This window comes from Lycorma delicatula, chromosome 7 (genome assembly GCF_047948215.1).
Source record: "Lycorma delicatula isolate Av1 chromosome 7, ASM4794821v1, whole genome shotgun sequence".
Classification (NCBI taxonomy): domain Eukaryota; kingdom Metazoa; phylum Arthropoda; class Insecta; order Hemiptera; family Fulgoridae; genus Lycorma; species Lycorma delicatula.
The window spans coordinates 85,161,993-85,222,701 of record NC_134461.1 but is presented as its reverse complement, the minus strand read 5'-3'; the positions used below and the strand labels follow the sequence as shown (position 1 = coordinate 85,222,701).

At 29.8% G+C, this 60,709-nt stretch overlaps 1 protein-coding gene across 1 annotated transcript; it reads left to right on the top strand.

Moving 5' to 3' along the window:
• Positions 1–21,924: 21,924 nt before the first annotated feature.
• On the top strand, positions 21,925–46,127 carry LOC142328323 (uncharacterized). The gene is made up of 3 exons (XM_075372029.1): positions 21,925–21,976; positions 45,019–45,355; positions 45,914–46,127. The coding sequence occupies exons 1-3, from the start codon at positions 21,925–21,927 to the stop codon at positions 46,125–46,127; spliced, it is 603 nt and encodes a 200-aa protein (XP_075228144.1).
• The last annotated feature ends 14,582 nt before the right edge of the window (positions 46,128–60,709 follow it).

The following is a 60,709-nucleotide window of genomic DNA, read 5'->3' as shown; positions in this document are numbered from 1 at the left end:
GTTTAATTGTTGTCGAATAAACCCGAACATTGGGAAATCTATGACTAAATGGTTTACAGACAATTTTACATTGCACGCCTCACAGTTCTGTTGAGGAGAGCCAAATAGATGGGCGTGAGTTAGCTTTGTGTATCCAATCCTCAACCGAGTTAGGATGACTAGGACTTCTTTGTTGTTCGGGATAAAGGGTTTCTGGGAGACGTTCTCCCGGCTGCGGGAGGAATCTGTAACCAGAACTTATTCCATTTTTTCCCCTGCTTCCCGGAGCTGGATACGCATTAAAGCATCACATATCTCCGGAACAAAAGAACTTATTCCATAGAGTACGTAGTTTGACACGGACTGTTTTCATGAAGTCGCTCTCACATGTTCTAATCGGAGGCCATTTGTTATCGCTCTCTCGATAACCACATCAGCCCGTTCGTTCCCGAGAATGTCGCAATGGTCCACTATCCATACAAGTACCAATTTTACATTGCACGCCTCACAGTTCTGTTGAGGAGAGCCAAATAGATGGGCGTGAGTTAGCTTTGTGTATCCAATCCTCAACCGAGTTAGGATGACTAGGACTTCTTTGTTGTTCGGGATAAAAGGTTTCTGGGAGACGTTCTCCCGGCTGCGGGAGGAATCTGTAGCCAGAACTTATTCCATTTTTTCCCCTGCTTCCCGGAGCTGGATACGCATTAAAGCATCACATATCTCCGGAACAAAAGAACTTATTCCATAGAGTACGTAGTTTGACACGGACTGTTTTCATGAAGTCGCTCTCACATGTTCTAATCGGAGGCCATTTGTTATCGCTCTCTTGATAACCACATCAGCCCGTTCGTTCTCGAGAATGTCGCAATGGTCCACTATCCACACAAATACCATTGTTTTGTTTACTCTTGAGAGGATGTCATAGATTATTTGAACGATGGGTTCAGATCGTCTGCAGCTCAACCTCTCAAGTACACTCATAGAGTCGGTTACTATCAGGATGCTTCGTCACTACGGGTCTCAATAACTCTCAAGACAGAGTAAATTGCGTAGGCCTCGCAAAAGAACACAGAGGAATGGGCACTAAGCTTATATCAGGAAATATATTAATGAACAGCCACATCTGTCAGCTGAGACAGAGCCGGCTATATAGATGTATGTGTAACCGTTTTATTTCTTGTCATCTCGCTAAATTGGTCTTTAGCAGATTGGTAATGTGGTCCCATTTACGTTTTCCATATGGTAAATAATCAGTCTTTAGAGATGCGCGCAACCAAGGAACACCGCATGCTACTTCCTTTCTGAGAATTCTCAAAGCAGAGAGGCCTAGTTGCCGGAGATAGCGAAGCAGTCTGTGGTCGAAAGGCTTGGATAAGGACTTCATCCCCTGAAATTGTTGAGTGCGAGCGGGCCTGGTCGTCTGCCTTCAACAGTTGGAGACAGAATCTGCTGACCGCGTATTTGATAATCTGGTATTCCCTCCTGTAATGTAACAGGAGTTCGTTGGATTCCATCAGTAAACTTTGTATAGGGATAGTGGCAAATGTTCCTATGGATATTCGAATGCAAGTATTGCAAGTAATTCGACTTTTTTTAAACGGTCATTAAAGTAAAAACAAATAATTGACTAATTTGACGTAGTATTTTAATAAAAAATCTAGTTTATTATTATTTTAGCTCTTACTACCAAAATTCGAAAATTAAATTGAAAAAGTATCATTTTTTTACATTTTAAAGTTCTTTTTTGAATGAAGTTACATATATAAATATATATATATATTTTAGATTAATTTTATTTTTATATAAAATGTTTGTAGAACCATAAAAAAATATTGCCCGTATGACAAAAGCCGTTAAGAACAAATGAAATATACAAGAAAAAAGTGGTTTGATGAAAATACCCGAAAGAAAAAGAATTCTGTGGAAACTATCTAGATGACACTGTAGAGTAGACTCTTTACTGTATTATCAAGAGCAATGTAACTTGTTTACAAGCAATTTTCTCTACGTTTCATATGAAAATACTTTTTTAATTTTAAAATAAAATTAAAAGGTATTAGTGATTACTCTGTAACAATTAAATAGTAAATATATTTATTATTCTATTATATGTTACAACATTATGTTATTTAACGTTATAAATATATATTTAAAATGTTAAATGAAAATATCTTTAGATATATTTTCCTCTGAAAAAAAAACACAGTAATATTATTATATGATATACTAGTATTTACCCGTTGCGGCTTCGCCCGTGAAAATTTAAATGAGAAATTGCATAGATTGATTGAATTGAACAAATTGTCTCATCAGCACTAAGCTTTATTTGTCGGGTTTATTTTAAAAAAAGTGATTTCGGTATTCACATATTGTACAAATTTATTGTTATTCATTATAAATATATTTACATTATGAAGAAATAGTTTCAAAACTATGTGTAATGCAATGTCACAGATTTAGTACAATTATATCCCTTCTCTTTCTCTGTTTAGCTTCTGGAACTACCGTAAGGTATTACTTCAGAGGATGATACGTATGAGTATAAATGAAGAGTAGTCTTGTATAGTCTCAGGTCGACCATTTCTGAGATGTGTGGTTAATTGAAACCCAATCACCAAAGAACACCGGTACCTACGATCTAGTATTCAAATCCGTATAAAAGTAACTAACTGCCTTTACTAGGATTTGAACCTTAGAATCCTCGACTTTGAAGTCAGCTGATTTCCGACAACAAGTTAACCACTAGACCAGCCCGGTGGGCTTAGTACAATTATTCCATACAAAATTGTCAGAATCTCTTTTTACACTACGTTAATAATGCTTCCATTCGGTGCTAAAATCACTAAACTTAGTGGAGAATTTATTCTGGAGCAGTCCGTATAGGATTGGCCGTAGCAGAAACGGACTAAAGTTCCTCAATGGACAATTTGAGTGACATGTTTAGTATGTATGAAAAGCTGACTGTAGAACACAGGTCTTAGTGTATGATGTCATAATCACATACGTTAAATATATATAACATGATAATGTTTTTCATTCATTAGTAATAGCTATTTCGGTTTTCTTCTGAGGTATAAACAAATATGTACATATATATCTGATTGCCCGATATTAATAACATCAGGTGATTTTAATATGATCAAAATTTATCGTAATTTAAGTAGATCTTTTATATTTTGATCCAGAACTAAAACTTAACACAGGCTTAATATAACTAAGAAAAAGCGTTAACAGATAAAGTAAAACAAAAAGTCCGTTCAAGACATCTTTGAAGGAAGCAGCTAAAGTGTAAAAGAGACAAGAACCTAAGAAAGAAAGAGATTTAGGAAAAAACTAAACCGAAGAAAGAAGCAGTACATACTGAAAAAACACCAGAAAGAATTATAACATAAAGAGGTATTTATAGCAAAACGAAAGCTAAACTGATTTAAGTAAAAGAAAAAGAAAAACAGAAATGGTAGAACCATAACATTTAAGGTGGGGTGGGATTAAGCGGGGTGGGGTGGTGGGCCCCCATCCTGAACTTCTTTTGTGTTTTTGGATATTAATTACTTAAATGTTTTTGCAAAAATGTAAACTAATGAGAATGAATGTATATTTTTAAATCCTGTGTAAAACTATTTGTAGTAAATCTAAACCATCTGTTTCAATAAATTTTTCAAAATCTATGAATTTTGTTATTTTTATTGTAGTTATTAACACATAATGTTTCAGTGAATCAGATAATTTTGAAAAGTTTTAAAATACGAGAACACTTCAACTACATTGATAAAATCTTTTTCTTAAATATTATAATTCTTTAGGTAACAACAATTTTGTTACAGGCATTTGTAACAAATTTAATTGTAAATATAAATCTGCTGTATTCCCTTGTCTTTGTTACTCTTTTACAGCATTTCCATAGAATTCGGGTAGTTTCTATTTGTATTCAACGTTCCAATTACTGAATTATGAGGATTGTTAATTCATTAAATACATGAGTTTTCAAATACTTAGAGAAGAAAAATAGGTAATTCTGATAATATTGATATCATCAAGACTTTCTTATAAATGCATTTGTCTTTTTAAACAGTCGTTTAAAAACAATTAGATATACATATTGTAGCAGTATTTAGTAAAAAAATACTTAATATAATACTATTTTTGTTGTCTTCAGCTTGATCATAAAACAAAAGTAAATAAGTGTAAAAAAAAGAAATCATTCTTTTATATTCCTTACATTAATGTACAATTGTAAATATAAAAATCCTTTATTGTATTTATTTTTTTTTTTTTACAAAATTGATGATATATACATCCAGTTTACATATTGACATTTCAGAACATTTTTGATGACAAATTGAATATTAACAGATTATTAATTATAAGTTAACTAGCCGGTCAGGAGCTCTGTCCTTTGACGCGCCAGTGTTCATTAAATGTGTTTATATAGTCATTTAGCATATAAGTTTTTGTGTGTAGTATACCATGTAAATTTTAAGTATGTAAACTCACCAGGTTGATCTACTGGTGAATTTGTCATCACAAATCAGCTGATTTCGAAGTCAAGAGTTCTAAGGTTCAATTCCTAGTAAAGGCAGTTACTTTTATACGGATTTGAATACTAGATAATGGATACCAGTATTTTGTGGTTAGGTTTCAATTACCACACATCTCAAGAATGATCAACCTGATACTGTACTACACTTCATTTACATTCATACATATCATCCTCTGAAATAATTCCTTACAGTAGTTCTGGAGGCTAAACAGAAAAATAAAGGTTTGAAGTACATGTGGTTGACTTCTATCATCTGGGGCTGCTGGATATGTACTCTCCATACTATCAAATTTAAGAGCTTATGAGGAGGTAAAAAACTATGAAGCCAACATTTTCCAGCGTTTTTTTTTTTTTTTTAATATTGTGTTCACATTTTTTAGAAATACTTCTACAAAAAAAATTCACCTTTTGTATTTTTCGTTTCATAAAATCTTTTAATATCATTTCCAAACATTTACTAGCTCACAAAAATTTATATGTAATGTATAATATAAACATATAAACATAATTTATATGTTTATATGTAATCTTCATGTAATATTTAAAAACGAATTTCTAGATTTTTTGATATTCCGAGTTTAAAGAGTGAAAATGAATTTTTGAATTTTTTTTAAGCCCGATTAGTTTTTGAATTTCTCAATAACAAATGAATATATATATATATATATATGAATATTAACTTAAATATAATTTATTTAAGTTTTTTTTCCTCTTGATTGGATAGAATTGAATATAATAACAAGACATATTTTACTTAAAAATATTATATTTTTTAACTTCTTGAGTTAGCCAATGAGCTATTCAAACTTATAAATTAAATTCACTACGTTTCATTTAGAATTCTGTAAGCTTCTTTAGGTAACAGTACACATTCTTACAAAATTCTCTTACATACTTTAGAGTTGCTTAGAGAATTCTAAGTGAAACGTAGAGAATTTAATTTATAAGTTTGTATAGTTGATTGGTTAATTTTATTGATGAAAATTTGTATAATTCTTCCTAGTGCACATTAAGAAAGGATTTTTTTGAAATTCCGAGTTTAAATGGTTAAAATGGAATAACTAAGAAATTTACTATTTATTTAATTTCTCAGTAAAAAATGCTGATATAAATTTGATTTTTGGTGTTTGTAATCTTCATGTAAATATTTAAAAGCAAATCTCTAGATTTTTAAAATTCCGAGTTTAAAGGGTGAAAATGAATTTTTGAATTTTTTTTTAAGCCCGATTAGTTTTTGAATTTCTCGATAACAAATGAAGATATCATCTTAATTTTTAATGTATATAGTCTTCATGTGAATATGTAAAAATCAATTTGTATACTTTTTGAAATTCGACTTTGAAAAGGGTGAAGAAAGGTAAAAAATATTTGAACAATGATTGCAAATTTTCCCCATTTCCGACTATACTAAACGAGATATTTATTAGATTAGGACTTGCGAATAAACTACAGATAATTATCTAAAAACTGTTTTTTTATTTTTTTGAATTTCGATCTTTTAAGGAGTATGCGGCAGCTTAACCAACGCAGTCACTGTCATTGTTACTGTACGACGCGACTGGCTGCACCTACCTCCGGTTACATGACTTAAACACATAAAATAAAAACAAATTGACCACGACGAGGATGCTAGTATATATAAAGGAAATTGCTTTTGTATGGATTTGAACGCTAGACTGTGGATAACGGTTAGTTGCGTCTTTGGTGATTGTGTTTTAATTAACTACACTACTCCCGAGTGTTCCAGACTACACGTTTACCGGTACATTTACACTTACATTGCAGCTACGTCGGGCCTGGCAAGCCCGTATCAGTAATTGCATTTGTCTGTATACACACACCCATACCTAGCAGTTGCTGGAAAACTGGTAGGATATATATATATATACATTGTGTATGGAAACAGAACTATAACGTATAAAATATGATTAATTATAATGATATTAAAAAAAGAAAGAATTTCTAGGCCAACAGTTATTTACACGAACTAAAGTAATAAAAATAAAAATGAAATAAAAAGAAAAAAGGAAAAAAAATGAAAATACTTTTTAATAATCTTATGTAGTATAGAAAGGGAGGTTTTTAAAAAAAGTACATTAATTAATATTTGCCTAATTGAAGTTTCAGTAGTATAACGGTTGGTAATTTATTTTATATTCCGTTTCGTTTATTGAAATGTATAAAACTTTTTTAACGTAGATTATTTTTATCGTTAGAGATAGGGGGGGGGGGGAAGAGAGTTAAGAGGAAAAAAGAGAGTTAAAAAGAGAGAGAAATGATTATTGAAGCGGTAAGAAAATTGAGGCGGGATATAAAGAGACGATTTTTATGGTTGGAGAAAGATCGAGAGAAAACGGGGAGGAAAAATTTGAGAGAGGGACAAGTCGGTTGAAGAGTAGGAGAAGAACCGAGCGTAAAAAAGAAGTAAAAAGATGTTTTGGATGGTTCGCTTATACAGTATAATGTATAAAATAATAATAATAGTAACAGTAAACGAGGGTAGAGAAAATGAGAAGTCATTCAAACAAATAATATGTATCTCACTGCTTTTGCTGTGGAATATAATGAGCTGGGAAATCGTATGGAAAAGCCAACGAATATACGGTTGAAAGGGCTCAAATGCGAGAGATAGAAGGCTCAACCAATCACAGGAGATCTCAGTTTTGTAGTACTGCTTTCCTTCTGACTGTTAACCGTATTCAACAGATCTTCCTTATTCAACCACTCTTCCATTACTACCCCCTCCTTCCTTAAACTCATTTTATATATGTTTTGTGTGTGTGTGTACACACACAATGTTATACACTTTTGTACGTTTAATTTGAATAACATCATTCTAAAGCATGATAAGCAGGACATAATTTAAAAAAAATTTCTTTACTTACAGAGTAAAAAATAATTTCTTTAACGAAGGTACAAGTTCTTGTTACCATTTCATTTAGAATCGAGATAAAAACACGGCTACTGCAATATCTTTCTTACATGAGATTTTTTCTTTTTTTTAATCATAAACTAATGACCATTATCCACCGACCATCTCATTAAAAAGTGTTGCTTTTTTCATGTTTAATTTATATTTAAAATTATTTGTTATTCATTCTTTTTTTTTTCTTTTAAAGAAAAGTTCCTTTTATTAAAAATTTTCATTTTTCGCTTTGAAAATGATCAACTTAGATTTAAAAAAAATATTATTTTATGTATACAGAATTAAGTTATCAGTGTAAATATAACAAACTACATGTTTATTTATAAATATTATTTCTATTTATTTAATCTTTTTCTTTTATTAAAATTTCATGATTTTTTTTTTACATTTTAACAGTTTTGAAATTAAGTTACGCGAACAGTAGATCTTTTGTTCAAAATTAAATAAATTGAGGTTTTTACTTTTTCGATCAGGGATACCTGACCGTTACTAATAGCTATCAAGAATATACTTCACTAATTTTGTACTTCCTTGCACGAAGTAAGGAAAGTAAAGAGATCGCGAAAAATTTCGGTTTTCAGATTTCAACGGAAATATCCATTTTGATTAGTTTCGGCGTGACGTATGTACGTAGTATCTCGCATAACTCAAAAAAACGATTAACTGTAGGATGTTGAAATTTTGGATTTAGGACTATCGCAACATCAAGTTGTGCACTTCCCCTTTCGATTGCAATCAACTAGACCAAAAGTGTCTAAAAAAGTCCAAAATCAAAAAAATCTGGATTTTTTACTTTTTCTTAACTGCAGTAATTGAGAGCTTTTCAACCATGTATCATAAATGGTACTTATTTTCATTGGTTCCAGTGTTATAGCCAAATAAAATTTTAATTAATGAAATAATTGGATCTTACATGGGGAATGCAGATCGGTTCAAATCCGAATTCATCTCCTTTTTTTAAATTTTTTTTCTTAATTTAAATATATTGATTTATTAATAATTATTAATTTCTGACCGTAAAAAATCTTTAAAATAATAATAAAAATTAAAAAAAATAGAAAAAAAATCAGAAGTTATTAATGAAATAAAATAAAATTTTATGTACTTTTCATTTTAAAAAAATTGTGTGTGTAATTTAATAGGTGTACAAGGAAGTCATGTGGTGTCCACATCAGATTTTTAATTTTGTTTTTATATTCTTCAATATTTCTTTAAATAAATTGTACAAGAGAAAAGCTACAAATATTAAATAAAATAAAAAAATAACTTGAGATTAAACACGATAAGTGTAACATTCACGAACAATACTTTAGGACATATTTTACTGGTGAAAATAAAAAAGAAAGTTAGAATAAACATAGGTTCAGAAACGTTTCGTTAGCGAGTGTCGGTTGGCGAAAGATTTCGCTTTCATTTCTGAGTCTTCGGTAAAATTAAGCTAGATATTTGTATTATTAGAACTCAAAGTAGTAAATCTAGAGGTTTTATATTAAATCTGACCTGAAAAATTGAAAAAAAAAAATATGTAGGTGCCAGAACTGTATTTTTTGTAGTTTTTAGAAATCTGGTGTAAAGTCAAAAAAACGGTGTCAAAACACACTATTTCATGTTTGGCGTAAAATAAGTTTCTTAAATGGGTATTAAGACAAAAGATTTAAATAAACATTATAGAGAATTTGATTCTGAATAAAATGGTTCGAATAAGATCCACAGAAATAAATGTAAGAATTTCGAAGTTTATTAAAACCAAAATATATTAAAGTAGTAGATTTTAACTAGGTATTAAACGAAACAAAATTTTGATTGTTACAAAACAAGATAATTAAATATTTTAGAAAAGTCTTCTATATAAATAAAATGTAAATGTTCGTTTGTTCGATTTCGTTGAAATCTTAAATCCCCGAAAGTTCTTCACCGGTTGCTTTGAAATTTTGAAACAACTTTACGTTCGAATACGCGCCTGTTTTTATATACTTACTATTTATATATCTAAGATGTCACACCTGTGACAGGTAAAAATATGCTTTTTTTGAAAAACAGCTCTATCTGTTGAACGTAAAAGCAACACACGCTATACTAAATATTTTACGATTCCATTTCAATGTTTCCGATATGTGTGTTCGGTATAGACTAAAAAACTACTGGACCGATTTACGTCCGGTGAAAAAGGCTGAAAGTGAAGGAGGGAAAAAGGTAAAAGTGAAGAAGGTAAAAAGGGAAGAAGGGGAAAATGGACAAAAGGAAAAACGGAAAAAGGAAAGGAGAAAAAAGAAAAGGGGAGAGGCGGAAAGAGGAAAGGGAAAAGGAAATAAGAGAAAGAGAAATGGACGAAGGAAATGGGAGGGAAAAGGGAAAGTGGGGGAAAGAAAGGGGGAATGGGGTAAAGGGAATATGGTAAAAACAAAAATTGGGAAAAGGAAATGTGGGAAAGGAAAGGGAGAAAGGGGAAAAGGAAGAGACAGTAAAAGGGAAAAAGGGAAAGATTAAATTTTGTGAAGTTCCGTAATGTTCATTTTGTTAATGTTTTATCAAACTTTCAATTGTGTTCATTTAATCTATATATATATATATATATATATATATATATAAATATACACTATATAAATCTAGCAATAGCGAAGCATTGCCGGATCTGCTAGTAAATAATAAAAACAAATAAAAAATCACACATCAATGAAACAATTTATTGGTATATGATGAATTTATTCATTAACTAAAGAAGCGTTTCCGAAGCTATGTTTACATTAACTTTCTTCTTTATTCTCAACAGTAAAACATGTCCTGGAAGTTTGTTATATTCTTCATGAATCATGAATCACCTGTATATTTAATAAAGTAATGAGTATGACACATTGCTATTGATTAAAGGTCTTAGAGACAAACGATATAGGTTTAAAGATAGAGCACAACGTAAAGATTAATGTAACTAATGTTTTAATGTTTTTTTGGATCATTTTTTTGGTATAGAAGAAAACTTATTCGAGTTATGCAACAACACTGCTTTTAAGCTTCTTTTTGATGAGTCTATAAACGCCAATCATGAGTAACATATTCAATGTTCAGTTCAGACATTTGTTCCCTAATATCATGGCAGGAACAAATTAAACCCTCTCTTCTAAAGTATTTCAGTAAATTTTCGTTTTGATTCCAATATACTGAAATTTTAGTATCCTTGTTTAATAAATCCATTGTTTAAGACGTGAACCTAGGAGTTTTGCATGTTGTTTCGATAAAACAAGTCACGAATTAGGTCGCTCAGTTGTGCTTGCGTGATGAGGTGAGGTTCAGTATTTGATTCTTCTGGAATGTAATTAATATCTACTGAAGTTGAGGATTCATCGGTTGAACCTTCTGGGGAATCAGAGATTTATTTCCAAGAAGTCGGAGCAATCGGAATCGGCAAATCAACGCCACGAAGTACCGGTCTCATAGCTGAACGAATATTTGAGTATGTGATACTGATTTATTTGAATTGAAACCAGTAACATTTTTTAAGCAAAAATAGCAGTCATTATAATGTTTAGTAGGCTCTCGCCAAATCATAGGTATGCCAAAAGGCAAATACTCTTTTTTTCCTTTTAACCATTGGGTTAGTTTAACTTTGCACTTGATGTATGCTACAAGTGAAGCCCAGGATTTATCTAGGTCTCCCAAGGGACAGTCAAAATGTTTTAAACAGTTTTCAACAGAATCGATACTGGTTTTCGTTGACTTTTCGTGGTGAATTCTCCGCAAACGTAACAAAAACTATTTGGAGAATTTTTACAAGCCTGATTTGTAGAATTCAAAATGTTTTAATGATTGAAAGTAAACTGAAATATTACAAAAATACTCACTTAATTATAAAAATAATTAAATTTTAATTCATAAATACGTAATTACTTAAAATACTTCATAAAATTGTTTCACCATGGAGTGCAATAAAACAGCTCGAAACACACACACACACACACACACACACACACACACACACACACACACACACACACACACACACACACACACACACACACATACACACAAACACAACTTATTAGCAAATCTCGATGTTCAATAAAATAACATCAAAAGTTGTTCTATCATAAAAATTTTTCACTAAATTTATGGCATCATTTATGAAACAATCTTTATAATATGTGTATGATAAAACCACTGCCACAACTAAAGAACACAGCAAGTCATACAAGAGCTGAATTCATACTGAAAAAAATTTCATTACGTTGAATTACTCGTTACTTAACTCACTGACGTATCTATATATGTCTGTCTTGACATGAAATGACATCATTCGACTGTTATGTATCAAATATAGATCTACAGCACGCATCACAATATAAATCAGACGTGAATAAGCGAAAATACAGATGAACTAACTTATTTGAATTGTTTATTCCACGAATGATGGGACAAATAAATTTAAGGGGTTGTAACTTAAGAGCATTACATGACAGGTTGTTTTGGAATTCATATTTAGATTCAGCATATAAAGGTGAGCATATAAAGGGAGAAGGTGTTCTATGTAGTTTACATAGAACACCTTCTCCCTTTTCAGCTCCAAATTTTATGTTGACCAGTGTTATTAGAATAAGGATCTGTTACGGTATAAGTTATCTTAGGACTGAAATAAGGAAATAGTATAACAGAGCAGATTTTTTAATAGCTTGTAAAGAAAATAAGTTCATATTGTAACAAGACCGGTATTATGGACCTGAGTAACGGATTCCTACCAATTAAGAAAGTAGTAGAAAATATAATAAAAGGAGAATCAAGAAAGAGGCTAAAATGAACCTTTCTACTAAAGCTAACAGGTCCGTTTAACAATCGCCTTTTGTAATACTACCCGTGACACCTAAACAGATGTTGTTGCGTGAGAAGAGTTACCGGACCAGGATAGGAATTTCATGGGAATGGGTAAGGGAGGACGATTATTCTCACGCTTCGAGCTGGGTCCGGTCCTGCAGGTACAGAGGATAGGAATATGAATACTTCGGAGAAGACCAGTTGAAATCAGTCTAAGTGACACATTATGATGTGAGTCTGCGAGAAGTCAGTCAGCGAGAGTATTCTGCGAGGGACAGTGAAGGAGAGAATTTCTAGTGAATTAAGTTCGACGCGATTAGGGTGACGTTACAAGTAATTCCAGTACATGAAAACAAGAAGTGGTTCGGTGAGTTACTGTTAGACTATTAGTGAAATAATGTACTAAATTTCATTCATAAATTGTTAGGGTCGTTTTATTTGTGAACAGCAAAGGTATTTGGAGTAAAAGAACACTATACTAGTCTTATCTATTGTATTATTGTTGTTACTATAAGACTAGCAGTTAAACGTGTTAAGGTTAGCGGTCGTGCTATTGTCTTTCGTCAATGGGACTGAAATCTGCTTTTCAGTATTTAACTACCTGTGAATAAATTCTGACGATTACTTTAAATTCTGTTTCGTATGTAATCACTGTTAATTATTATTATTGACATTTATTATTATTATTTTCATGATCATTATTGTAGTTGTGATTACTATGATTATTATTTGTTTTATTATTGTCGTTTACTTTTAATATTACTATTATCATTATTATTATTACTATTATTATTATTGATTTTTCTTTTTTACTTATGTTTTTTAACGAATAAATTGTAATTATACAAACATTTTCAATTGTCAATCTCTCAATATCCTGATCAACCCGCAAACACGCGACAATATCAACGTTGTTAACAGAGATAAAATTGTGTTAAAAGTTTGGTAGATATTGGTAACGTATGGTACTGAGATATGTACGTTAACCTAGATGAGTAAAGAAAACCTAAAGATATTTAAAAGGAAAATATTATATAAAACTTTTGAGCCAGTTAAGAATGAAGAATTTACAGTAATGACAAATTTAAAGCCTTTATAAAAGAAAACAAAATAGAAATTTTATCAGATTTTAAAATATTAAAAAAAATCCGTCGTCATTTTTAAAGGATGAAGGACAAGAGAATACAGAAGATATTTTACGTAAGATGGAATAGAGATGGATAAGAAAGAGATGGGAGATGAATGAAAATGGATCCTTCGTTTTGATAAGACACAGAGGATTGAGAAGAAGTTTAGGAATAGAGAGATATCTAGGGGAACATTATGAAGAAGACTAATGCTTAAAACCGACTGAAAATAAGCAGATTTAACTTTCAATATTTATTCATTTAATTAAACACAGCCAGCCGTTATAAGCTGGCCATGCTGCCTACATAACGCCTTAGTGTTTGATTGAATAACTGGGGTTGGAAAGGTTCTCTTTAAAAACCTTTTTATTTGTATTAAATTGTTATTTCCTCAATAGTACAATACAGAATATCTACTATTCTTTCGCCTTAAGGTATAATTTACGCCTTATAACTGTTTTAAATTATACCTTATAATACATATAAGGTAAATTACACCTTACTATTGTTGTTGGGTAAAGTTAACTAAAAAAACACAGCTCGTATTTGCCAAAAGAAATTGGACTTTAATGAGAAAGAAACAAATGAACTTATGTTAAATCATAACCTTAAAAACTAAAAAGAAATTATGAAAATAACATAATTTAATGATACATAAGAATATCAACTGAAATCAGTATAACAATAATATTAAATGAAAAAAAAAATAAATGAATATACACTTTTAAATACAGATTTTGACAATATACATTTTTGACAAAGCCTGAAAAACAAGAGAACATGAAATTACTTAATTTTAATTGTAAATTTAGAAAAACATAATATCAATAGAAAAATGTAACTGGCAAACAGTTGTACTACTGACATATACTATAATGTGACAAATAGCAATGAACGGATGTCATTAACTTAGATAAACGAATTATGATAAATCTTAATTAGCACTGACCTTTTCTGAATTAAGAACATCAACAAACTTAACGTTAAATAATTAATACATGTAATTCTAGTTTAGTGTAGAAAAAAGGCCACGATGATATTCTAGTACAAAAAGAGTTAATAAGAATAATCAAATTGTGATAAGTAAACATAAAAATAAAGAGTTAATAACAATATAATCGCATTGAAATTAATTGAGCACGTAAAATAGGTTGCAGCTGAACAATGACAACCTTATGGAAGTATCCTGTCGGGACTGTACTTAAGTGAAATTGAAACTCGAAAGGTATAGGTATGATGAACTGTATGTTCCACAAATTCTAATGATAACATAACGGTTTAACGTAATAAGTAATGAAAAACTGAACTTGCCTGTATCACACAAATATTAGTAAGAGACGAACTCGTGAATGAAGGTAAAACGAATACATACAGTAAATTCCTGGGCGTAGTCCGCCATGGTGTATCAGGAATACAGTGGTGAGAATGTGGCTTCGAAGTTTAGCAAGACTGGGCATCTGAAATGTGTGGAAACGAGTTTGAGGAAATTCTGCTACGCTGAAATTGTAATAAGAAGGCGGAGAAAATTCGGCGTCGACAGAATTGACAACTTGTAGTAATTGAAGCACTTTCAACATAGACGTAATGTAGTGAGTTTGAAGAATAACTTAACGAAGAAACGAGGCTGGACGAACATAAAAAACTGTGAAATCACGAAAAACTGACGAGTAGAATTAGAAAATATTTTAACAGAGAAATATCGCAACGTTTATAAGTGCGAAGACGATGAAAGTATTAACATTAAGTGAAAGAAAGAAAACATCGAAGCCTGGCCCTCCAAGAGGACCAGGATCCGCAGAACGTGAAAGTCCGAACTAGAATGAAAAAGCTGGCGTGGTGAGAAGTAGGGGAAGCGAACAAAGCAATGGACGGAAGAGTGTGTGTGTGTGTGTTGACAACAAGAGTAGTGTCTTAGTGTTAGTATGAGTACGATTAGAGAAACGGTGTGGAATTCGGGAACGAAGACATAACAAAAATAATTTAAGCGAGCAGTCCACTAAAGAATTACGTAAGACTGATAAAAACAATTTCTGAATACGCAAGTTGAAGAAATGACATCAGGGCAGACAAAGAGAAATAGACTTCTAGGAACTATGACAACATTGAAATTGGTTGAGAATAAAAAAAACACTAAGCTTAATATATACATTAAGACTAAACAGCAATGAAATAATGCGTGATATAAATAAGCTAACACCAATACGATGATGCAATAGTCAGACAAGCTGGAGCCTGAGAGAAATTGATATCGAAAATAAATCCAAATAACCTATTTAAAAATACACGTAGATAAGCCTTACAAAAAAGCAAAATAAATTACCAAGTCTGTAAACTACAAGACTCGACCATAACCTTGAATTCATTGGAATAAAACGACTTTACGCCAATGGCGTAAACAATTGTTATAAATTATAATTAGAAGACGGCACGGCACAATTATACTTATGATTTTTTTAATCTTGTAATTGAATTATAATTTAATTTTCCATTAAATAAGGATGATTTAATAAAAGAAAAATTATAATTAAATTTTATTAATTTATCTTTAGTGACTTATTATAAGCAGATGATAAAATTAAACGTTTATTTGTTAAATCATTTGTAGGAATTATTTGAGATATACCCGTAATATTTTGAATTAAAAATAAATTTTACGGTTTTTATTAGGATTATTTAATACAAATATTAAATTATAAGGTGATTCAATACAAGTGTAACCGTGAAAATAATTTTATAATAGAGTTTATTAGTTTTATACTTCCCCAGAGAATATGCGAGGGATATCTCTAAAGTAAAGATCGCTGGAAAATTTCTCTCCTTAAGGTTGGTGAACCTGTGTCGTTCATGGCCACGCTATTGATGTACACACTGCATTGTTGTCTGTAAGTTGTCGCGTTGTAGTATCTTTGATTACGTGTAAGTTATTACGTTATAAAATGAGTAGAAAAATCGATGTTGCCGCCGACTGTGAAATACGCGGAGTCATACGTTTTTTAAATATCAAAACGTTAAGCCGGCTGAAATTCATAGGCCGTCGGTTGCTGTGTTCGGTTATAATGTAATGAATGAAAGAAACGTCCGAAAATGGTGTGAAAGGTTTAGAAATAACAGAATTAATGTGCACGATGAAGAACGTTCGGGGAGGTTCTCGATAATCACTGAGGACTTGCTGAAACCCGTCGTTGATATAATCAGAAAAGATCGTCGCTCAACGATTTCTGACCTGGCCCTTCTTTATCATGATATTTCAAGAGCTGTTATCGGTAGCATTGTTCATGACCATGTAGGATTTAGATAGGTTTGTGCACGTCGGGTGCTTCACATCTTAACGGAACGTCATAAAAAAATCCGAATGGGATCTGTTTTGGAATTTTTTATGAACTACACAGAAAAAGGTGATGAGGTCCTTAATTTAATTGTTACCAGCGATAAAATATGGATTTCGTACTACACGTCAGGGAGAAAATGGCAGTCAAGTGAATGGCGTCATCCTCAATCACCGACCAGACTGACAAAGTCAAGCCGCAGCCATTTGGACGAAAACTGATGGCCACAGTCTTTTGGGATCGGTTTGGCATACTGCTAATTGATTTCATGCCACATGAAGCGACTTTAAGTACAGAAGTCTACTTCGAAACTCTACGTAAGTTACGGCGCGCCATTCAAATTCGGCGACGTGGGCGGCTGACCGATGGCGTCGTCGTGCTGTACTATAATGCACGTCCACATGTTGCGGGTCCGACACATGATTTACTGAGAACATTTGGATGGGAAATTTACGATTACCCATCATATAGTCTAGCCTTAGCTCCTTCTGATTACAATTTGTTTGGGAGATTGAAAGAATTTTTAAGCGGTAAGCAATTCACAGGTGACGATGAACTTAAAAATGCTGTTAATCATTGGCTAAATGGACTGGCGGCAGAAGAATACTACGAGAGTATATTGAAGGTGGTGTATCGCTACGATAAATGTCTTAATTCATGTGGCGATTATATAGAGAAGTAGTATAAGGTATTTAGTTTAAGAGAAATATCTATAAAGTTTTCACAATACATTCTTTTAATAATGAAACGGTCTTTAATTTAAAGATTACCTCTCGTAGTTAGAATAGTTATTAAAGTGGAAAGTATGGTAATCATGTCAAAAATGCGATGTAGGAGTTTTTGCAAATCTTTAAGTTTTAGGGTCTAACTAATTTATCTAATTCAAAAAAAATATATGTTTGTGTGATTACTTATGACGCGCAGCCTTATTACTTAGGATTGACTGAACCGATTTTCTTCAAATTTGGCTCAAATATATTTGGCAATGCTCATATCAATTTTTTTCAAAATTCGTCAAGGGGTGGGAAGATTCACGAAAAAACCAATTCTGATTTTCGTCAGAGGAATCCATTTTAACTAGTTTTGGCGTGCTGTCTGTTCGTACGTATGTATCTTGCATAACTCAAAAACGATTAACCATACAATGTTGACATTTTGGATTTAGGACTGTTGTAACACGTAGTTGTGCAACTCCCCTTTTGAGTGCAATTGACGGGACCAAAAGTGTCTAAAAAAGCCCAAAATCCAAAACATTAGGATTTTGAACTTTTCCCTAACTGCAGTAATAAGCCCTCATTGAGAACTTTTTAACGATATTTCATAAGTGGTACGTATTTTCATTGGTTCCAAAGTTATAGCTAAATAAAATTTTAATTAATGAAATATTTGGTTCTTACAAGGGGAAGGCAGGAAGGCACATCAGTTAAAATTAGAATTATCTTCTTTTTTCTTTTTTTTTTTAACTTTTTTTTTAATTTAAATATATTGAGTTATATATATATATATATATATATATAAAATATCAGAAGTTATTAATGAAATAACATTTTATGTACTTTTCATTAAAAAAAAAAGTGTATTTGTAATTTAATAGGCATACAAGGAAGTGATGTAGTGTCCACATCAGATTTTTTATATTTAAAATTTAAATCACTAATCGCTGTTAGTAACCAATAGAACTGACGATCGGTATTATTAATTTAATACTATTGGAAAATAATTTGACACACTCGTCAGATTGGAGTTTACTAGAATCATTGATAAATTAAGACACATTTTCCATCAGGTTATATTCTAAAGCATTATTGTTTTGTTAAAAAATCAAACCAATTATTTCTTTAAAATTGATCCTTACAAGTTCAATATTTATGTATAATTCCTAATGTAAATGAGGAGTAATACATTTTTATGTAATTTGACATGCATAAAACAGTGAAATTATTTTTTGAGGGGGAAACTTAATTTGTGAGTGTTCTTATTTCTCGGCAATTTTTTATTATACCACCTATTTCAGTATGTAAAAGATAGGAAGTATTAAAAACCGTAATAAAATTAGCTTTTCCTCTAGAATTTTTCTATTTATCTATGTTTTGATATCTCCTAAATCCAAAAACAGTAAAACTTCGGTTGCAAAATTCTACACGGAGGAAATTTGTGTATGAACATACTTTTTATAGGGTTTTACTTTGTTTTATCTCAGGAACAACAGTTTAACGGTTTCTTCTTCACAATTTGGTGTGCCGCGCCATACTTCCTTCACCATTTTCTTCTAATGTTGTGCTGCAACTAGTATTGCCTTTACTAAGGTGCTAAGAACTTTTACTAAGTTGATAAACAAAAACTGCATAATAATTTTATTTTTTGTAGTTCTTTGGAGCACCTTTTACCTGTCTCTTTAAAAAGATTTTTTTTAAACATTCTGTATCATAATTCACTTATGAAAAAAGATATCCCTGTCCTTTATTTTTAAGTTAATGTAATCAATGTAATCAAACTTGCAATGTAATCAATGTAATCAAACTTGTAAGAAAATACAAAAACTTATGAAATATTTATGAACTAAATCCATAAAAATCATCTTTACATTGGATACCCTAAATTGTTTTGGTATTACGGGGTTTATACCAAAGAAAGCAGGGGCAGATAAATGTGAAGAATACAGAACAATTAGTTTAACTAGTCATGCATCAAAAATCTTAACTAGAATTCTATACAGAAGAATTGAGAGGAGAGTGGAAGAAGTGTTAGGAGAAGACCAATTTGGTTTCAGGAAAAGTATAGGGACAAGGGAAGCAATTTTAGGCCTCAGATTAATAGTAGAAGGATGATTAAAGAAAAACAAACCAACATACTTGGCGTTTATGGACCTAGAAAAGGCATTCGATAACGTAGACTGGAATAAAATGTTCAGCATTTAAAAAAATTAGGGTTCAAATACAGAGATAGAAGAAAAATTGCTAACATGTACAGGAACCAAACAGCAACAGTAATAATTGAAGAACATAAGAAAGAAGCCGTAATAAGAAAGGGAGTCCGACAAGGATGTTACCTATCTCCGTTACTTTTTAATCTTTACATGGAACTAGCAGTTAATGATGTTAAAGAACAATTTAGATTCGGAGTAACAGTACAAGGTGAAAAGATAAAGATGCTACGATTTGCTGATGATATAGTAATTCTAGCCTAGTAATTCTATGGTAATTTTCTATGGTAATTTCTATAGTAATTCTATGGAGGTAGAAGAATTTTGTTATTTGGGAAGTAGAATTACTAAAGATGGAAAAAGCAGGAGTGATATAAAATGCCGAATAGCACAAGCGAAACGAGCCTTCAGTAAGAAATATAATTTGTTTACATCAAAAATTAATTTAAATGTCAGGAAAAGATTTTTGAAAGTATATGTTTGGAGTGTCGCTTTATATGGAAGTGAAACTTGGACAATCGGAGTATCTGAGAAGAAAAGATTAGAAGCTTTTGAAATGTGGTGCTATAGGAGAATGTTAAAAATCAGATGGGTGGATAAAGTGACAACATACTAAGACATCCTGGAATAGTCGCTTTAATATTGGAAGGACAGGTAGAAGGAAAAAATTGTGTAGGCAGGCCACGTTTAGAATATGTAAAACAAATTGTTAGGGATGTAGGTATACTGAAATGAAACGAATAGCACTAGATAGGGAATTTTGGAGAGCTGCATCAAACCAGTCAAATGATTGAAGACAAAAAAAAAGGGGGGGTTTATACATGATGTATTTTTTATGGCAATAAATATTTTCCTACCTATAAAGAAGGGTGATAAAAAAAATCTGCATTTATTTCTTAAACCAGTAAAAAAGTCCACCCGTAAAAATATTTAAAAATACAGAGTAAAAGATAAATTGTGTTAGTTTTCAATTATTATTTCAATTTAAACAATTAAAATTCGGCTAAAAATTTACGGTTGTGTGTTTTTTTGTGTTATACGGGCATCGAATTCTAAAGTCATTAGCCCTCGTCACATTCTTTAAAAGGGGTTCAAATCACAATCAGGTTCGTCATATGTAAGTGTGTAAAGGGTCCTTACATTTTATTTAAAAACACCAAAAACAACACCAACATTTAGGCACACACATATATTAACACTAAGAACACTTACAGGGTGTAAAGGCTCTGATATTAAAAGCTAAAAAATAATAAATAGAATACAAAATTATAAATGAACAAAAGCGGTCTCACAATACCAACATTTTCTTTTCCCTCCCTTATATTATTTTTTCGGGGCAACCGGCAATGCCATTAAGCATTACATCAGTCGCTGCAGAATGCCGTGGCAGTTGACAACCTCCTATAAATTGCCCTGTAGGACTTAACCCATCGGGGTTCCCCCCGCGTCATAGGAGCAATTCGACCACCTCTTCAGGACGGCCAAAGAACCCTTCGGCGAGGAGGCTGTCCTTCCCGGTCCTAACCTACCTGGTTTCAGGCATGCCTTCCGCATACCCTTTGCCACGCGCCCTTCCACAACTTTCTAGGGTTCCCTATGCCATCATCGGACACGCTCCGACTCCCCAACTCTTGCGTGCAAGAGAGCTCAGGCGCCCTAGCAAGAGGGCTACCTCCCTGCCCTGTACGTGCCACGCTTCAAAACTCCACTTTTTTATATTTTATTGTACATAAAATTAAACTACTTCCCTTAGAGATTCCTTAACACAGCTTTAATTTCCTTATAGACTTATTAACTGTTCACTGGCGTGCAGATACGCAACTGTTTATTCTTAATTTCAATTTTGCAAATCAGCAGCAATACTATTTCTTAAACCGAACCTCTTTCTGAGTTCCTCATATATGGTACACTCTTCCATTAGATGCTTGTCTGTGAGTGCTTTATTACAAACACCGCACATTGGTCTTTTTAACAAATATGAATTTGTTATTCGCGTGTGACCGATTCTAAGTCTGGTCACCGCCGCTTGTTCTCGGCAAGTCAGCTTCACGTCATGCCATTTTCCAATCTATTTTCCGATGAATATTCGTTATTGATGCGTACTTGGAAAGTACGGTCGTTCATATAATTGCTGAGTAAAACTGATAGATTACCGCCAATGCCCCATTCATGTAATTGAAACATTATTTCATGTCGCCAGGTCATATCGAATGCCTTCTGCAGATCAAAGAAGACTCCGACACAATAGCTATTATATAGTAAAAACTGAAGGATAAAGATTGGAATATACGAAACTGATAACTATGAATGTAGAATATAGTAATCGTACTGTTGTTGAAAGATTATCACAAGACAGTAAAGAATGGAAAATAGCATCAAATTATTCAACTGATTGAATTTCCAAAAAGTCTTTATTCTATCTTTTACTTTCCTGGCATGTTGCCAGGAAAGTAAAAGCTATGCTGCAAGAAGGAAAGTTTGGTTATCAGTCAAAAAATGTGATATGGTTGTTTTTGCATTTTTCGATGTTCATGACTTAATAATGTTTGACTGGTTAAACCAAATTTGATGAAATTTTGTACGGAGACTCGTGTATATGAGCCAATTTATTGATAAAGGTTTGTGGTCAATAACTCCAGCTGGTTGGGGTAAATAATATTTTGGGGTCAATTTTCTCAAACTTTTACAAACATAATCTCACTTTATGTTAAGCTCAGTACATGTTTATATACTTATCTTATTTAAAGTAAAAATTTCTCCAAAATTTTCCGCTCTTCCCAAAAATCGACGTTACCCTTTTATTTGTTGCATGCTTTTTAACAGAATTTGTTATGTCTTTCTGAGCATAGTAGTAGTGAAACTGGCCAAAAAAAAAACATTTTGGAAACAATATTAGTGGTGGGGTAGCCGATAAAAGTTTTTGAATTTTTTAAACATTTTTATGTATCATTTTTCATTAAAACCGCGCAGCAGTTTTGTACATAATTGTCCTGTCGATGGAAATTCGACAGTTTTTATGTTTTGCTCCAATCCATTACAAACAAACATTTTTTACAAAGAATTTTTGTTTTTAATTCCCAGTGTTATATTTGGTAAAGCAGATTTCTTACCAATATTAAAGTTCTCCTGATACAAATCAGAACAAATTAATTTGGATATCTTCATTACTTCCTCCATTGTTGCTACTTTACAAACCTAAATAACATTTTCAAGCTTCTGTTTATTACGTTCTTCTGTCATATTTAATTCCTCATTAGTCTGCTTTTTATTACAATATCTTCACTTCACCAGTTGTTGTCTAATTATAACTAACAAACGTATCCTGAATTAATAAACCAAGAATAAACTGTATGTACACTTCGCTTGAGAATCAAACGTACGTAATTTATATGATACCTATTTACAGATATAGTCCAAATATAACTGCAATAAATATTCTAGAAACTTCTGTCTGTCAAGCCGGTTCCATCCTTCAGTCTTGCAAATTTTTCGTAAATTATAATTACCCTCCAATTTTTGTGAATTAAAATCTACTAGACTGAACTCTAAATACTTTACCTCCAGTAGAGATTTAGCTGAAAGATTAATAAAACAAATATAATCACATACCACAAAACGTTTGAGACAGTTTACCTCAGGAAAGCCTAGTTCTCAAATCGCTGGCTATTTAATATTAGAGAAAAAACATTTTTTCCATCATATATGTTAGTCAACATAAAGATTGATTCTCGAAGAATTAAAAAAATTTTGAAGACATGTTCTACTGGTGAAAATAAAGAACAAAGTTCGTTTAAACGTGGCTGAAACGTTTCGTTAGCGAGCGTCGATGTAAATCGGATTTCATAAGATAAATATTTTTAATGAGTTTTTTGCATGTTTCACACGGACGTAAATTTATGTAAGATTAAAAAATTGTCAAAAAAGAGTAAATTTCTTTAGTTTTTGAAATAAAAATATCATTAATAAAAATTAAATTAATAGGTTTAACAGAAAACTAATAATCGGGGAAATAAAATTAAATCATTCTCGATTTTTATTATCAAACTAACGAAGCGTGTTATTAATCTTTAAACTTATCGAAAAGGTTGTAGCACGACTTGTTGAAGGCGGTAAATGAAGATAGTTAGGAATTATATGTTCTGATAGGGTTAAAGATACAAAGTTAGAGATACAAAGTATAGATAATATGCAAAGGAAAGCTTTCGGGTAGAGCTTTGTTGATATTAAATATTGATATAAGAATTAGATCGTATTTATGTGTAACGATTTATGTTAACGAAATATGGATAATGAAAAATAAACAGAAAGTATAAAGGTCTTTGAAATGCAATATTATAGGAGAATGTTGAAAGATAAGGAGATTGATAAAGAATGAAATGAAAAAGTCGAATAGGAGAGGAAAGGATTTTATAAAGAGATGACCTACGTGTGTGGGTCATGTGATCCAAATTTAGCTAATTTAATGATGTGTGGATAATATAATCTATAGGAGTCAAAGATTGGAATTTATAAAACAGATAACTAAGGACGTAGGAAGTAATAATTACGTTGAGATTAAAAAATTAGCACACAATTGAGAACAATGGTGTGTAGTATCACATCAATTTGATTGACGACACTAAAAAAAGGAAAAAGAAAAAAATAGTTTATGCACATAAACTATTAAACTCAAATAGCTTGAGAAATATTAAAAATGATAAAGCAAAACATTAATGTATACCTTTTTATTGCTTATTAAAAAAATAAACAAAAGAACAACTTATTTTATACAGTTTTTTCTAATAAATAAATAAAAATCTATAACTGATTTTTTAATTAAATCAATTAATTAAAATTTTCTTAATATATAATTAAAATAATAATAATAAGGAAAACGAAGAAAAAAGAAAAAAGGTGCTGTTGTGTTGTTAAAAATAATAATGAAGATTTCCTTTCGTATGATTTCTTAAAATATTTACGGCAGTATAACCTACATATATATAAAGATGAGATTCATCATCTTCATCTCCGTCAGTTCATACAAATTTATAATTGCGGCTTTAATATTTCTCTTTTGCTGCTCATAACTACAACGTTCTATAAACATAATAGGAAAAGGGGGTGAATAAAGAAGAGGGCTATATATAAAACGAGAGAAAGGGATAGAGAAGAAATAAAAGAGAGGAGATTTCTTGTTAAAGGAAAGAGGAAGGGAAACGACTTCCCGTCAAAAGATATATCTTTAGATGAATATAAAAGATAAGTAAGAGGGGGTAAAGAGCAAAAGGATGAGGAGAAGTATTGACCAATAGGATAACGGCATGAAAACATTGACGGACCAATAGGAATAGTTTACATAAGCAGTGGTGCGGCGCGGCGCATCCCTTCTACTTTCGGTATCGTCATTTTAATAGCCCCATATTAGTAGAAAACGAGGGAAGGGGCTCTTTGATAACCGCACAATTATACAAACAAGATGGCCGTGCGACTCCCTTCTACTCTTAACATCACCGAACCACCCCCGTACCGTCATTACCATTATATCCTCAATTCATCCCTTTTACCTTCCTTGTGTTTTGTATTTGTGTACGTATGTATATAACATCATAGGAGATCATAAAGGCAGGGAAGCTATTAAATCTTCACCACCCACCAAACGGTCCGCTAACGTTCGGTGAAATTATGTCATAACCTTCTCTCTATCATTTAATCGACTCGTCTCTTTTCGCGCGCGCGGGAACATTACTCTACATTGTACCACGACAAATCAACAAACCAATTTTTTTTTTTTAATTTTCCGTCTAAATATTTACGATTATAAAATGAACTTACTAAAATAAACAATCTCATTGAAGTTCAAATATTATTATTTTTTTAATATATAAATTATGTTTATAAATATAAACTGTAATAATTTAACTACAAAATAAAATTGTGAACGTGTTAATATTTTAAAATTATTATGAAGGTCATATAACTTTTTAAAATAAATAATTATATTATTGTGTTTTTGTGTTTAAAATAAAATTTGAAAAAATAAAAATGCAGCAGAATAAAACATCGTTTCTTATAAAGGATCTTCTTGGTGATGTTATAAACGAAAAAGAAGGTAAAGTAAATATATATTTAAATTTTATTTTTTAATATTATTTTTAAAAAAAGTTAACTATGTTAAAACGTACGATAACCTAAATTTTGGAAATAATTTAAAAAAATCATTTGGTTTTAATAACAGGAACTTATTGATCTATAAATAAAATATAGTTTTTCATTATTACATAAAACGAACTTAGTTTTAAACGGCTGAACCGATCCTAATAAAATCTCTGTATTGGTTTCTTAAAAAAAAAATATTTTACTTAGATTTTAGAACAGTTCTATCCTTTTCTTATTAAAAAATATTTTCTTTTTTAAACATTTTCTCATTTATTGTAAAAATAATACAACTTTTATATACTGTATATCATGTAAACAAAAAATTAAAAATATTCTACAAGTTTTTATCCAGTTTAAAGCAGTTTTTTTCTCCAATTCTGAATAGATAATCTAGAGTTTTCTTTATGAAATGTTATTTGTTATTATTATTTTCTAATTTAATGTACATTTTACCTTTAAAAAAATCCTTTTTTTAGATTTTAAGTATTGATGACTAAAAATATTTAAGCTTAACTAAGTACGGCATTCAAATTTAATGAATTTATTTCTAAAATGAAGTTTACAGGATAAAAATAATAAAATATTAGAAAGAATAATAGATGTAGAATGTAAGAGGTATTATTAAGATTTATAGATATTGGAGCAAAATAGAAAGGAATAGAGAAGAAGTGCATCAAACCAGTCAAACGACTGAAAACGAAAAAATAAAAGGATTAAAAAACACAAAGTATTTATTCTATTTTAATATTTATTTGGGGTCTTTAACAATGTTTTTATTATATAAGGTCCTTAAGGCTCCCCAAAATAAATAATGCACAATAAACAGTTGCAAGCAAACTTAAAGTCAAATATGAAATTTCAAGCTCAGTCATAAATCATAAACCATTAAATTCAGCACCATATAGTCCACAAAACAAACATTAATAACGATTTAAGTAAATATTTTTCCATAGTTATAAACAATTTTTGTTTAACACTGAGTTCCTTCCATTAGTAACTTAATGTCATTACTTACCATTTTGTTTTATTTTATTTTTATTGTAAAGTGACATCGAACAAATTCGAAACTAATATTTAGGTGTAAATATTTTGGGTTTTTTTTTTTAATTTTAGGACTATATTTCTGCTAATTGTAATAATACTATATCTATGTTTTTTACTTTTCAACAAAAATATAGCATATATTTTGCTTATTCTATTCAGAATTTTTTAAATAATATATCTGCTTTAAATTAATTAAGTTAGAGTGTTCGCTCATCAATTAAATTTAATGCTAAGTATTTTTAAACATATTTATATTCTTATTGCTCTGCTGCGTTAATTTTAATTTTTACTAATGAAATCTTTTATAAGTAACGAAATAGCGGAATGCCATCTTCTTCATTTTTGTATAATTATGTACTTTTTTAAACAAGGTCGATATGGAAATACAAAATTTATTTAGTGTTATATATTGTGATGTGTGTATTTGTCCACTATAGCTAATAAAATATTTTGATAGTACCTGTGTTTTTTTAATCGCTAGGATGAAATTAATGTACTGTATCAAGAGCGATGGAATTGAAATTAATTAATACTGTTTTTTTTAATAGGGTTGACATAATTGTAAACTGTTACCTGAGAGTTAGTGTGTAATTAAAATTATGTATGTATTAAGATTAGTTTTTAACAATTTTATGTACTAAATACAAAAATTTAATACAACATTTGGATAAAGGAAAACTAAGCGGAGTAATCTTCGAAAACGAGTTCTTTCTAAAATAAACAATCCATTATTAGAAGAATAAAAGGAAGCTTAATTCTAATGAACTTACCTTATCTTCTAACTTACCTTAAAATTCTAACTTACCTTAAAATTCCACCTTATCTGTTTTAAGGTTAAGGTGGAATTAAAGGTTGTACTAGAATTCGTCATTATTTAATAAATTAAATAACAAGGCAGTCGTTAAAAAACTAATATATATATTACATATATAATCATCTATATATATATATATATATAGATAATATATATAATGTTATATAATATATAATATATATATGTTATATATATATATAGATAATATATATAATGTTATATAATATATAATATATATATGTTATATATATATATATATATAATATATAATATTATATAACATATAATATATATATGTTTCATACAAACATAAACGCTTCATTAGCGAGTGTCGGCTACCAAAAGATTACGTCCTGATTTCTACCTTCTGGCCTTCGGTAAAATGAAGTCACATTGAAATTCTTGGAACCCAAATTAAGGGATAATTTAGTGTTTTTGTATGAAATTTGACCTGAAAAATTGAATAAAATAAATAGATCCCAGAAGTGCATTTTTAGTTGTTTCTGAGAAATCTGGGGTAAAAGACAAAAGATTGAGGTTATTAAATATTTAAAAAAATAACAAATAGAAACAAAAACAATTAAATAAATTACTGAAAATATCCTCCGCCATACTGGATACAGCACTTTGCCCAACAATGTTTTTTCTTTCCATATTTCAACAGAATTGTTTTGTGTTAGTTTATGTTTGTTAAAAAAAAAATGGATTGTTTATTTTTCTAAAATATTTAATTATTTCGTTCTGTAACTTTAAAAATTAATCTTAATTTAATCCCTAATTAAAATCTCCACATTTTAATATGTTTGTTTTTCATTTTAACATCTTTCGTTTGTTTCTGTAAACTTTATTCATACAATTTTATTCAAAATAAAATTCTCTACAAGTTTAATTAAAAAGAATTATGTGTTTATTAGATATTTAACAAAGTTATTTTATGTCAAACATAAAATAGTTTGTTTTTCGATCCCAATTTTTTATCTTTTAAAAAAACTGATTCCATAATAATGTTTTCTCAAAGAAATGAAGGCCATTTTTTCGTAAAAGTCTGCGTATATTCTTCATTCTTATAATTATATCTGATCTAGTGAAAAAGCAGTGTTATTTATACAGTGTTAGAAAAGATACTAGGTGGTTTTAAATTAAAAAATTACTTTATTACATTTACAATTATAATTACAAATTATTTGATTTATTACATGAAAGTACAAAGTCTAAAAATTTTTTTACCTCTTAATGTAACTTAGTACAAGTACCTTTACAGCTTTGAGACGTCAAATAATCCATCTCATTCCACATTCTGGCAAGCTTGTTTGCAGGATCGTTTCTACGGCTTCTGTTATCTTTGGGTAGGTGACCGAATTTTTTCATGGTATATTATGTCTTTTAGGTAGCCTCCAAAAGAAGAAATCTATCAGTGTCAAATCGGGATTTTGCAGTGGCCAAGAGATGGAAGCTTCTTTGCCTATCCTGCCTTCAGAAAACCTGTGGTCGACCACAATCCGGACAAATTCTTCATGATGTGGAGGGGCTTTATCCCGTTGGAAAATTAGGCTCTCTACTTTTTTAATCTACGGAAATACTTAGTTTTCTTACATGACTATACCTTTACTTGTCTGCTAGTGGAGAAAAAATGGACAAAAAACGCATAAATAAATCGAATTTTTGCGTTTACCACACCAGACATTCACTTTCGAACAGTTTTGGACGATGAATTTCATCACACTAACTCGTGTAGATTTTCTGAGTGTCATGATCAACAATTATGGTGATTTACGACTCTATGAAGATGAAATGTTGCTTCATCAGAAAATAAAATGCGCTGCAAGTAGTTTTCATCAGCAGAATGAAATTTAACACTGTTGACTGTTGGGATATAAAAACTATATTCGTTCTTGAAACCCAGGAATTCTACATTTAAATTTAAATTTAAAAAAATTACACACACACATATATATATATATATATATATATATATAATGACTATATATAAAACTAAAACTGGTTGATGCAGTTTCCCATTCCTTTTACTCCGTGCCAAGCTTTAAGTCTTAAAATATTATTAGTTCATCTTAAATTTTTAGCTATTTTTAACTAAATTGAAGCAGTGTACTTAAAGCATTGTTTCATAAAGAAAAGGGAGCCCATAGTATTGTTACGATAGTTATAAAGCAAGTAAAAGAAATATAATCAAGTCGCTATCTCGGAACATTGTTTATTACAGATTTAGATTCAATGATATGCAAAATGAAGGTGTCGTTATTTTTTGAGCTTAGCATGTTGTTGTGTACAACAATAAATTGATTTCAATGAAGGTAACGGGAAATCTATTCTTAACTTCTCTAGTCAGTGTGGCATGAGATGCCTCAAAAATTACTCTACGCCTTATTCGATATATTTAAATTAAAAAAAAAGTTAAAAAAAAAGAGATGAAGTCGGATTCGAACCGATGTGCCTTCTCCTTGTAGGACCCAAATATTTCATTAATTAAAATTTTACTTGGCTATAACTCTGGAACCAATGAAAATAAGTACCACTTATGGTATATCGTTGAAAATCTTTCAATGATGGATTAATAGTGCAGTTAAGAAAAAGTTCAATATCCAAACTTTTTTGATTTTGGGCTTTTTTGGACATGTTTGGTCCAGTCGGTTGCAATAAAAAAGGGAGGTGTACAACTAGATGTTACAACAGTCGTAAATCCAAAATTTTAGCATTCGACGCCTAATCGTTTTTGAGTTATGCGAGATACATACGTACGTACGTACAGACGTCACGCCGAAACTAATCGAAATGGATATTTCCGTTGAAATCTGAAAACCGAAATTTTTCGCGATCACATTACTTTCTTTACTTCGTGCGAGGAAGTAAAAAGAAAAAAATCGACCGACATTAGCAAATATTATAAATCGTACGTAAATTATAATATAATTAATATAGGCATTTAACTTTTAAATATAAAATTTAAATTCTATAAGTTATTAAATTGTAAAACATTTTTTAGTATAATAATTGATTTAATTTCTATATGATATTTCAATGTAGTAAAAATCTTGACGTACTATAATTAATTATATTAAAACATTTTTTTTTTTAAATGGCCTCAAATAATTTCATTAAATATTAGGACTTGTATAACTTTTTCTTTTTTCGGGTTTAACCTCCTGGAATTACCGTTCAGGTATTACTTCAGAGGATGAATGAGGATATGTATAAGTGTAAATGAAGTGTAGTCTTGTACAGTCTCAGTTCGACTATTCCTAAGACGTGTGGTTAATTGAAACCCAACCACCAAAGAACACCGGTTCTTATGGTGTCATAAATCAGATCAGCTGATTTTGGAAGACGCGTTCACCACTAGACCAACCCGATGGGTTAGAATTTGTATATTTGATTTTATAAAACATACCTAATATCAAACAGAAAATAATAATATTTTCTAGTTTTAATAAAAAACAAATTATTTCAGTCAGTTCAAAGGTCAGAATATTGACTTTAAATCATCTAGTTTTGGGTTTAATTTTTGAAAAATCTATCTCCTCCTATCATTTTACTCAATTATTTTTCGCTAAAATAAATGATTAATACATCGGATACACATACATTTATGCTTAAAAAAAAAAAAAAAATAGATATTTTTAAAAACTATTGTTGGTATAATATCAATATGAACGTGTCATAAAAGCACTATTTAAACATTAAATTCTTGATTTTCGAAAAAAAAAATAGATTATATAAATATATAGAACGTTTAAAAATCGACTAATAAATTCTCGTCGATGTAACTGAAATTTTGTTTTATTTTTATAATTATAACTATTATTACTATTAAACTACATTAATATAATCCATTCAATTAATTTATTTCAAAAAATAATCTTTATTTAGTTGTTATTAATCTAACAAGAAAAAAAATATGGAAAGATTATGCGACAATTCAAGCCAGTGTTTTTCAATACTTATAGGTAAAACGTGTAGATGTAATTAAATTAGTTTTACGAATTAAAATATTGGGAGACGGATACCTAAAGAGAAAAACTGAATTTTTAATCCAAAAATTTCCGGTTGAAATTTCAGCTGAGGTAAAAATGTAAAATTTTTGGGTTTTAACAACTGAATCATAAGAATATGAGGATTTTTGAGTTGATTTATAGTGGGAGTAACTAGACTGCTTGAAATAGGATACAGAACACTAATTCTATTCTGGCTGTGGTTTATTTTTCAATGATTACGAAGAAAATTGGTCGATGTGACATCGTCAAAAATTTAATTTGCCTCAACACTGACGATTCTTTCACGGATTTTTATTTTAATAAAACATTTTAAACGATAGGATATTTTTGTTGGCTCGTCGCCGATTATTTGGATTCCTGAAAAATGCTGAAAGGGTAAGGTTAAGCGATTCTACTAGTCTCTTGATGATTATAAAATGACAATCATTATCGTTGAAAATATCGGATAATAATACAAAGAATATTTCGTCTTGATCTTTATTTTTTATTTTCGCTCGAACAAAAATAAAATTATTTGGAAAATTCTTCTAAACGATCTACCGAATCGTTTTGACTTTGATAAAACATCCAACTTTGATTATTCAATTGTTATATGAAAGTCCTCATGTATTACGCAGTTTAATTATGTCAAATGACGCTCATTTAAGGATATTTTAACAAATAAAACTGTAGTTACTGATCTTTTGAATAACAATTTTATTAAGAAATGTTAACCGTTTGGTATAGAGTTACAATACATGGAATTATTGATGTTTTTCTAGAAGTAAATAAAAAAATTGTTGTTAGGCTCAGCATTATAATGACAAAAAATCATTTTATGACTATTAAATTACGATATTCGAAGAAAAAAAAGATGAATTACGGTTCTAGAAAAATGACATTCTATCACAGAACGTGAGAATAGCTTAGACATTTTAATAACAATAATTTTGGTCGGTTGGTTTCTCGTTATAAAAACATTAACTGGGCACCAAGATCTCCAAAATTAATTGTATGTGATTTCCTTTTTTTATGTTTATTTAAAAGCTAAATTTACTAATATCAATTGAAAAAAAGAAAAAAAATGATTAAGGGCACAAATAAAAACATGTCGGAACATGAGTAACTTCAGAACGGCTGTACCGATTTTCATATAATGTAATAAAGTAAAACTATTCATTCAAATTAGTTAATCGTATTAGGTATATGATAATTTAAATTTAATGATTGGAAATTTTCGTCATTACAGTAATTCTTAAAAAAAGTAAACCGATTCAATATATATTTTTTAAATCATTCAGTCTGTATTTCTATAATTAATTTTTTCGAATAAAAAAAAAAAAAAAAAATATTTTCGTGGCGGGTCAAGTAATAGCTTCTAGAGGTTTTCATTAGTCTACAACCTTTTTTAAACTTAACTATCATCATACTTTTTAGGTTTTCTTGACATATTAGCTTTTCTAAATTATTTGTAGGTTTAACATAAAAAGAATTTCATCAATGCTTTTAAAAAATTGTAAATATTTAGAGATGAAAAATTATAATATACTATTTTCAACCGACTTCAGAAAAGGAGTAGGTTTTCAGTTTAACTTAAGGAAGAAAGTTCATATAAACATAAGTTCGGAAAAGTTTCGTTAGCGTGTGTCGGCTGGCGAAAAATTTTGCCCTGATTTCTGCGCCTTCGGTAAAATAAAGTTGTACTGTAATTCTTGGTACTCAAATTAAGGAGTAAATTTAGTGTTTCTATATGAGATTTGACATGAAAAACTGAAAAAAAAACTCTTGCGCAGTTCTACGCAAGAAGACAGACTTTTCGTTTCCTATGCTCTTTCTTTTTCATGTTAAGCCTCCGGTAATTACCTTTCAGATAATACTTCAGAGGATGAATGAGGATGATATGTATGAGTGTAAATGAAGTGTGGTCCTTGTACCGTATCAGTTCGACCATTCCTGAGATGTGTGGTTAATTGAAACCCAACCGCCAAAGAATACCGGTATCCACGATGTAGTATTCAAATCCGTGTAAAAATAACTCACTCTACTGGGACTTCAACGCTGGAACTCTCGACTTTCAAATCAGCTGATCTGGGAAGACGCGTTCACCACTAGATCAACCCAGTGGGTTTCGTTTCCTATGCTCGTATACTCTACTTCGCAGTCAGAAACGCACTGATTTTCAGAGTACAACGTACAACATCCGTTCGATTAACGAGTAAACTCTACAATTAAGCATCAAATTTTAACTCGTTCACCACTGTACTCGCTGCAAAAGCGCGTATGAAAAATACACCACATCCAACATACCTCAGTACAGTCAACATAACCTCAAATTGAGGTTATGTTGTTTGTTGTCGACTTTAAAATTATCGTAACTTAGGAACGACTCAACCAATCTTCATCAAATTTTTAACATGTACAACTACAAATATACTAACACAGTAAATCTTAATTTCAACGAAATTGATTTAATAGTTTCGGACATTTTTGAGCCACAAATTTTATACATAGGTCTACACACATATATATATATATATATATATATATATATATATATATATATATGAGGTCTATGAGGAAATTACAATTTAACTGAATAGTATTTTCTTACTCCTGGTATCTCAAAACGTAAAGAAAATTCATTTTCATCCGCTAATCCCATCGTGTGACTGAAAGTAATACTGCCATACTTTCTTCGAAAAAAAAATCGGGGAAAAACTAGATTCAGAACAGTATTTTAAATAGTTTTTTTTAGAAATTTGGGGTGAACGACAAAAGATCGAGGTTGAAAAAAGCACTATTTTATGTTTGGAGTAAAATAACCGTGTTAACCGGGTAATAAACACGTAAAACTTTAAACAAAACTTTCGATAGTTTGCTTCTGAGTAAATTGGTTTTGATAAAATTCTCCACAAGTTTTTCTTAAAACTTTTACATGTTTATTAGCCATTTAACAAAGTTATTTTACACCAAACATAAAAAAGCGTACTAGTCTTTTTTCTTTTATCTCAGATTTCTTGAAGCTACTAAAAGTACAATTCTGAGACCTACTTTTGTTCAATTTTTCAGATTAGATTTTATATAAAGCCACTAAATTTACCCCTTATTTCCGTTCCAAGAATTACAGTGTATTTTATCGAAGTGTATTTTACCTAAAGCTCAGAAATCAGTTGACACTTGCTAACAACAAACTTTCTTCTTTATTTTCATCGTAATATATGTTTTGAGAGTTTGTTACATTCTTCGTGAATCACTTTGTATATCAAATAAAAGGGAAATAAAAGTAAATTGTTAAGTAATTATCATATTGTGATTCATCGACTTTATTCTCATATTTAATTATGCTAAATTGTTATTAAAATAAATTAGAAAATACTCAACAATCGTTTACATAACGTTTACTTAAAAACTAAAATTCGGCTATTAAATAACCATTGCCAGTAGACGCTGATGAAATATTATGGATAAAAAAATAAATATTTTTCTATTTCTTTTTTTATTGCGTATTTTCATAGTTAAGAATTTTAGACTGCGCAAGGTTCTTGCGCAGTCTAATTTAATTTGGTTTTAATATATTTTTTTTAATTTGGTTTAATGTTGTTAACAATAGATACTTCAGATAAAGAAACGTCAACATTCCAACTTGCAGCATCATAATGGACCACGCTTCTAACTTACCTCGCTCAAATCTTTTCGACCTTAAATTGAGCGTAACTCAAGAACGACTGAACCAATCTTCATCAAATCTTTATATACACAACTTCCTATACATTAAAGGCAGTATATATAAATTTCAATGAAATTAATTTAGTAGTTTTTGAGATTCTCGAGCCACAAAAATGTTATACATAGGCATATATAAACTTTATAAAAAAAATATATCGTGAGTGATTCATAATCAACGCCCATAAAAAACTATTGAAGATAAATTGATGAAAATTTATATACACGCTCTTCTTACGGTTTATTTAAGTGCATGCTAAGAAAGGATTTTCTGCAATTCCGAATTTAAAGGATTAAAATTTAATAATGATGTAATTTATTATTTCTTTTTTTAAATTTTCGGTAAAAAAATGAAAATATCAAAAAATTTTGGTGAATATTTAAAAACTAATTTCTAGATTTTTGAAATTCCGAGTTTAAAGGGTTAAAATGGATTTTTGAATTTTTTTTGAAACCCGACTATTTTTTTAATTTCTCGGTAAAAAATGAATATATCAACTTAATTTTTGGTGTGTGTAATCTTCATGTAAATATCTAAAAACCAGTATCTAGATTTTTCGAGATTCGATTTTGAAAGGGGTTAAAAAAGGTAAAAGAATTTTGAACAAAGATTGTAAATTTTCCCCATTTCCGACTATAATAAAAGAAAGGTATTTATTAGATTTGGCCTTGCAAATACTCTGCAGATAAATATCTAAAAACCATTTTCAGTCTTTTTTTTAATTTAGATTTTTTAATAGGTGTAATGGTGTACGGCGCGGCAGCTCAATCAACACAGCCACTGCCACTGTTACTGTATGTGCGACGAGACTGGCTGTACCTGCCTTCGATTACTTGATAAAAAACATAAAATAAAAAAAATTGACCGCGACGGGAAACGCGAAGTAACCATATAGCGCTAGCGAAGCCGCAAAGGGGATGCTGGTATAAATATACATATATATGTAAGAAAAGCCCACTTTAAATGAATGGTATTTTCGTAATCCTCATACCTTATGACGTAAAGAAAATTCATTTTTATCCCCCGCACTTTCACCATTCGACCGAATAATAATAATAATAATAATAATAATAATATTATTATTATCTTTATATATATATATATTTCTTGTGTGCGTGTGCATTTCACTGAACTCCTCCTAAACGGCTGGACTGATTTTGATGACATTTTTTGTGTGTGTTCGAGGATTCGAGAATGATTTAGATTAACAATTTGGTCCACAAAATGTTTTTTTTAATTAATTTTTTATTTATAAGTAGTTGTTGATTTTGTAATGTTTTACATTGGATCCGGCAGACTGCGCTACCATCGCAGTATCGAATATTCAATAATATCCTATTTTAATTTTAGTTTGTCCCGACAGTTGGTGCTGCGATCAAATTGAGAAAAATATTTCGTAATTTTGTGTTATTATTGTGTTACAAAAATCGCGAGAAAACAGTTTTTTAATAAATAAGAGGCTAATAAATCAGATGAAAATGTAAACAAAGGAAAACCAATCAGAACAATGCAAGATGGCCGCTGTCAAACACAACGACCAATTACAAAGGCCCGTATGGCCGTTGCCAATGTAAACAAAATCACAACTGATTAAGTAACAAGTAGGCAGCACTGCGATCGCGTTTAGAATTGTGCGCGTATTGAGAAATATTATATTATATTATATTATTTATTGAAATAACGTTTTAAAGTGTAATTAAAAAATATACATTGTGCAAATTTGTAAGGTACAGTATTGAAGTGAAAATGTTTTTTTTAATTTATTTATGTGTTGTTGATCTTGGGATGGTTAAGGTTCACAATTGGGCCCGGTAGGCAGCGTATGGGTCCGGTAGGCAGAGCTGCGATCGCGTTTTAGAAGTTTTTTTTTTAATTTTTGGTTTATCAGTCAAACCCTAGTAGTTGGTGCTGCGATCGGATTCTAGGAATTTGTTTTATTTTGTTGCTTTTTCGCATATCAGTTACTTGCGTCGTAGCTTAGTGTTGTTATTACATTAAAATTCGTATTTTTAACGGACTACTGTGTTTAGAGAATAGTTTGAATTAAATCCGAGAGGTAGTGCTGTTCTGACAATTGGATTTATTTACATTCTGAATTTTATAAAGTTAAAGGTAAAATTTTATAAGGTTCCGTAATGTTTTGTAAGTTTCTTAATGTTCAGTATTAATTGTAATGATTTTGCAGCCACAACACTTTTCGTTAAAAAATTATTTTCCACCGAATACTGTGATTAGAGAATGGTGTGAATTAAATCCGATAGGCAGTGCTGTTGTTTTGCCATTTGGATTTATTTACATTCTGACTTATAAAGTGAAAGGTTAAATTTTGTTAAATTGCTAATGTTCAGTTTTTTAAGATTTTATGAAACTTTCAATTTTGTCATTTAATCTGTATGTATACTCAGATCTAGCAATAGCGAAGCATTGCCGAGTCTGCTAGAATTTCGCGCTTATGGAGAATATTATATTATATTATTATTTAGTGAAATAACGTTTTAAAGTTTAATTAAAAAATGCACATTGTGCAAATTTGTAAGGTGCAGTATTGAAGTGAGTATTTTACATGATTTTTCATCAATTTTAATGATGTATACACGTGCATTCAATAACAATCAACTTAACCTACAAATTTAAATTGTCAGTTCTCATTTGATTCTATGCAACTTATGAAGTATTGAACGGCTCTTTGAAAATAAAAATTTAAGTTTGTAAAATAAATTATAACATTTATAAAATTAAAATATAAGTTACTTATAATATAGTTTAAAGTATATTACAAAATTGAATTTATAATATTTTAGCTGATGATTAATTTTATAAAAGGTTTTCTAAAATTATTTTTAATTTACAATTATCTAAAATTTAGTAAAATAGATGTTAAAATAAAGAATGAGAAAAATGATAAAAATTTCTACTAAGATTTTAACTACGTTAAATTTTTTTTATTTTTTACCGTGCTTTAATTTTTTTATTAATTGAATAATTAAGCTGTTACATGGTTATGAAACATCAAAATTTTTAAATAAAAAAAAAAAAAAAAATGTAGGAGTGAGTTCCTTTTTTAGAATGATGTTAAGTGAAAATTAGTAGTAATGTGTATGAAAATTTATTAATTATACTAATTATTAATTTTACGACGTTTCGATTTTTTAATTCAATTTTCATCGGACATCTCAATATTTAGTGAAAATAAATATTAACCATACTACACATAATTAATCAATAAACCCGTTACAATAATACAACAATCACAAACTGATAATACCATACTAATTTTATCATTTTAATGAAATTTAGAACACATTCCTGCTAATTTTAACTTAATTAAGTTACTTATATTTATGTGTGTGCATTTATTACAGAATAATGCCGCATCAGGACAACGTCTGTCGGGTCCGCTAGTTATTATATAAAATTCTTTTTAATTTTTCCTGCTGAAAAATTAAAAAAGCATGCGATATTTTTTAATAATTTACTGTTCTTTAAAGTAATTTATTAAACGTCTTTCTCCCAGAAATTATAGAGCTACTGTAAACACGTAGAAATTGTTTTAAGGGGAAACGAAACCTATTCAGGGACTTGTGAGAATTACGGAAGTATCTAAATAAACAATAAATCATTCAGCCAATCCCGCACTGCAGGTGTACGAATACATAAATTTCAAAAATAAGTGGTAAACTTATGTATTTATTTTAAATAAATTAATAGATAAGTTCGTTTATTATTGTATTATTAAGCTAACTGAATCATTATTATACTAACAATTACTTTCAAGTCAACTACTTATTCCTTTTAATATGGGTAGCTAACTGTAAACGGGGTGGTAGAACTGCGGTTAAAAAAAGAAAACGGTCGGGAGGGGGATCGTAGATGACTTATGTTATAAAACAGAAACGCGTAATTGAAGAGGAAAATTTTTTCAACAACAGTGGAAGCAAAATAACTGGAGAAGTAAAAAAAGAAGAAAAAAGAAAGGGATGGTAAAGGAAAAGGGTGGTGCAATAACTTTTTCAAACTGACCCCCCTCGGTCGTGAAACGTGCTCAAGTATTTCATACAGGATAGTAGTTGATGCCTCTCAATCCTAAAGTCTTACTGCCCTTCTCTCAGCATGTGACGTCGTTAGAGAAAACTGCGTCTTTTATTAAGCATCATCGTTCTTCCTTCTTCTATCATCGTTCTATTGAAGAGATTAAAAAAAATAATATAAAAAAAACAAAATAAAATAAAACAAAAGGGTTTTTCTTCACTGCTCACTCCTCTTTTGTATAACTCCCCATCAAGAAGTGTATATACTCGTAAAACACACGCCGTATTACTAACTCCTATGCATCCCAACACGGTTCAGACGGTCAATTAAAAAATACTTGATCCATTTCCTCTCCTTAACCACTCCCCCACCCGCTGTGGTTTATACATTCTCAGTTGGATGTAACCCATTCAATTTTTATTGTGTCTATTGTACGAGGCATACTTTAATTCGATCACTTAACGTCCCTGATATCACACTCATTAGTTGTTAAAAAGAAAGAAATATCGACAATCAAATATAAATCGTTTTACTTTATCTTTTAACTATGACATTTAATGATGTATTTCACATAAAAAATACATATGATGTGTAAAAAATGTAACCTATTTTTATGGTTTTCTGGCTTGGCCGGGGAAAATTTTTGTCATTCAATTTTTAAAAAAATGTTTTTTTTTTCATAATAAACATTTAAATATAAATTAAAAAAAAAATATCGAATTTTTTAATAAAAATTGGGTACCCATACAGAGCTTTTTTTACTGATTATAATGATTACCAAAATAAGATTTAAGCAACAAAATTTCCAAATTTTAAATAAAAACGTTTTGATTTTCGGGAGTCTTACTCTACAGGGACAATTAAGTAACTTTTTTTTTATAAAGAAGTAATAATCATTAACAAAAACAAAAAAAATATATTTATAAAAAAATTGTTTAAAAATGTTGAAAAAATAAAGTGTAACTTTTATGATAGTAATGAAAAAATTGCTTCTTTTTTAGTCGGGGTATATTATAGGGGAACAAAACTACTTAAATTTTAATTGCCCTTAAAGTGACAAATAAAAATAATCTTTTCTTGAATAATAAAGATTAAAAAAGAGTAAAACAAACAACAAAAAAATATTATATTTCTTAAAGACTGGGAACAAATTAAAAAATATTCATATAAATGTTTAAATGTCAAATAAATATTCATATAAATTGTAAAGCTTAATAAATTTTCTAAGTAAAGTTTTTTTTAAAATCTAACAACCCCTTCAATAAAGGCTAAAACAAGAACGTAAAAATTCACAAAAAAAAGAATTTCTGTATATAAGGTGCCGGGGTTTGTAATCTTTAAAAATTATATGTACTGTTGATAGCTCTGTATTAGATATATAAAATTCCAAATAAAAAAAAAATATGAAAAACTAAGGAAGAAAAACAATAAAATTCAGTTTTGAGAAGGCGAGTGTTAATGTTTTGAAAAATCATTTTGGATTATTTTTATATGAATTGTAGGTAACAAATCTGCTTGAATAAAGTTGCCTCTGAAGAAAATCGAAATTGTTTTTATCACCACCGAAATTGTTAATATCCTCCACCCCCTTAACGAATTTAAAGAAAAATAATAATGTGATCAATTCCCCATATACAGAAATACGTGAACCAAATTTGAAGAAAATCGGTTTGGTCAATCCTGAGATGTAAAGTCAAAGCAGTGGGACATACATACGTACGCACATATATACATGAATTTTTGGTCCAGGTGAACTAGGTAGACACTAAAACGCAAAAATTTGCAAAAAGCTTGATTCCCCAATCTTTGACATGATCACCATAATTTCTCCTTTAATACAGCTATTCTAGCTGTATTCGACGGGAAAGTAAAAATGATCAAATAGATTATTGATTTTTATTTAAAGTATGATCAAATATAATTTAAAAAAATTGCAGAATAAACGTTCTCGTTTACAGACAATACGCAAAAATAGATAAACAACTAGTGAAAAAAATAAATACATTCACTTACTGAATTATTACTAGGTTTATTCATCAAACTTTAAAAACTATTTTTACTTCGTTTAAGAGTAAAGGAAGTATTGTGATCGCCAAAAATTTAAGTTTTTCAACGGAAATATCTATTTTGACCATCCCTGAACCCATTTTCAATAGTTTCGGAATGATGTTTGTACGTATTTATGTATCTCGTATAACTCAAAAACGATTAGCCGTAGTAGGTTGAAATTTTGGATTTAGGACTGTTCTAACATCTAGGACTGTTCATCATGTTCTAACATCTAGTTGTGGTGCACAACTAGATGTTAGTCAAAAGGAGATGTGCTCTCCTTTTGACTGCAATCAACTGGACCAAAATGTCCAAAAAAGCCCAAAATAAAAAAGATTTAAATTTTGGAATTTTTCTTAATTGGAGTAATAAGCCTTCATTGAGAACTTTTCAACGATTTATCATAAGTTACTTATTTTCATTGGTTCCAGAGTTATAGACAAACTAAATTTTAATTAATAAAATATTTGGATCTTACAAGGAGAAGGCACATCGGTTCGAATCAGACTTCAACTTGTTTTTTTTTAACTTTTTATTTTTAATTTAAATATATTTATTTATTAATAATTATTAACCTCTGATTGTAAATAATGTTTTACGATAAATAATAATTCAATAATAACAATAAAAAAATGTGAAAAAATATCAGAAGTTATTAATGAAATAAGGTTTTATATACTTTTCATTTAAAAAAAAAATGTTAATACATAATTTAATATGCGTACAAGGAAGTCATGTGGTGTCCATATCAAATTTTTTTTTATGTAATATGTTTAGTTGAAGCTTGTTGCATTTACGGATGTCAGCGTAGTGAATGTTGTTAATTAGAACCATCAACAAAACGATGAATTTATTTTTAAAAAACTCTAGGAAATCTGTATTTTTTCTTTTAATTTACACAAACATTAAAAATTATTATTATTATTTTTTTTATGATCTCTCCTTAAAAAAAATATATCTATATTGATATATGTATATTTAATGTTATAATCAAACTGTGACAGATTATATAAATGAGACAAAAAATCAATATCGAAAATGGTACAGCTATTATAAATATTATGAGCATCCCATGCCAAGTATTTAAGAAAAAATGAGGAAAAGTACATGAAGTTTAATTTGCGCTTTTTCTTATCTGCAAAAAAAAACACAACTGGAGCTGAATTTTTACTGTCCCGGATCGGTTCATAGTTGAGCCACTTCACTTACTCATAGAAACACTAAGGGCACAGTAATTATAGAGTTATTGTGATTCGTGCTCAGGATATTGGATCCAATATGATTTGATTACCTTTAGCCTGAATCCAAGGAACGTTTACCCAAAACCTAAAGGTACGTTATCAAATAAGGGATGAAAGGTAAAGGAAATGGGCAGTCAGAAGAACAATCTACAAAAAGAGGGGCCATAAAACCCATCCAATCATCACACATTTTTCGAGAGTTAGAGGTTCTAGGATTGGTTAAATCAAAGAATTTGAATTAACCGATCGTTTTAACTGGATATATATATATATATATATATATATATACAGAAAAATTTTGTTTTTCCTCAAAATACTAATGAACTATCAAAAAATAAGCTCAGGTTTTCTTAAGGAAAGCTTTATTCCACTCCTTAAAATTGTAAGGCGAGAGGAAATATCCAACTAAGAATAGAAACCGATCAACAAAATTTACACTGGTTGTGAAATCAGTGGAAATTTTCAACGCAACAACACATTGGGGAGCTTGGGTTTATCTATTGTTCCTGACTTTGACTCTTTAGTATTTTACAATTCTTTCCTAATTTTTGCATTTCATCAATATACGATCCTTATTTACTTAATTCTCCCATCTCATTTTTGGCTTCTCTCACTTTTTTCTTTGTAAAAACCCTCTTATCGAATGTTTAAACCATTTATTCTATATGTATGTTGCGTCTATCCATAAAATCCTTTGAAATCTAATATTTCTTTCACCGATTAAGTTATTAAGCTCATAAGTTTTACAGGTTTACTAGTTTTCTCTGTTGATAACCGATAACCGGTTTTACAAAAATAATTTGTAAACCTTCTTTTCTAAAATTCTTCTTTTTTTCTCCATACCTAGGAGGGTGGATCAGCTAACGCACACCCTCAGAGGTTGCCTTTGCCTCTAACCTACCGAGACGCCGCGCCCCCGCGCGGGGGTCGTTCACCCAGTAGGCCGGGACTGGGTCTTTTATATGCCTGCTTCTAACCGTACCCCCTCCCTAGGGAGGGATCCAATCGGATCTCGGTTTTTTTTTATTACCCACGGACTCAGGGGGTCCCCGATCAGTCATCAAGAGTGGTCCACCTCAGCGAACCACCCTCTCATGAACAGAGCTGCCCCTGTAAGACTCTACCTCCAGGTTACCCCATTTCACTCAACAGCGTCTCGTTTCTTAGCCTTTATATTCATGACTAAGGTTGCTACGGCGTTCCATTTCTAAAATTCTTAGGTTCTTTTAACTTGCCACATTCAGCTTAAGTTACAACTGGTTGCGCCAGACTTTTATTTGTATTGATCTTAATAAAGATTGGGTTTTGTGGTGTACAGAACACCATTTCTGTTTAGTTAACGTCATCTTCAAATTCTCTTCTATTATGCTGCAGAATCTAAGTTCAGATTTAGTTCAAAGGTTTAGCCTATTCTTAGTTTTATGTAATCCGTACGTTATTTTAGTGGTTGGGGTTCAATTGATAAAATTTTAAACTCTTTTATTTGTTATCTTTCTTATTACGTTCGACGAGTTATAAAAACAAAACTCTGATCAGGCAAAAAATAATATTATAAAGGAATTTAAAAAAAAAATTTCTATTACTAGCAGATCCGGCAATGCTTCGCTATTGCTAGATTTGAGTTTACATATATATATATATAGATTAAATGAACACAGTTTAAAGTTTGATAAAACATTAAAAACTGAACATTACGGAACTTCACAAAATTTAACCTTTAACTTTATAAAAGTCAGAATGTAAATAAATCCAATTGTCAAAACAGCTCTACCAATCGGATTTAATTCAAACTACTCTCTAAACACAGTAATCGGTTCAAAATACCCCTAAGTTCCTTTCTACTGGTCAGATCCAGGATTTAAATAGCTTTAAATCTTCTCCGGACAACGCGGACCATTTTGCAAAAATCCGCGCGTAAATCTGTGCAGTAGTTTCTTAGTCTATAACGGACACACATACGAACATCGCCTTTTACACACACATATATATATATATATAGAAGAAGAAAGTCTGTTTGTATATTTGTTTGTTTGTTTCGTAAATATCTCGATACCAGCCCCACCTAGTGGGTATAGTTTTTGCAAAAATGTTTCTTTTCACGTAACTAATATATATTCTGAATATGAGCCAAATCGATCTATAAATACAATTTTTCTAAATATCTCGACCCCAGCGCCGCCTAGCGGGTCCAAATTAATTCAGAAACCTTCGCGGGCGTGCGCACAACTCACCAAAGTTTCATCGGAATCGGATGAATGGTATAGGAACGCATAGGGGACAAACAAACAAACATACAATATATATATATATATATATATATATATATATATATATATATATAGATTATAAAAGATTTGTTTCCTTTTTTCAAGGAGATGGTGATGAATCAAGTCGAGAAGGATCCACCAGAGTATCATCGAATGAAGATCTTGAAATAGTGCAAAGGAAAAACGATTCACCGACAGAAGAACACAATACGTTACCATTAATATTACAACAACATGCTCTATTAGTTCATCGATCGGACGATATGCCGGCTAAAGGTAGAAAACCTCGACGACGACGTACCGCATTCACTCATGCACAACTGGCCTATTTAGAACGAAAATTTCGTTGTCAAAAATATCTATCGGTTGCTGATAGAAGCGACGTCGCCGATGCGTTAAATTTATCCGAAACACAAGTAAAAACATGGTACCAGAATAGAAGGTAATATAATCAGTTATTATTTAATAAAAAGGAAAATATTTAGAACTAGATGCGCATTTCGATGCGAAATAATTAATCTTATAAGCATTTGCAAAATAATTATTAAAATAAATACAAATACAAAAACAATCAATAAAAGACAAAAGCTGAGGGCAACTCTTCACCATTATTGATTTAAATAGGAGAATTAGTTTAATATTATCTACCACATTATTTTCTAATCGTTTGATTTCAGCTTGGACTGCTCTCAGAAACATTTTTTTATTTTTTTTTTTAGATAGAAAGTTTTTTAAAATTTTTTCTTTGTTTTATGATAACATTAAGTATTCTTTCTTATTTTAATATTTATTTTCATAAATTACTGATGACAATTACTTTTTTAAGAAAACGGGCATATAGTTTTAATTGTTTTCCTTTTTTATAAAATGCACTTAAATATTTTCTTTATTATTTATATTACGTATTGGTTTAGCGTAGTTTTCCCTTTGTATTTAGTTAATGATTTACGTATAAGTTCTTATGGAAATAATAAATATATATATATCTATTTCATTTCAGGACAAAATGGAAAAGACAGAATCAGTTAAGATTGGAACAGTTACGACAACAAGCGACAGCCGATAAAGATATGTCAGAAGCAGCGGCTGCTGCAGCTGCAGCAGCTGGATGCTGTCCGTCTTATCAAACACAAGCGTCGGCCGCTTGCAGTTTCTTATCAACCGCAGCAGCAATATTTCGAAACGTAACATACGTTCACGGTTGCCAACTATAAAATATATTAATATAAATATATTTCTAATTATAATTATTAATTTTTAAAATAATAATTATATTTTAAACTAAATTGTTTGTAATATTTTGTATCTGTATATGCTACAATCGAATGCACGAATCACTAAATAAGTTAATTATAATTAGCTTACATTATTATAATTAAGACTTTTTTCAAATGTTAACTTTTGTTGCACAAATTAATTAATAAAGTTTCTATGAAGGAAAAAATAATGTAAAAAAAATCAGGTAGGTTTTAGGATTATGGGCACATATAGTTAGAGAAGGCGATTGATTAAAAAACGAAATTCTCGATTTGTAAAATGAAAGAAAGAAGAACATTTTGTTAAATAGTATTATGTATTTTCAAATGGATTTTTTTAATGCGAAAGGAATGTTACGTTTATCATTTATTCCTTTTTTACATTAAGGAACTGGCCTCTATCCCAAAATTTTAATTTCTTAATCCGCTATAATACTACATAAGCTTTTTGCTATAGTTGTTAGCATTGATGTTGCAAATAGCCTTCAAGCTGATAATTTCATAAATATAGCTTTATATACAGGTCTAGTATAAAATTAAATACACATCGTTTATTGTAACAAAATACTTAACCTTGGTGATTAAATATCTGATTAGTTTGCGTTAAGTAGTAAGTTATATTTAAAATTGTAAACCATAATATTATTTATTATCTTTGTAAAATGATCATTCTTTGTTCAATCCCATGTCACAGTTGACTTTATCAAGCCGAGCTCCTTCCTAAATTAAATGACATCTACACATTAATATTATATAAAAGGTATAGGCTGTTAGTTTTACATTACTTAAATTTTTTCTAGTTTGCTCAGACAGAAAGCTGAAATTTGATACTATTTAGAAAGTAAACTATGGTAGATTCTAAAGTAGCTAAAGTTAGTGAGGTGCCAGTCCAGAAACCTTTTTTATGGGCCTTTTCAAGGCCATAATTAAACTTTTTTTTAAAATAAAAGGACAAAAAAAATGAATCTATACGCGAAGTGTACTATTTTGTGTAGAATTAGATTATTATCCTGCTTCCAGCAGGATAATAATGTAATTCCAAAACTATTCACAATAATCTAATTCGATACTTTATCACTAGCAAGATTATTTATTCGGTTTAACCGAATAAATAATAAAATATCAATAGAGATAATAACCTAATAAAATGTCCGCTTAAAAACACTTTAGTCCAACGGTGATTAATTTAAATTTTATATACACAGAAACAAAGTCATAATTAGTTTTTACTAATTACCTTCTCTTTCGCCCTTCCAGGGTATTTTTGGAGAGATTTGGCAATCAAAGAGCCCTTCCTTTCCGCCATCTTCTGATCACTTCTGAAAAAAACAAATAAACCGCTTTCATATTCCTTCCATCAGCTAAACTAGAAAAGGGAACGAACAAGGAACGTTCCATACACACGCGGAGTAAAAAAAGAAACTACCTTCCAGCAGCACGCCAGAGTCTACACTACGGGAGCGACAGTGCTTCTCTCCCTCGCAGCCTCGCGTGCAGCTTCCTATGTGCGCATGCGCACAACAGCCAAACACCACGCCGCTGGAACTGTGAAGCGCATAGTTCCGTACAAATATTTTTGTATATTTTTCATAAACTGGGGGATGGCTACTGACATTAAACTTAAGGATTATATATTGTACAAGTATAAAGAAAGAATTAAAGAAAAAAGGACTCATTATATTAAATGTTATCTATAATATCAAGTGGAAATAGAGGGTGCTGCAGTTCCACTATGCCTATACGCGAGCCGCAACTGGTAGATTCATTTCTTAATGGTATAGCTGCCAAATCCGCTTTAAATAGTGAGAAATGGGTATATCTTTGTGATAAATGTATAAAAGTACAGAATGACTCAAGAACTTACAATTTTTAACAATTTATTTACTAAAAAAGCAAATAAGTTTTTTCGTTTCGGCTAACTATGGATCACGTTGAATACTTTTCTTAGCGTCTGTCTCCTTTCTTTCCTGCCAATACTTTTTAAGTTTCTTACTTGCCTTTTTCCTGAATTTTTTTGTAACTACTCTTTTTTGCTTCGTAGTTTCTTCATTGTAAAAATCTTTCTTTCTAAGATTTTTTTTAACCTTTTTTTTATTTATTCCCGATTTTGTAAATCTAGAATTTATATTATATAAAAATATAAGTTCGGCTTACCAACAATTGTAATTAATTATGTTCAAGCGCTTTCGGAAATATTTTTTTCCATCTTCAGGAATATATGATGGGAGTATATTTTATAAATATTCACTTCACATATTAAAAACTGAGACAGAGTAAAATAAATTAAAATTTAAAAAAATATAACAACGATAGTCACGGTAATAAAAATTAAGTCAACGTTTACATGTCTTGTCAATAAAGAGTTTCAATTGTTATGTCTATTGGTTTAAAAGCAAGAATTTTATATTTCTGGTTTTCTTTTTAACTTTTAAAAGTATTTTTAACGATACACATTTTTATTATTTATTTCTTGATAAAAAAAAGGAAGATTTTCTTGGGAATTCTATTATAATACATCCAAAATGTGGTCTATAACAGCCAATCTCCTCTCATGCATTATTTCTCTAAATTTCTAGGATATCATTTTGTGGGGGCAGAGTTTATATAGTTAAGTGTTTGATCTTTTGTAGGATTAAATATTTTCCTTAAAAATTTATTTTCATATTTTTTGATTTGTTTTAAAAAGCCCATGTTGATCACTACCAAAGGTTCTGCGTTGTACAATCGCTTCTAGGCAAATTACTGTATTCAAATGACTTTACTTTTCATTTGTAGATATAGATTTTTTGTTGTAAACTATCTGTTACAAAACATGTAAAAAGAAACATGTTTTGTGCTAGACGATAGGCCGATTATATTTAGTTATCCAATTTTTAAGGCTACGTTTTAGTGGTCTTTCTGTTTTGTAGTTTCTCTGAGGAATTTAAATTGTTTTACTTTTTCTATTTTTCCACGGTTTTTAAAAAACGTTGGGCACTCTTGATATTTGTCATATTAGTGTTTTTCAAGAGATATATTTATTTGTGAACCTGTTGTTTCTACTGTTTATTATAGTATGTTTTTGCTATTTTCTTTTATTTATTTCTATCTTCAAACATTTGATGAATTTTTCAATTCCTGCCTATTATATGGATTCAGTATATTTTTGCATTGTATAGATTATAAAAAATTATTCTCTTTAAGCAATATGAAAACGCTCTATAATTGCTAAAAATTTTAAAATACTTAATTTAAAATTAACAAAATTACTTTTCCATGTATGAAAGAACTTCCGTAAATACTAATTAATATTTTCTAATAACGAAAACTTTTTAAAAATCTACTATAGTACACTTTAAACGGAGAAATTTATAAAAAAATCTTCATCCTAAACTGAGTTAGCTTTTAAAACTTTCCCTGTTTAAAAATTTTTAGTTTTTAAAACACAATACGTCAAGGTTATGAAAATTTTAATTTTAAACTCAAATATTAATTTCACACATTGTAATATTTCTTTTTCCTTTATTACGTTTTGTTTTCCTCTTTACATCCTTCTAGAACCAAATTCACTTATACTTGTGTACCTTATTACGAGGCATGCTTTTAAGTAAGTATTGTTTTGAAATTCCGCCGCTGCTACGCTGCGGTCGGCATTTCACACATGCGCAATGCTTACTCGCACCTGTTAGCAAGCCACACACGCCATTACGGAAATATTCGACTGTGTTTACGTTTGTTTTTGAGTATTTAAAATGCTTCCGCTGATCGAGAATCTCGCCGACTGTGAAATACATGATGCGATTCGTTTTCTTAGTGCTAAAAACGTGAAAGCGGCTGATATTCATCATCAGATCAGTGAAGTGTATGGAGAAAATATTATGAGCGATGGAATGATACGAAAATGGGTTAGAGCTTTTAAAGATGGCCGCCAGAATGTTCATGATGAGGACCGGAATGGACGACCTTGTCATTACTGAAGATTTGGTGCAGAAAGTTGACGAAAAAGTGAGAGAGAACAGACGTTTTACGATTTCTTCGCTATCTGAAGAATTTCCTCAAGTTTCAACAAGTGTTGTCTATCAAATTGTGACGGAATGCTTAAATTATTGAAAACTGTGAAAACCGTGTTGTTGTTTTTTGTTTAACCTCTGGGTCCACCGTTAGGCATGATTCAGAGGATGAGATTAATGATTTGTAGCGTGTGTGAAAATGCCATGCCTGACCGGGATTCAAACCCGGGACCGAAAGACCGAAAACCGTGTTGCAGTGTTTATTAAGTCAGGCGGCAGATTTCTATGGCGACGGTGTTCAGTAGCTGGTTGCACGACACAACTGCCTTAATATTGGTGGCAATCATGTAGAAAAGTAGATTAAAGTACAGGCTTTCACTTGAAAATAAAATTGTCAAGAATAGTGTACTTACTTTATTTAAAAACTGTACTTACTTATTTCAAAACTATACTTACTTTAAAAACACGCCTCGTACATGACCCAACAGCTTTGATCTTCTCTAGATGAAGGTCAAAGCTGATATTTTCAGCACCAGTATTTAACATCTGCTATATTTTCAATACCAGATGATTAATTACAATCGAGACATTCTGTATTATATTAAGTATTTGTTTAATACAGAATATACTCAATGCCATTTAATAAACCCATTGATTAATTATTTTTTAAGCCACGAATAGTGTGATATTTTTAAAATAATAAAGTTTACCAAGAATGTACAGCAAATTTTAAATGAAAATGATTCTCCTGTACTACAATCAACAAATACACCTAGTTTATTAAATATATATAAGTCCCTGTCGCGGCTTCGCCCGCGCTATGTGGTTACTTGCGTTTCCCGTCGCGGTAAGGGGATATTTAGCGAGCCATGGCTTGTTTCGCTCGCTCTTCCCGCCTAGCCAGAGGACCCTGCCCCTTAAATCCCGCTATGTTCATTAAACATATGCTTGTGAGAATAATAATGATAAATAAATATTGAAGCCTATTCAGTTTATAAAATAAGTGTATTGCAATTTCTTCAGAGCAAAGTTTATTTCAGTACAGGACCCGAAACTTTGAGTGACCTAAGAATGTGGGTTTCAAAACAGTCGGCCTCCATCTTAAAAATATTAGTTACTCGTACTTCGTACAGGTAAAAATGTATTTTTTTCCGGTTCTTATCGTTACCCGACAAACACCAGTAGGAGGTGACCGTACTTCATTTCTCAATTTGTTTAGTCAAGTAACAGTAGGCATGTGCAGCAAGTCGCGTCATTGTAAGAGTAAGAGTGATTGAGTTGGTCGAGCCGCTGCGCTGTACACCATCGCATCTTTTAAAAAATCGAAATTAAAAAAAGCCCGAAAATGTTTTTTTGAAATTTACCTAAAATTATTTGCATACCCAAATTTAGTAAATATCTCATTTTGTATAGTCAGCAATGGGAAAATTTATAATCATTGTTCAACATTTTTAACCTTTCTTGACTCCTTTCGCAATCGAGTTTCGAAAAATCAAGAAATTAGTTTTAGATATTCATGATTACATACACTAGAAATCGATATTTTCATTTGTTACCAAGAAATTAAAAAAAATAGTCAGGTTTAAAAGAAAATTAAAAAGTCTATTTTAACCCTTTAACTCGGAATTTAAAAAAATTCGAAATTGGATTTTAGCTATTTACATGAGAATTACACATATCAAAAATTAAGTTGTAACAGAAATTTGTTACAAATTAAAAAAAAAAAAAATAGAAAATTTTATTGTTACTCCGTGCAAGTTTAAACTCGGAATTACTAAAAATCTTTCTTAGTGTGCACTTATACCGTAAGAAAAACATATATACAAATTTTCATCAGTTTATCTTCGGTAGTTTTTTCTGGGCATTGATGAATCAGTCAAGTTAGGACAAAGTTGCTTTATAGGTACAGATATATATACATATATAGATATTTTTTTAAACAATTCTTTCATTTCCGCATTAAATAATAAGAAGCTATTTTAATAGTTTTGTTTTTAAATACCACTTCCACACCCTCATATAATGATTACCTTTAAGATTACACATATCTTACATATTGTATTAAAACGGTATAAGTTTTTTAATTAAAAAATATATATCGTAATTATTTCAAAAACTTTTCAAGAAATTTCATAAACTTGTTTTCGATAACTAAAGATAATTTAAAGTAATTAAGAAAAAAAATATTTTGGTTATTTATTTTATCTTTTGTTTTATAATTATTTTTTTAAAAACACATTTATTTAATATTAATATTAAAAATTGTATGAATCATTCTGTAAGCCTTTGTATGTTATACGTATAAATAACTAATTTAATAATATTGGGATATGCTGTGCTAATCACTTTTAGTAAGCTCAATGACACCAATAAACGAATTGATCCTACGTTTACATCAATTCAAAATATAAGGGGAATTCACTTCAGCTAAGCAGTATTTGCATACTAACAATAAATTATTAAAAAAAAAAAACTGAGGTGCTTTATAAAAATTATTTTACTATAATCAATCTTTTCAGCAGCTTTATATGTTATGATAAATATTAGGGGATTATTTTGTTCGTTTATTTTAATGCATTATTATTATTTAGAAGTAATTGAATTATGTTGTTAAAATTTTCGAATGTAAATTTTGTAAACTGAATGCAACCAAAGAATTATTATTTAGACTAGATAAAATATACATGTTTATTAATTTGATTTAATAAATAAATAAGTAATTATAGTCATTATTTATTTAATATTCATTAAAATATATACCCTGTAATAAAAATCTGAGAAATAGTTATTTTTTATCCAGAAGGGAATTTTCGATTAAAGTTTTGAACGTTATCATTAAATATTGAAATTGTTCAAATTTTATTTGTTTTAGTTATTTGCCCATTGGAATCTTTTAGAAAAATACATTTTCCTGTAAATCAGAAAAAAAGTTTCTTCAAAAAGTTTTAAAAATTAAGTTTTTTAAATGTTGAAATTTACAAAAAGGTGGATAAGTATTACATGATTTTCCCGTGTATGTTGTCAAGTCACGATCATCAAAATTACATTTATGCACCCAACATCCCAAATTTCGAATAAGTTTTTATATTTTTTAGGAGCTTCCTTACTCTACGGAGAAAATTTAGGAAATTCATTTATGAAGTGCTCCTTAACAAATAAAAATAATTAAAACGAGAATTAAAAATATTCAAAAAATAAAGTAAAATATTTATGAAAGTAAAAAAAAAATTGTTGCTCATCTTGGTTCCGAAATATAATATACGAGAAGATGCCAAAGCTACCAAATTTTAATAGCTCTTTAAGTTATGAAGTAAAAAGGATTTTTTAACAATAAAAATTAAGCGTTGGACCAAAAAACTAGACAGAATATGTATTTTTTAGAGGTGGGAATATATCTTAAGAAAAGCTTTTCTAAAGATATTCGTATATAGGTTAAGCTTAACAAATCTGCTCAAGTAATTTTTTCGCTAAATCTAACGTCCCCTTCAATATATTCTAAAATAACAACAAAAAAGAAAGTTTCAGAAAAGTTTTCTACATTGTAGGTCTCCAGGGTCTATAATTTTAAAAAATTGTAGACATTTCTTGATAACTCAATATATCAAGAATACATTTTCAAATAATTTTTGTAAAATATATAAATCGACGGGAGGCAGATTGAAAGAACAAAACCACCTGTCACACTAAGTGCGTCAGGACGGATTTTCAGTTTTAGTTATAAAAGAAAGGATGTTACTTTGCTGTAATCATTTTTAAAAATAATATTCCTTTCGGTATTTTAACAAGTGTTCGGTGTTTTTTTTTTTTGTATTTCATGTTACGTTAGTACCATGAAACTATTAAAACTTAAAAACTGACAACCCATACCCTTTTTTTCATACATCTTTTTGGACAATCCCTTTTCTTCATACCGTATCACATTTTTGATTATTGTTAAAAATAAAGTACTATAGCGAAACTAGTTCTTTAATTGTGCGTTTTTTTAGCGACTTTTCAAAGGAAAGTAAAGTATTATTTTTAGTCATATGGTGGAAGTGGGGGATTGAAAATGAATCAAACAGAATAACGAAAAGACGGTCTTTTTTGGCTCTAACTCCGGTTTCTCTGAATCGATTTGCTTGAAAATTAAAAGGGCTTTACTCTCAATAGATTTACATCACCCCACCAAAATCCTCAAAATCATTTAAGATTTGCGCCCGGTAAAGCGGACGAAAAAATCTTGTAAATAAACATGACCGGGCGCAGTAGCAATTTTAAAAAATTCTTTGAAAATCCTCTAAAAACATATATTTCAATTTTAAAAAGTGAGGGTTGATTTTTTGAAAAAACTTTTTTTGGATGATTTATGTGCACGATAGATAGAAATTTGCTATATTAAAGTGTTTTTCTAAAATTCCTAAGAAATTAATTTTTTTGCGATATCCCCCACTCCCTTAAGGAATTTTGAGAAAGAATAATATAATCAATGCCTCATGTACATAAATATTTAAACCAAATTTGAAGAAAATAGGTTCGGTCAATCCTGAGATAAAGGTCAAAAGCAGTGTGACATACATATGTTTTTTGGTCTGTTTGAACTAGCTGGATCCTAAATCGTAAAGATTTGCAAAAAAAAACCCGATACCTCATTTTTGACATGATTATCGTACTTTCTCCTATAACTAATCCAGCTGCAGCTGGAAAAGTAAAACATTTCTGAAAAATTATTCACATCACTTGAAACCTATTCATGTAGAATGCATCCTTAGAGCTAATGTTATAAAAAAAATTCAAAAAAAGGATGTCCCTGTTTTATTATTCTAAATAAAAAAATAAACTTCGAAGGAAATTTCTTCAAATTTTACTTTTTTTAGTTGAAATTTTTTTGCCAAATTGCATCCTATGCAAGAAAAAAAAATAATTTTTAAAGTAATTTTTACCAATGCTGGAGGAATAAAATTTTTTTTAATGACATGCAGTCAGAGCAAGTACGCTAAAAAATCTATCTTTTTTTGCATGAACAAGGTTTAGCCCATTAATAAATATTTTTTATCAGGACATAAAAGAAATAGTTAATACTTAAACATTGTAAACTCCTATGTACTCGTAGTTAAAATAAGTTTATTAAGTATGATTTTGGTTAAATCATGTTTTATCATTCATATAGATTCTGTACAAAAGAAAAATTTACGTACAAGATAAAAAGCTAACACAATACAATAAAAATAAAAATAATTAGGTCTTCATGCAATTGTACACGAAATGAAAGATAACTTGAAGTAAAGTGCGTTATTAGTAACGTCCAGAAAAAACTATTATATATACATGATATCTGGCTAAGAATCGGAAGAAATTTCAAGATACGTTCTTCTAATGAAGAAGGTATCTTGAAAAAGGTACATAAAATGTGGGTCTGAAAACCCTTCGTTTTCTAGTTACAGTTTGCAAAAAATCTCTGCTACTAAGGTAAAAAAAAGAATTTACTAAAATTCTTGAACTTAAGGTACAAGTTTAATGCTTTCATACGATTTTTAACCTAAAAAATTGAATAAAACGTATTGCAGAACTCTATCTGTAGTAGGTTTTTAAAAAAATATTGTAAAACAAAAAAATATTTCTTTCGGAAAATACTATTTCTTTGGTTTGAAGTACAATAAATTCATTAAACTGCCGATAAATAAATAAAATTAAAAAAAAATGTAGAGAATTTAATTCCGAGAAAATTATATGTAAGTAATGTCAACTAAAAAGAGTTTCAGAAATTTGACTTTTATTAAAACAGTACAGACCGAAATATGGCAGAAAAATAATATTTATAATTTTAAATCAGAACAAGACCCATTTCGATATATGAAAATATCTAAAATCAATTACAGTACAACCCCGCTATAACGCGGTTCAAAATACGACCGATAAAAAGATGTCCCCCCAAAAGAAAAAACTGTAATCAGATAAAAAGATGTTTCTACTTTTTAGTAAAGCATTTTAACTACGTATACGTGAAGAGAATAAATAAATACGTTATTAAATATTCTATAATATTTACTACATTATATTATAAAATTGAAGAGAATAAATAAATACTCTAATACATTTAGCTTTGTGAAATTACACGTAGTTTAAAAAAATGTAAATTCTCAAGTAAAGAAACATAAATAACTTCCTACTTTTTCAAATAACTGTTTTAAATCTAAACGTTAAATTATGTACATTGAATGTGTTGTATTAATATAGTGATGTTTCTAACAAAATAGTGCTATATATTACTTTACAGTATTTTGAATTCAGATCAGTTACTACAGTACTGAATTTTAATTAAGTTGTGAGGGAAAGTATTTAAAAGAGTGTACTATTATCTTAAGTTTACTGTTCCGGGAAAAAAACCAATGTGAAAATGAAATCCAGCTACAAAAATGTAAACACTGTACAATACATACTCAGTGCCGGCCTCCGTGATAGCATCTCGGCCTTTCATCCGGAGGTCCCGACTTCGAATACCGGTCAGGCGTGGCATTTTCAGACGCTACAAACCATTCATTTCGTCCTCTGAAGCAATACCTTACTGTGGACCGGAGGTTAAAAAAATGAAAAAAGTACTGTATTTTAATTTTTCTACATTTTATTTTATCTCATAATATTCTAATTTTTTTAACTAACAATCGGAAGTATTTTAATTGTGTTATTAACTGGCATTGTTTTTTTTCGTTTATCACTTTATCTTCAAAATAACGCGGTTAGCCCTATATAACTCAGATGTAATAGTTGTTTCCGGATGGCCGCGTTATAGCGGTATCGTAATATATTAGAAATAAATCTTAAAAAACTATTAAAAAATTATTATTACAATAATTTTTATGAACTAGTTTCATCTATCAAAAATAAATAAGTAAAAATATTCATATTGAATCTATGATATATTACAAAACGGACTGCCTAATTTTGAAAACAGGTTATTTTCTAAATAAACATGAAGTTATTTATAATAAGACGCGATTTTAAAGTCGGTTTTGAATAAATTAAAATTAAATTTCTTTATTAAAGGTTAAAAATTGGCCTGATAATATTAATTTAAAATATTAATAGAATAAGCTTAAAAACCAATTATGTATCTAATTTTTAAATCTTCTCATTTTACTGATTTGGAAATCAGTAATCTTGATTTCCAAATCAACTGATTTGATTTTATTTTCTATTTTTTATCTTCCATTTTACGATTCAAAATAATACTATTAAAAAAACGATGCTGTAAAATACAACAAATTATTATTAATTAAATACTTCTATTAAAAGTTATTGGTTTCATTAATAAATTTACTCTAACCTTTAACATTTTTTCAAGCTCTTATTTAAGTTGAAATGAGAAACAACTAAAACGTGTTAGTACTATAAGTTATGTTGTAATATTAATGGTGAATTGGTTAAAGAAAGAAAAAAAGCTGGCAATAGAAGCTTTTTAGCTAAAGTTTTTTTTCAATTTCTTCATTTTAAGCTCTATTTGTGTCTTTATGATAAAATAATCGCTTTTTATTGAAAAAACAATAACCAAAATTATGAATTTTTTTCTTCACATTTTTATGTAAAAATATTTATTTATAATTTTATGATATAGTTAAATAAATACAAAAAAAGAAAAACGATTATTTCTATACTTATGGAAGAGTTAATTAAAATTGAACGGTGGGACTATTGTCTTATGTTCTTGAAAAAAAATTATTTTTAGAACTCCCATTCTCAAGGGGAAACATTCAGGTAAAATTAATTTTTAAGAAAATAATCCCGAAGTGATGACAACAAATTAAAAAAAAAGAAAATTTTAAAATCGTTCAAAATATATAACAGCCATAATTAAAAAAAAAAAAAATAAGTTCTAATTTTCTACAAAGAGGGTGAACGTTTTTCGGTCATTTTTTTTTTAATACTAAAGAGTAAGAGCTATCAAAAAATTAGGATTTTTATATATTTTAAATGCAATGGGTAACTTGGGAGATGGATTTAAATTTAAAATAAATTTTTAGAAAATTTTTAAATTATTTTTTGTTACCATCGGCAAAAAATTTGTATAGTGGTTTGAAGGCTTATCGATGTAGAAATTATAGATATCTCGATAAAAAAACTTCAACTTGTAAAAAAAATGTTCTACAGAGCGCAAGTAAAGATTTTAAATTTTGTTTCAACAAAAATATCACAACCCTTTTTCCAATTTTTGTAAAAATTGAATACATTATTTCCCCCTGAAGTTAGTATCTGTCTACAAAGTTTCAAGATAATTGGACAACGGGTTCTAAAGATATAAAACCAAGTACAGGCCAACATACACACGTACGGTACATAGCACAAACATCCGTCTGACAAATTTATGGACTTGGAAGCATTGGAATAAAATTTTGTTTTGCAAATTATTTACAATTTATTTATCTCTTATAAAAAATTGTTTTAAATGTCTCCGTCAGGCACAAAACTGAAAAAAATCAACAATATTTTTAGATTCATATTTTACCGCTCTATATACTTTCTCGTTATAGTTGCTATTCTAGCATATATCGTTATAACGGTTAAGTAAAAGACTTTAAGACAACTACAATGGCTCTCAGTAATTATTCTATTAGATAGCTTGAACAGCGGTAGACACTTCTTTTTATACTTATATTGTTAAGAGTAAAAAAAAAAATTAGTAAAATAAAAAATAAAAGGTTTATTTATCTTTTATATATTTCAATTTTATGAAATTATTATGATGTAAATACTTATTTAAAAATAAATATTAACTACGAATAAAGAAAAATTTATATATATAAAAATATAATTTGTATGTTTATAGTAAAATTTATACATCCGTAATCTATGCAGACTGTATATAATGTGTTAATATGCATCTATGAATGGGATAATTGCAGTGTGATTAGTGTTCAGTCAGAATATAAAACAGGGAAGGAAAGATTACTGGATGGTGGAACGGGAAGGACGATGTAGACCGGATTGAAAAGGTAATAAAGATAAACAACTCCATTACCGCTGTATTCATAACCGGCAAGTGACGCGGACGGGGAACGATGACAGAAGGAACAGTAGATTCCTAATATAACAGACACACTCACAAATTTAATACTTCTTCCCCTTCGACTGCTTTCTACCCCCTCTCTAAAACATTTCTACCACCCTTAAAAACACGCCGCCTATCGTGTACCAAATTATAATACTGTAGTTAGCTGTTACATGTATCTAATTCCCTGTCACAAATTGCCACTGATTGACTGAATGAATGATAATAGACAAATGGAACGGGGAATTTCAAAACAAGAGAAACCAATATAGTCATATAAACACCCCTAGCTATGTATATCTACACACACATACAAAACAACAAAATGAATTTGTATTTATCTATACTCTATTACCAATTTTCCTGTCACATGTGTTTTGCGAGGGGTTATTTTATATAAAGCTACGGTAATTGAAACTTGTATCGGTTTACGGTGGGACGATAGTATTTTTTCTATCCCTATTTATTGGTTAATTCTGATGATTGTTAAGGTTTGAGGGTGCATTCACGATCTATACAACAATTTTGCTCCATTAAGAATGAATACACATGAGTGAATTACTGACAACTGTTGTCATCAAGTTTTGATTGTAAATCCATTCTGCTTCTTTTGTGTGTGAAATATATATATATACACACACAATCATACGAACACAAATTATTGATGAAAATAAATAATTCTGATGGTTTTTAATCCACCTGATCCTACATTTGATTGCAGCATTAAGTTTTAATTATTTATATTTTTTACTACTGAATAAAAAAGCTGAATTCAACTCTTAATCAATTCAAAAAGGAGGTACAAATGAATATGTTTTAACAATAAACTACTGACAAATATTCATTAACTCTAGAGGGAATGGGTGGCCAAGGTCTTTGCAGGAGGCAAAAGCCAAAATAGTCATTTTTGGATTTTCCATTGTTTTGGGGTGTTGAGATTCAGTGAACATTCATCACGAGTCTCTGTTTGAGCTGAGAACTAATTTTTTCATGACAAAAAGTTATTGCTGAACTGCAGTTCCAAGAATTTGTGAGGGTCAACAATAATTATACCAAAATCCATGGTTAATCAATTTTATTTTTTGGTGGTATTGCTTTTCAATCAATTTTTTAATTTTTGGAAGTAACACAGCAACTTTCAATCACTTAGTTAACTTGTAAGCAGAGAAATCTTTTTCAGGGCTAACCTTCTTCAAATATTTCAGATAAGAACTGTAGATTTTTACAATCACCTTGAATATTCTTTCTTTCCAATGTGAAACAAACAAACAGACTCTCTTTGCAGATCGGATTTTATAGTTTTGTGATTACAATTAACTTGAGTATTATTTTTTGGTGAAAAATTTTGTTCTTATAGTGACTACTTATTAGTTGTTACAGCCAGGAATAAAATTCAGCTGGATTCACTGTGGTTCCCAAACGACATTTGGAAGCTATGTATAATCATCAGAATTCAGAACAACAGTCTACTCCTCACCCATGAATCAGTAACTTCATGATGTTGTGCCACCCCCATCAGTAAGTAAGTGTTG

What these genes read in the sequence shown, in the direction of transcription:
- LOC142328323 (XM_075372029.1), top strand. Translation starts at nt 21,925, where the DNA reads ATGAATGTAGAATATAGTAATCGTACTGTTGTTGAAAGATTATCACAA. An exon ending in TGAAAGATTATCACAAGACA is followed by an intron (nt 21,977 to 45,018) that starts GTAAAGAATGGA and finishes CCTTTTTTCAAG; the next exon opens with GAGATGGTGATGAATCAAGT. An exon ending in ACATGGTACCAGAATAGAAG is followed by an intron (nt 45,356 to 45,913) that starts GTAATATAATCA and finishes ATTTCATTTCAG; the next exon opens with GACAAAATGGAAAAGACAGA.